The 60,948-nt window shown below is 40.7% G+C and overlaps 1 pseudogene; it reads right to left on the bottom strand.

Moving 5' to 3' along the window:
• Nucleotides 1–5,614: 5,614 nt before the first annotated feature.
• On the bottom strand, nucleotides 5,615–42,187 carry LOC130861447 (E3 ubiquitin-protein ligase RNFT1-like; annotated as a pseudogene).
• Nucleotides 42,188–60,948: the final 18,761 nt, after the last annotated feature.

Raw genomic sequence — 60,948 nt, 5'->3', positions numbered from 1 at the left:
GCTTATTTTAATGCTTTGCACAGTATAGGTATTCAAAAGTAGTTGATTAATTATTATGTTCATAGGCTTCACAGTTAGATAAATAGTTTTGGACTCTGGCCCTGCTATATACTAGCTGTGTCACCTTGGTCAGTTCTGTGCCTCAGTTTCTCTATATTTAATATCAAGATATTAACTTACATATAAGGTTGTTGTGAGGATTAAATGAGACAGAGGCAGAAAAGGAAAGCAGAAGCTTTGATGAAAGCTCTGACCATTTACATCCATTCTGGGCCTTCCTTGTGACCAATATTCCTTTCTGGCCACAGCACATGGGGCTGGGATGTGGGTGGTCTGCAGATCCTTTCAGAAAGACCATGGGCTTGGTGGCATTTTAGAGTCTGCAGTGGATCCGGTTCAGCTTTCCCTTTCTGATGAAGCTAACAGATCCATGTTTTTCTCGACACCAATCATAACTGGCCAGTGCTCTGAGAATAGTGGTTCTGAACTCTTGTAGTATGAAGATTGATTTTTTTTTTAACATAAAACTTTTTTTCTGCATTATTCCGTCAATTGAGGAAACACACAATGACAAAAAACTTCTAAGGATTCAGGAACACTTTTAAGTGAGTTTATATAAGAAGCTCAGATACTGCCTAAGGTCCCCTGAAGAGCAGATTAAATTTGACTTGAGCGCCTTTTCCAGGGCCTGTTACAGGCACAGTGCTACTCACGTTTCCTTGAGTTCCCCACTCTTTAATTCCTCATGCTTCCCTTTACTCCACACCCCACCCCCCCCCGTTTTTTTTTCTGTTTCAGATGAGCCCTGGGCCAAATCCAGAAGCTCAGCCCCTTAACCATTTCCCGCAAAAAATTAACTATACACAGAATTTTATGAATGTGGTAATTTTCTAACGATCTGAGAGGTCCCATTGTTCACCATGCAGCCTAAGCCATTGTGCTGACTCTACCCACCTCTGTTTTCTGCTCAGGGCTTTTCCAAGCCCATGCTCCTGCCACGATGCCACCCATTGATCATGTGCACCCCTGATGAGCAGAGTCCTCTCTCTCCCCCTGACAGCTCTTCCCATGCGAGAAGCTGGATCAGCCTGCCTGGCTTCTCCAACCTGCCTTACATTCTGTTACTCATCAGTACAGTGTGCATGTGTTTGTGTCGAATGTGGTAGGCGTATCCACAGGCAAGGCTTGCTGTGTGTGTGTTTAAGGTCTCCTTATAATCATTACAGTGGTCAAGGGGCTCCAGAACCCAACAGACTGGGGACAACTTCCACAAACATCTCTCTGCTGTTAATAAACTTTATGGAGGTGTGATCCGTGGATTTATTTATGTTTTCATTCTTGTCTGCTCTTGTTAACAAAAACCTAAAGTTTAACCCAGTTAAAAAAAACTTGTACAGGGACTTCCCTGTTAGCACAGTGGTTAAGACTCCACACTCCCAATCCAGGGGGCCTGGGTTCGATCCCTAGTCAGGGAACCAGATCTCACATGCATGCCACAACTAAGGAGACCATGTGCCGCAACTAAGGAGCTGGTGAGTCGCAACTAAGGAGCCCGTGTGCTGCAACTAAGGAGCTCGCCTGCCACAACTAAGACCCAGTGCAACTAACTATTAAAAAACAAAGCAAAAAACTTGTACATATTTCTGTTTACCCTAAATTTGTCCCCATTTAAACTTTAAGCACATATCTGCCTTTCTATATTCCAGATCTTAGTGAACACATTAAGTATACATCAATATTTTATAAATATTGATCTTTTCCACTTTTGGCTTTGACCATTCCATACCAAATAACACTGATTTGGCCCCATGTTTTAGCTTCCAGCTCTCTACGGCACCATTGTGGGAACCTTATAGTCAATATTTTCTCCTCATCCACCTGCCCTCACATCAGTGTCTTTTGCTAATGGTACTGATGTTTGAAAAGGAGGCAGCTGCCCATTTATTCTTTCTGATTGTTTAAGAGCAAATGCTGAACATGATATTTTAAAAGTTAACAGAGATTCTTCTAGAGAAGATTGTTCTGCTGTAAAGAAAACTTGGAGATTTCAATCTTTTCTAATCAGGAAGCTATTGTCTATTGAACTGTCTTAATTTTTGTGAAACAAGTAGGCACCGTTTTTATTTTCTTATTTATTTTCACTGAATCCTATTACAAAATTGCCCTCCTCCCATCAGAAAACATCATATATCACCTAGTATTTAAGCTCTGGACCAGAGAGTACAGTGACTATTGGTGTATGCAGAGTCAGCATCTCTAGGGAGTGAATTTTGGGTTTAAAATTCTAATATTCAGAAAATATTAGAACATCCACTATGTACATACAAAGTGCTATACCTGGTACTGGGAATATAAAAAAGGACTGGAAACATTCCTGATCCTCAGGGGGTTTACAGTTTAGTCTTCATAGATAAGACCAGCCAGCCAGAAAATAGCTATGATGCACAGCAGAGAGTGGTAACTTCCTGGGAGGCAGAGAGAGCTGATGGGAGCTCAGAGAAGGGAGAGTCCACCTCACTGGGACCAGGGAAGATTTCATGGATGGAATCTTGGTAGCACCTTAAACAGTGGCCAGCAATGGGTCAGAGAGGATTTGAGGCAGAGGTCAAGGCATGGAGGTGGAAAAGTGGAGGATGGGTATGAGAGCAACTAATTGTGTGAAGAAAAGTAGTGAAATTTTAGCCTGCCAATGTAGGTTGGGTCCGATCAAGAAGGATCTTCAGTATCAGGCTAAGGAAGTTCATTTGCCCATGATTCTTCTTCAACCCTTGTAGTGCTAGTGGGTCCTATTGTTATAATAGCATGTGTCCTCATGTTTCCTGGTTAACCTGTTTACATGCCTACCAATTGTATTAATCTGTGAGTGATTCCGAGTCCTGGTAAGTCATTTATTTATCTTCCTATCATAGACACCTAGTAGGACACTTGCCACATGGAAGGAGCTTGGGAAATGTGGCATTAATTGAAGCCCCTCTCAAGTTTTGTTTTGTTGCATGAGTATCATTCATTACCTGAAAACATACCACACACCTGTGCTTGTGTGTGCATGTGTGCGCACACACACACAGGGTTTCATAAAGAATTAAAAGTTGACTTTTTCCTCTCAAGGTTATTGATTCTCGATTTTCTTACTGAATTCAGCAGGATCCATTTTGGTATGAGTTGTAGCTTTAACAGACTGCAAAAGCTGTTGTCAGCTTGATGATCACATTTCACGTTCTCAATTTGGGGGGCAACAGTGTGTAAAAGATTTGGATTCTCAGTTGTCTCAGAAAAGGCAGATCACTGGCAGCACGTACTCTAGCTAAGCCTTCTAAGCTCATCTTCTGCAGCTCTCCCCCTGGTGTCTACATTTTAGCCACAGAGAGCTCCTCTCCCTCCTTGGGCTGTGTCAAATATTTCAATCCTCTGTCTTTGCATGTGCTGTTCCCTCTGCTGTGCACACGTTAGTGACTGTAACAGAGAAACTCCTAAACCTCAGGGGCTTAGGCTGATTAAAGCATATTTATTGTTTGCTCAGATAATAGTACAATACAATCACTCCTGGAGGGTGACCTTCCTCCACATGTTTTAGGGAGGCAGGTTTCCTCTACCCCGTGACTGCTCCATCTTCACATCACGACTCTCCAGGCTGTGCTAGTCATCTACAGCCTAGCTGGCTGGAAGGGAAAGGCCACGGAGGGTCAGGAGTCAAGAGCTACATGGACCAGGCCTGGAAGCCACAGATGTCACATTTCACTGGTCAGAGCTGACACGTGGCCACGTCTAGCCATAAGGGAGACAGGGAAGCATAATCTAGCAGTGTGCCCAGGAGGAAAAGGAAATAGTTTTTGGTGACTTACTAACCAGCGTCCTCCACAGTCTTTCCTTCTGGTCACAAATTTCCTATTCCATTCTTTCTTCCTTTTGTAGAACACATTGTTTTTCCACAGGAGGCAACCCCAAGACCCGTGAAGTCAATGTAGCAGTACAAAGTTCAGGCCCTTCAGATGTTGTCCGTGGCATCTGGCTGGAGCTCCTTGTGGAGATCTGTGAATAAAAAGATAAGCTGTTCATCCCTTATCCTTCTCAATATGCAGTGGATCAGAGAAGGGATAACTACAGTAAAAACTCCTGGAAAACAAAAGAATGGAAGACAGTAACTAGCTGCTGGTACACAGGGAATCCTGCTGAGCAGGCTCAGGACGGTGTCCTGCCCTGCGGGCGGGGAAGGTCCTTGGTTAGATTTTGATTCTGCTCTCTTCTTGGAACTCGCTTGGTCCATCCTCTGGGAGGGTCTTCCATGTCCTATACACCATGGTTGCACCTGAAGAGGACATTTGGGAGTTTATTCTTCTTGAGGGCTGTGCAACTTTCACAGCCTGCTTCCTGCTTGTGCAAGCGTGAGGTCCTGAGACGGTTTCAATGTTCAAATAGCCAAAGGCCTTTTCAGCTTGAGAGAGTGTTTATTTGGCAGTACAGTTCACCCAGAAATTTAGAAGGTTTTTGATCTGTTAGTTGCTAGTCAGTTCCATGTGTCAGTAAATATATTCAAAGTTTTGCCTAGATGTTATTCTCAAGTCTTATTTATTTGTTCCCTTGCCCCCATGCTCTTCCTTTTTTTTAATTAATTAATTAATTTATAGGCTGTGTTGGGTCTTCGTTGCTGCACGCGGGCTTTCTCTGGTTGTGGTGAGTGGGGGCTACTCTTCGTTGTGGTGCACTGGCTTCTCATTATGGTGGCTTCTCTTGTTGCGGAGCACGGGCTCTAGGCGTGCGGGCTTCAGTAGTTGTGGCATGTGGGCTCAATAGTTGTGACTCTCGGGTTCTAGAGCACAGGCTTAGTTGCTCTGTGGCATGTGGGATCTTCCTGGACCGGGGCTCGAACCTGTGTCCCCTGCATTGGCAGGTGGATTCTTAACCACTACGCCACCAGGGAAGCCCGCCCTTCTTTCTCAGTTAATCGTGGTCACCTTGAGGACAATAGGTTTGGGTGGAAGCCACACCGTTAATTGAACTTTGTAACAGCACTGAAGTTTTGAAATAATTTAAATGCTTAATTCTTATTGATTGTTAATCATAGTATAAAGAGTAATACAATATTAATATATATCATCCTCTGTAAATTAATATGCACTTAGAAAATCTAATGGTCACAGGTAAAATATAGCATATTTTCATTTAACTTTCATTTAAAAACACAAATTTTATGAAAATTAAAAAAAATTTAAGATTTTTGGATAAAGATATTTCAAAATATTATGAAAGATATTCTTTATTCTGAGACAATATCAGAAAATAATACCCAAATTCCTCTAAAACAACTAGTTCTAGTCGTTATCCAGTTGCTGTTTTTGGTAAAATTAACAAAAAAACACATTTACAATTTTACATTGCAATCATATGCCAAGTAATTAGGATTGAAGAAATATTGTTGACATACACATTAGGTTGACTATTATATTTTCAAAAATAGTGTTCTTTCATTCATTTAAAAGAATTAAAACATGCTTAAATCTTATTCTAGTGTTCTAAAAATGTTTGGAAACATTTTTCTTAATTTTTAGTACTGAAATCCATCTGAGTGGATTTAGCAATAGTCATTGTAACCAAATGTAATTAGTATTTTGTGGTTTTAATAGTTCATAGGACTTAACTGCATTTGAAGGTGTGATGAGGCAGCCCCATCTTTCCATCTGTTTCTATGGTCTGAAATCACAGTTCTGCACAGTGGACATATATTCTCTCTAAAACCATAAGGTCATGCGCTCTTCAGAAAATATATGCTGATAGATGGGAAGGATAATTTTCTGAAATTCATCTTGACATACTGAACAAATACCATCCACACTTGAATAAGTCACTCTGTAACTTGGCTGTGTTAAAAAAATATTCACAAAACCTATCTGAAAGTTCTCAGATTTCCAAAGAACCCCCAAAGCTTTAAAATGAGGTAGAATAAAGCCAGTAATATCTATCTAATTATATTATTAAACTCCCTGAGGCAAATAAGGTAATGAAACCAAAACTGATATGGGAATAAAATTCAGTAAAACTGACATAATTCTTCTAAGAACATACACCAGTAACCCTTGGATTTAAAAAAGCATGATGAAAGAAGGCACCACTATAATAAGATTTTTTGAGTCTGTGAAAAGCAATTTCAAAATGAAGTCTGTAATTCCAATAATCCAAAGTACTTCTGAGAAGCTCGAATGATCCAAAGTAGGATTTAAAAAGATTAAGTTGTAATAAAGTGACTGAGAATGAAAGAGAACCGAAAATCTTTGAACACCTTTTTCGTAGAAAAGCCTGATTTACAATGCTTTTGTTTGCACACTTGAAAGTTGCTAGAAGCCCAGTTCCAAGAGAAATTCCACATATTTCTGGAGATTGGATTTTCAGTACATCCTTTAGGCATGGCGTTTATCCAGAAATGGACATCTCCAGAGTGAAGGCAAGGCCCTGCTCCCGTTGGCCACTGTGGGAGACTGAGGCAGCCTCACTGTCTGCAGTTCCTGGAGGACTGGTATGGCCCTGGAATATGTTTTCTCTGATCCAGATTTCTTTGCCTCAGGACTGTGTTTCTTCTCGTGATGTTAGGTGGATGGAGGCCTCACAGTGGTGTCAGGGACAGTGGGAGATGCTGTCATACCTCTTTAGTCAGGGCCATCACCCTCAAACCCCACCACAAGTGACTTCGGTTAGCCTGATGGCAGCAGCAAAGCTGGATTTTAATAGGCTTTTATGTTCAAATATTTTCTGAAATTACGCTTTAAAATTTGGGGTCTAACAGCTTTCATACAGCTTTTCTAGTCAGGCCCCCAATTTCTGGGCCCTCAAGTTCTGCTTACAAACTGGCCACTTATTTCCTGAGAGCATTTCTTATAGTGCTTTGTTGCAGTACAAAGAAAGCGAGCTCACAGTTATTCTCTTGCCAACTACTTTGCCCAGAGCTGTGGTCTTACTAGGCATGTGGCCTGCTTTCCACGTCATCTCAGACAACAATTTTACCAAATGCTTTGCCCCTGTAAAATTTGGGTGTCCGTCTTTACAGCTCTGTTACAGATTCCTTTTTAATAAGTGTTGAAATCAGATGGTATAAGTCCTCCAATTTTGCTCTTTTTCAAATCTGTTTTGACTATTACATATCTTTTGCAGACCTATATGAATTTTAGGCTCATTTTTTTCAGATTGCTACAAAAGAGCCCGCTGGGATCAGGAACGGAGGCTGGAGAAGGAGGAGTCCAGAAAGTAGAGTTAGTGAACCATGGAAGTCACTGAGAAGTCCTCCGGAAGCGCTGGCACAATGGCCACGTCAGAGCTTGAGGGGAGTCTGCTGAGGGGAACTGCTAAGGGGGCGGGTGTAGAGGCCTGTGCAAGGCCGGGACCTGGTCCTAGCGACTGCCTCTGTGAACTTGCATTCCAGGCTCTGGTCTCGGGTCACTGTTGGTCAGTGGGGCAGGCAGATGGGAAGAACAGCTGGCCCTGGAGGTGGGAGGGGCTGCAGGGTGCGGAAGGAGGACGAGGACCGTCTGGCATGGGCTGCTTCGCTGCGTCTGCCTCATCTTACCTCTAACCATGACGACCTGCAGAGCGTGAGGGCTGCTGCTTCCTTTCGCTTCCCAAATCTTGTGTCAGTTTCTAACCTAGAATGAAATCTAACCCAGAACCAAACAGGAAAGGCGATTTTAAAATGTGGTTCCAACTTAGCCAGACTCACACAAAATAAATCCATTTTCTCTGTGACTGCTCTCTGCATCACCATCTTAATCCAACCAGCCACCAACTCCTGTTGATTCTACGTCATTATTTCTGCATCAGGACCCCTTTCTTTCTCTGCTGTTGCCCTTCTTTAGTGCAACCCTTCCTATGTTTCATGTCTGAAGTCCTTTATTAGCCTCCTTACTTGCAACTACACTAAATCTGGCCGTGTAGGTCAGGCTCTGCACAGCTCCAGGGGTGCCATTCACAGACCACATCTCATGGCCCTCCCTAGGTTGTAGAGGATACAACGTGCAGAACTGTGTGTAGTAGTTCCATCTCACATATAGCCCCGTTTCTTTCCCCCGCTAACTTCGGCCATCCTTTTAAAAGGCACAACTGACCATGTTATTCTTCTGCCTAAAATCCTTGGTCTCCCATGGCCTTCTCAAGGTAAAATTTTAATTCCTTAGCCTAGCATAAAAATCCACTCATGACCAGCAGATGAGTCTAAGCTCTGGAATCAGAATTTATACATTGGAATTTTATCTTAGTCATTTGCAAAATATATGACCTTGGGCAAGTCACTTAATCTCACTGGGCTTGTTTCTTGGTGAAATGGGGGAGAGGGGCGAGAGAAGTCCTTTCCTCATCAAGTTTTGTCAGCATTCATCGAGAGGTGAAGATGGAATATTCCTTCTGTGGGGCAGTCTCTCACCACTGTCTGTCTCTACCCCAACTCTGTGCTTCGGCTAATCCGAACTCCTTATAGGAGTTCTCCACGTTGTGACCCAGCTTGCGTCTGTGCTTTTACACAGGCCCCTTGAATTACCATGTTTTCTTCCCCTGGCTAGATCCTGCTTATCCTCCAGGACTCAGTGACTCATCCGTTCCTCTCGGAAGCCTCTGATTCCCTCAGACTCGCTTAGTGGCTGCTCTCTTGGGCTGTCTCAGCAGTCAGTGCTTGATTATACCACAGTGAATTCTCTTTTTCTATTACTTGCCTGTCTCCCCTATTATGTAAGCGATAGACTGTCTCCCCTGCTAGACCATAAACTATAGACCATGTTTCCCTCGAGGGTAGGAACTGTTTTACTTGCCTTTATCCTTAACTCCAAATATAGCTAAGTTCTTAAGAATGTTTGTTAGCAGGTTCTTAAAAATGTCTGTTGAATTAATGAATGGTGATAAATGATGAGGGCTGTACCAGGCATTTTTATACTTTATGGAGAAATATCAAGATGATGGAGGGAAGATGTGGGGGCAGTGCATAATAGCAGGAATTCTAGGATTCTGAAATTTAGTGATTTGGTAATTCTCTTAATAGAAAGAATGGCTAAAGACATTTTTGTTAAGGCATTGTTTACTAGCCATTGTTCAATACCCATTGCTTTAAGACCTTTTATAAAGATATAATTGAATAATCCATAAAAGTTCTTTAAAGAGTCTTCTGTTTGTCTGTGGTCAATGGTAATACCTAAAAATATAAAGTAGCTACTCTTGGCAAGTAATGGATCAACATCTGGGAACTATCTGTTAATTCTGTAACATCTGTACAAGTTCAATCATTCTGACAGTGCAGCTTGCCTCAGTCAGTAATCTGTACCTGAATTTCTGATGCCAATCTTTTAATAAAGAGAGCAAGTTGGTTACATTTTTCTCCAGAGTTCCAGATTTCCATGTATTGAATATGTAATGAAATAAGGTACATCCATAAGGATTATTTTTCATATTAGATATTTCTGGATCAATAATCAAGTTTCTTAAAATTTGGAATAAAAATGTCAGCGCATGGACTTAATATCAGAAGATATTAAGTCTAAGCACTTCTGTGGGCAATAGACCTTGACCTTTTCTAAAAACCCATCTCTTCTTCAAATAGGTTCTTGTTTTGGCGTAAGTAAAGTTTTAATAAATATGGAAACGATCACTCTCAACATCAGTATCATGCTTTGTTAGGCTTATTTATGATTCTAACTGCTACCCTATGCATCACAATTCTAAGATTAAGAAGAGTGACTTGCTTAAATATTTTTACATCTTACAAATGAATAAGAATATGAAGATCTCACTAGAGAAATGGGCAAAGTGCATATCAAAGCAGCCAGAAAAGAAGAAATAAAAATGGCCAATACATATATAGAAAAATTTGCTTATGGAGAGATGCAAACCAAACAACAATGAGATACCATCTGAACCTGTCACAGTAGCAAAGGATGTGCAGAGGGAGCCCTTTGATCCATTGCTGTTGGGAGTGTAAATCTGTATCGTCTTTCCCTGCTATTGGATAGTATGTGTGAAAAGTGTCAGAAATGCTTTCAGCGTTGACTGCTTTTAGGTGCTCTGGGATGTCTGCCTGCCAAGAGCATGCGCTCTCATCAGCTTCCTGCAGGTGGAGCTTTTATGGGGAAGGCCACCCTCCACCGGGGAGGCCTGAGGTTTCCCAGCTCTGTCTGTGCATGTTTGAGAAATTCTGTTTAATTTCAGCTGCCATGTTAGGACTCTCAATGGGCTGCATACCTGATCCATGTCCTCTCTCCAACTTTTATCAAAAATTAGGCTGATGTTTTGATTTCCACCTGTCTCCTCTCTGTTGCTCAGTTAGCCTTGAACTGGGGCTTCCTGACACCCGAAGAAATAATAACAACAGCAAAAAAGAATTTGGATATTCAGCAACACGGGATTCATTAAAAAGATGTGTCAATAAAATTGAATGTGATGCAGCAATTCAAAACCATTTATTGATACACATATGGATACATGAAGAAAAGCGTTTTGCATATGAACACACATTATATATGTACACAGTCTGTTCTTTTCCTCTCTCTTTTTTCCTCATCCATGTTTTCTAAAGCTTCCATAACTACATAAAACAGGTTAAACCTGTTTGCTTCTGTATAGGCTGTTTTCACTGCTGTGTTTCCTGTATTCATTGTGGCTGGTGTGTGCTTTCCCTTCTTTCGTCTCAGTTTCCTTGGCGGGGTGAGCAGGGTCTTGGCCACAGGCAGGACACCTGGAATTGGGCCAGCTTGTCTTAGCTGGACACCTCCTCACATGAACTCTTGTGCAGGATCTGGCCCCCCCGTGATCTGGGGCTACTGATTCCATCCCTCTCCCTTTTCTGCAGAGCCTCACCTGGTCAGAAAGGAGCTCACCTGTGGGCCCAAAGGAGGCGACAGTCATCCTGTTCCTCCAGTGTCCCTTTCGGTCTCCTTCCCAGGAAGTGGGGCTGACGTCTGAGGAGAGCCAGTGCTCAGCCATCCTGGGGCCGTCAAAGGGGAGGAGAATTCTCCCACTCAGGCGAATAAAACTGCAGATACTAACAAGCCCAGTGTGAGCTGGTGTGCAGAGTTACCTCTAATTCGTGAGATGCCAAAACATCATCATTCACAATGGCTCCTGGGGAATGGGATTTTCCACACAAGTGAGGTTTTGAGATAACTAGCATTTGCCACCTTAAGAACTTATGTTAGTTTTCTTCATTTTAAATGGAAATCTTGCTGCAGGGCTTTCAACGTATTTCCACAGGCATTCAGTATTTTCTTGATGATGCGGTCTCATTCTTATAAAGAACATTTTTATTGTGCCATAGAATGGTAATATTCTCTGAGCATATTGATGTGTGTAGTTCTAAAGAGCAGCTCCTGGTTGTACTTTCAAGGTCATGCCTGTGTTTTTTAGGTGGCTGGCCTACTTTCCCTGCCGACAGCTGTTCCATCTGACAATCTCTGTATTCTGGTGGAGACTGTGCTGCAATGCCTCTGATTTGTAGCAAGATTCAGCATCTTGTGGCAGACATTTCTGCTGCTGTGAGGCCATTTCCATTTGGTTCTGAGTTTGCAGCTGGGTTTCGGCCACTTAGTTATAATGGTCATCGGTCTGACCTCTGGTGGAAGGGGCTGTGCTTATACTTTGCAACAAGATTTCTAGTCACCTTTTTGACAACCAAATTAAAATTCACATTTTCCTTTACAATCAGGCTTCCTTATAGATTAACGATCACTTACGTTATAATTTTTAGGAACCGTGATTCAAACAAATGAAGTCAATTTTCTAATCTTGTTGGCAATGAAATGTTTATGAACTTCAGGATCTGTTCCTGTGGCTATGACTGGAAATCACAAGTTATTTCTAAAAATTTCAAGGGGATAATTGAATGATCAAGTATTCATTTATTTAATAACTCTATTCAATTTAATTAAGAAATTAATTCTCTTATTGGTTTTCCATTGCCTAAAGTATAAAGTACACTTGTTTTAACATCCTATCATTTAGTTTGGCTGCCGAAAACTACCCAAAACATAGTGGTTTAAAAGAAAAAATGTTTCACTATGTTCTATGATTTCGTGGGTCAGTGGACAGCTCTTTCAGTCTGGGTCATCTTGGCTTGAGTTGAGTGCTTTAGGTTGGTCTCATTCACTTGTCTGGGATGGCTGGGATGACTGGGCGCTTTCTCCGCCAGGTCTTTTATCCCCTGTGGGATAGCCTGGGCGTATCATATGGCAGTAGGAGGGTTTGCAGCAGAAGAGAGGGAAAACCCCAAGGTACATGTATTTTTTAAGCCTCTGCCTATGTCACATTTACTAATGTCCCATTGCCCAAAGAGAGTCACATTGGCTTGAGAGCATGGGTACAAGGAGGCGTGATTCAGGGGAGTCATTACTGAAATGAGCTTTCAAAACATGTTCCAAACTATCACTCTAACCCTGCAGTCCACAAACTGAGGCTGAGGTGCCCTGGGACACGACAGTGAATTCACAAGGACTATTGCCGGATGTTTTACAGTTTTGAGGGAAACAGAATTATAGTCTATGACTACTGGACATCATAAAACTACTAGCTTGTTGTAGGTCACAATGTCAACATCTTAATGATACATTCCTTTTGGTCCTGTTTTATCTTTGCAAAGCTGGAGTTTCGGTGATTGCTGTGATGAAAAGCAAGTACTGCATGAACATGATTGTGAAGCAGGAAGTGAGGGTGGTGGTGTCCAATTTGGTTCCAAGGTTGCGGAGGTTGTGTGGTGCCCATTATTAAGTAAATGTGGTTAAGAAATAAAATATTATTTAAAATTTTGTGTGTATTACTTTTCAAATATAATTAAGTTGTGAAGACATGCATACTTACAAATTTGTTTGGACCTAACTACTTAATTAATGGAACTATTAAGGATTTCTTTTGGTCCAGGGGCACTGTGAAAAAATTAACTAGACACTAAGGATGCCATGAACCAGGAAAGGTTGGGAACTGCTCTTCTAAATTCATTTTTTTTTTTTAACTGCTGATAAAAGAAGAAAGTCAAGAAGGAAAGCTAGTTTTGGGGAAAGATGAATGGATTCAATTTTGGATATGCTGAGTCTGAGGATCTAATGGACCATTCAGGGAAAGACACAGAACTGGGATTCAGATAGGAGATTTAGAGTGGAGTTAATTTCATCCCTGAATACTCATGTGTAGGCTCTCTTTCTGATTGCTTGAGATAGCGTATGTACTCAAGAACTAATTGTAAAAGGAAAAGGTAGGGTTGATGAAAGGGAAGGAACCTAAGAACCAAAACTCAAAACCAACTTGCCAAACAAATGCTCTTGGCTTAATATTTTTGCAAATGTTAAATGGGTGCACTTAAATTTCTCTCTTAGGTCATATTTTATTGCAAACGGCAGACCTCTAAGGGGGAGCCATGAGGTTTATTGTCCTAGAGAAGTAGAAGGGTGAGCTCTTGACCTCTTAGCCAGGTACTGTGGAGATAAAGGGTTTGCTAAATTACTTTATTTCCCATTTCACGTATCACTAGCTGAGCCCAGAAAACACTGGTCATAGAAGGGTCTCCATCGCATAGAGAAGGCACCTTGTACACAGTTAAGGCTTAACGGGATTAACATGAAGAAGCAGGAGGATATGATGTAAGAAATATATAGACCCCCTCTCCCCATATACCCATGTTTTTTGGCCAAAGAGATTATGGAAAGGAATAGGAAGAGAAGATAATAATTTGTTTCTTGTAAGTTTTCACCATGGCTTGAAAAACACTGTGTCTCAAAAATGAGAGTAAGAATAAGGGCAAAGGGGAGATATTGGCCATTTCCAAGTTGGGGGCTCTGAAAAGCTCATCTCTTATCCTGTCCACTTGTACTAACTTGGGGGTGTGACCACAACATCATGGTCAGAAGGAGATCCTGTGGTTTTATTTTCCTATGTTGCTCCCACTTCCCATGTTTTATGGATGGTGTGACAAGAGCCAGTAGGCCTCCCAAGGCACCCTCTTCTCTGCCTGCCCTGACACGACAGCATGGACTACAGGCCAGTATTCCTGATGAGGGACGGAATAGCAGCTACATAGTCTGCAGCCAACATAGTAGGAGTGAGGCTGAGTCATGCAGAGGGGTTGCTGGGTCCTGAGCAAGCAAGAAGCCCCAGCAAGTAATGGTCACTGTCTTGAGACCAGTCGTAACTTCTTGATGCATGCCAGTGACCCCCATGAAACCAGGAGACCCTTCCCTCAGTGTCAGGGGGACTCATTAATCCCCTTCTCCTCATATATCCAATTGTCATCTTCTAAGAGAAGCAAGGGAAGGAGGCAGTTATCTGAGGGTCTGCTCACACAGTTTTCTGGGCCTAGTGCGATATAAAAATACAAGCCCCTTGTTCAAAGATTAAGGATTTTAAGGCTGCAATAGCAGAGCATTAAACCAGATGTGAGGCTCCACTTCACAAGTCTCAGACCCACGAAGCTGGCTGAGAACCTAAGCATTTTTCCCCCCGCTAGAGAGTCTCAAATTACCCAAAAGGATTGTTTAAATTATCAGATTGGATGGAATTTAAACTGCATTGGACATGTAGTTAATTCTTTCCCCAGTAACTAGTGAATGGGAGCCTGGGAGGAATGCCAGGTTAGTTTACGGGTAATCAAGACATTGCTGAGTTGGATATGAGCTAAATTTGTGGTACTGCTGTAAAGGCATCTTTTCTTCCTTTCATTGAGAACTGGTGATCAGAGGGGTTAAGGTCACCCAGATAGATAGTGGTAAAATTGAGGTTTAAACTCAGATATGACTCTCAAACTCACACATTTCCATTCTTCTGATACAGATAATAGACACTAATGTCAAAGCTAAGTCTGACAACTTGAACTTTTAAGTGAGATTTCTTTTAAAATGTACTTGTTTTCATCAGCACGTGAATAAAAATATGTCCTTTCATCATAGGAATGATACTGTCCCTAGAGGGCAGGTTGGAAAATTGAGGGGTGTTTTGGTAGTGTGAGGAGAAGCCATAGGCATCTTATGGGCATAGGTCAGGGATACCAGGAGGCTGCAATCTGAAGGGCCGTCCAACAAAAGGAAGAATTGCTTGATGTCCTGCATAACTTTTTTTTTTAAATTTTATTTATTTATTTATTATTTTTTGGGGGGTACACCAAGTTCAGTCATCTGTTTTTATACACATATCCCCGTATTCCCTCCCTTCCTTGACTCCCCCCCCTCGAGTCCCCCCCACCCTCCCCGTCCCAGTCCTCTAAGGCATCTTCCATCCTCAAGTTGGACTCCCTTTGTTATATAACGACTTCCCACTGACTATTTTACAGTTGGTAGTATATATATGTCTGTGCTACTCTCTCGCTTCATCTCAGCTTCCCCCCACCCCCTCCCTAACCTCGAGTTCTCCAGTCCATTCTCTGTATCTGCGTCCTTGTTCTTGTCACTGAGATCATCAGTACCATTTTTAGATTCCGTATATGTGAGTTAGCATACAATATTTGTCTTTCTCTTTCTGACTTACTTCACTCTGTATGACAGACTCTGCATAACTTTTGAATGTCTCACCAGTCACTTGGGTAGGTGAAAAACTTGCTTATAATTATGAGTCTAGAACCTAATAACATTTTACATGTAAACTCATAGTATTTTTTGCATGGATTAAAAATAGGTTGAATTTTCCATGACTACAAGTGCTGTGTAAATGGAAGGAAGAGTATACTTGATTTGTCTCAAACTTTACTAAGAATTGTTCCTCATTTTGGAAAACCTCATCACCCAACAGCCAGGCTGCTTTTGGCATCTCCATACCCAATACCACACACTTAAGTCAGTCTCTGTTAGATGTCAAACTCCCATGGATTTCACTAGATGCACTGACTGCTTCACCAGTCTTCTCGTATAGCTGTGCCTAAGCCTTTGGCATACACTTAATTTTATTATAAATTCTGTTCTTTTTGTTTCTTCTTTGTGTTATGGTCAGGGTATTAGGTTGTTTTGTTAAAAGTTGTATGTGTAGGTAGGTTATAGTTTTGTATAAATTCCACTTTAGGGCTGCCCAGGGAGCATTGAAAAATACTTGCTATTGAAAGAGCCATCTAGTAGGTTGGGAATCATGGAGGTAGATGCAGTATTTGGAATCAGTAAAAAGCAGATTTCTTTTTCCAAGAAAATTCTAGAGTTACCGACTTTCCCTGCAGGGTTTTTTGGCTATGAGGGTAACATTACTGGGCCCGATGTGAAAGAATTATTAAACCTTTCAGGAGACTATATTCTGTGTGTTACGTGTCAAGATACCTGACCTCATTTACCCAAGGAATCGGGCTTTTTGGGTGACTTTTTTTTTTTTTAAGTTAATTTTTGTCCTCTTGGCTGGACAAAGTTGTGCTTTTCATTTGAGGGAACAACTTTGGCAGAAAAAAGAGAAAAACTCTTTTGATTTAGATTTTTTTTTTTCCCCTTGGGGAAAAAAATCTCTTGGAAGGTAAAAGAACTACGCAGGACATTCATGCTGCAACTCAAAAGGCTCCCTGTTACTAATTGTTATGAGGAGGCTGGCGTGGGGAGGGCTTTGGGCAAAATATCCCCATCTGCAGTCAATCATATAAAAATTGTTGAAAAAAGGTAAAAACCGTTGCTGCCTAACATAGGGAGATCAACTCAGTGATGGGTAATGACTTAGAAGGCTGGGGTAGGGAGGGTGGGAGGGAGTCGTGGGAGAGAGGGGATATGGGGATATATGTAAATATACAGCTGATTCACTTTGGTGTACAGAAAAAACTGGCACAACAGTGTAAAGCAATTATATTCCAATAGAGAGCTTTAAAAAGAGAAAAGAAAAGGTAAAAACCAGTATTTCACTTTGGGTTTGAGTCAAAGAGAGTGAATTCTTTGTTCTAGACACTCAGGGTCATGCCGTGTGCAGACGTCTATTATGGTCACTAAGGAAAAGCTTTCCTTTCCCTCCTTTGGACCCTCTTTCATCTGGAGTCCCCCGCTTCCCCTCCTTGTCCTGATAGGACAATGCTGCCCCAGGGCCTTGCCTCTTAGTCTGCTCAGCCTCTGGTCTGGGTGATTGGTTGAGCAGGACGGAGGGAAGGGAGGGATGAAAAAGTGCCTTGGATCTTTCAGGCAGGGAATCTACCCATTAGTGTAAGAGCTCAGGGTTGTATTTGAGAACCCAGTCCCTGGAACCAGTTAGTCAGGAGTTCACCTCCGCTTCTACAATTAATAGTTGTGTGACGTAGATTCTCTGTACTCCAGTTTCCTCATCTGTAAAAGAGGAATTATAATAATACCTAATCCTCAGGGTTGTTATGATGATTAAATATTATATAAATGGGAAGCAGGGAGGGGAAAAAAGCTCTTTCTACCACACTTAGACATTTAAGCAAAAGAATGTTTCATTTGCCTCTGTTTCCTGGTTGATGTTTTATTGCAGATTAGTTGAACTTATTTGATTTCTTTAATCTTTTGGGTGGTGGGTCTAGGGGAACAACAGCAGTAGAAGGAGTCATCACCTTGGGCTTTAGATGGAGAAGTTGGACTTGTTGAAGTCCGCACCCCAGGTGGACCTGTCTTAGTCAAGGGAAGTTGGTGACTAGGAAATGTCTGTGGAGTACTATTCATTTTATTGTTGTGTGCCCGCAACCTTTTAAGCACTGTGCTAAGCCCTGTGGATACACTGGTGAACAAGACAGATAAGCAGGGGGACAGACATAAACACATACATAAAAAGTAAACAAGATATCTTCACATGGTATAAATACTTTGAAGACTATAACACCAAATTCCTACTTTAGTTAGAGGGATCAGGGAAGGCCTGATCACCCTTGAGCTGGGTGGTGAATGGAAAGGTCTAAGGGAAAACATTGCAGGTGCAGTGAGCCGCAAATATAGTCCTATAAATGTAGGACTAGTCAAGCTATGTTTTCTCTTGAGTGAGTTTTGGCAGTGTGACTTTTAAGGAATTTGTCTATGTTATTTATAGGCATAGAGTTTTTCATAAGATCCTTTTATTATTCTTTTCCTATGTGTAGATCTATAATATTCTCTCTTTCATTCCTAATATTTTGTAATTTGTGTCTTCTCTCTTCTTTTCTTGATCAGTTTGGCTAGGAGTTTACAGACGTTATTGAACGTTCCTAAGAATCAGCTTTTTGTTTTGTTGAGTTTTTTTTCTGCTGCTTTTCTTTTCTCAACTTTATCAATTTCTGCTGTTATTCTTTCCTTCTTTCTGCTTGCTTTGGGTTTACTTTGCTCATTTTTTTTCTAATTTCTAAAGGCAGAGACTTAGATAATTGATTTAAGAATTTTCTTACTATCTAACATAAACATTTAATGCTCCAAATTTCCCAAGTATTGTTTAAGCTGTATCTCCCAGATTTTGATATGCTGCATTTTCATTTTCACTCAATTCAAAAATTTTGATGGAAAGCCAGACATCTGGAAATGAGCAGACTCTTTTGCTAGGCCTTTATTGCGGGGGCACAAGTTGCTTGTAAGCTCCTGCATTCTCCCCTAATCTCTCTGTCAGGGAGATGGGGAGAAGGATCTAGGCAGGGCTTTGTGCCTTTTCCACTTCACTAGTGTTTCTTCTCAGTGTCCCTCGGTGTTCCTTCTCTTCTCCTGACCTCTGTATGTTGGCCCACTTTCTTAGTCTTTGATTCTTTTCTCTTCTTTATCCACAATCACCCTTGGAGATGTCTTCCAGTCATGTGATTTAAATACCATCAGTAAGGCAATGACTCCCACATTTATACCTCAAGCCCAGATCTCTCACACAGTTTATGTCTAGAAGTGAACTCCTGGTATTCCTTTATAAATCTGCGGTACCCTCAGCTCTCTTCTCAGTTGATGGCTACTTTATTCTTCTAGTTGGCCAGGCTAAAAACCTTGGAGGCAACTTTAACTTCTCTTTTATACTTTGCTTCCAACCCACCAGCAAATCCTGTTGGCTCTACCTCCAAAATATATCCAGAATCCGACCCCTACTAAGCACCTCCATTGCTACCATTCTGGTACAAGACACTATCCTCTTTTCTTTGGGTCACTGTGGTAGCCTCCAAACTAATCTTTCTGTGTCTATACTAGCCGCTCTACAGTCTATTCTCAACACAGTAGTCAGAGCAGTGCTTTCAAAATTGAAGTTTTATGTCACTCCTCTGTTCAAAACCCACTGAAGGGTCCCCATTTCACTCAGAATAAAAACCAAAGATTTCACAGTGCCTACAGGGTCTTGCATCATCTGGACTCTTGTGACTTCTCTGACCTCATCATCTACCGCTTTCCTCTTTGTGTGCTTCACTCCAGCCCTACTGGCCTCCTTGCTCTACCTCTGACATGTCAGGTGTGCATGTCTTAGTGTCTTTTCTCCAGCTGTACCCTATGTCTGGAATACTTTTCTCTATTTTTTTTTTTTTAAATTGAAATGTAATTGCTTTACAATGTTGTGTTAATTTCTGCTGTACAGCAAAGTAATTCAGTTATACATATACATACATTCTTTTTCACATAAGCCATTATGGTTTATTGCAGGATATTGAATATAGTTCCCTGTGCTCTAGAGTAGGACCTTGTTGTTCATCCATTCTATATGTAATAGTTTGCATTGCTAACCCCAAACTCCCAGTCCTTCCCTCCCCTATCCCCCCTTGGCAACCACAAGTCTGTTCTCTATATTTGTGAGTGTGTTTTGTAGATAAGTTCATTTGTGTCATACTTTAGATTCTACATGTAAATGATATCATATGGTATTTGTCTTTCTCTGTCTGACTTACTTCACTGAGTATGATAATCTCTAGGTCCCTCCATGTTGCTGCAAATAGCATTATTTTATTCTTGTATGGCTGAGTAGTATTCCATTGTATATATGTACCACATCTACTTTATCCATTCATCTGTTGATAGACATTTAGGTTGTTTCCATGTCTTGGCTATTGTGAATAGTATTGCTATGAACATTGGGGTGCATGTATCTTTTCAAATTATAGTCTCAGTGTATGCCCAGGAGTGGGATTGCCGGGTTATATGGTAACTCTATTTTTAATTTTTTAGGAATTTCCATAGTGGCTGCACCAACTTACATTCCCACCAAGAGTATAGGAGGTTTCCCACACCCTCTCCAGCATTTGCTATTCATAGACTTTTTAATGATGGCTGTTCTGACAGGTGTGAGGTGATACATCATTGTAGTTTTGATTTGTGTGGAATGCTTTTCTCTTTGACCCAGCATGGTTTGCTTCTACACCACCTCTTTCAAGTCTTTGCTCAAATCTCACCTTCTCAGTGAGGCCTATCCTGATCATCCTATTTAATATTGCGACCTGCTCCCTGATTCTACCACTGGCATTTCCATTCCCTTTCCTCTGCTCTACTTTTTCCTCATAATGCCATTGATCATGTAATAAATGATTTAATTTACTTAGGCATTATATTTATTTTTTCTGATCTGTCTTTCTCTACTAGAATTAAAACTTCAAACAAACAGAAGTTTGTCTGCTTTTTCACTTGCATCCTTAGAGTCTTGAGTGCTTGGCACATGAGAGGTACTGAATAAATATTTATGGAATGAGTGCATGATTCACTCATTGAGGCTGAGTACATTGCTGATCGAATCAAATCAGGACCTCTTAGTAAGAAACAAAGGAGAGGAGCTGTGGGATGGGCAGTTAACAATATCTGACATGGATTCTAAGATGCCGAGCTACGCACTGGGGAAACTGGGTTATGGACTGCTTGAGGAGTTATTTGAACTTTCCCCCAACTTCGATATTCAAATTACATAGAAACTACATTTTATTTCCTGAACTTATTTTATTTTAACAAGAATAAGCTTAGTATATCTTTATGGATTTTATGAACCAGCGGTAACATTGAAATGGTTTTAGTCTTACAGAGATGCCATAGTACCAGGGCTGGGGGGATGGAGGTACGAATATGTATAAAGACACATGGTTCCCGGCACGTAGGAAACACTCAGTAAACATCTGCCGAATTTTTCCCAGGGCTGTTCTTATCTGTAAAAGTAATCAGAGCAATATATGATGGAATATATTGAATATATCATAGTATCTTACTATTGGAAAGGAGTGGAATGACGGACCTCCTCTTTAGTGTTCTTTACAGGTTAGTCAAAAGGAGCAGAGATGAGCTAAAATCTGCCTTCCTTTAAATTTTACTCTTTGGTACTCAAAACAAATCTATACACTTTTATACATGAGATCCTCTCAAGTATTTGAAGGCAGCTGCTGTATCTTCTCTTCTGCAGAGTAAACACCCTCAGTTTCTTATCTAGCTGTTTCAAGAAACTTCATCATCCTGGTCACCCTGTTTTGGATGAAATGCAACTTCACAATATAGTTTTAAAAAGTTAGTGGCCAAAGTGGTTCATAGCACTGCTAATCAAGTCCAATACAATAAATTATGGAAAGATCCCTAGGCATTATGCTGAATAAACATTTGTACGAATACAAATAATACAAATGTATTAGTGAGAACTCTTGGTTGCAAATTACGAAAGGTCCAGCTCAAATCGGTTCATGAAAATGATGAAATATGAGAATAAATAAAGTAAGCAAGCAGTCAAGCAAGTACGTAAGTGGTGGAGGAATATTGACTAACATCTAAAAAGTCAGATGTAGGTCTGCTTCTAAGTAGAGCTGGAGATCCAGGGGCTCAAATATCATCTGAACTCTGTCTTCATTGCTTAACTCTGTTTTCCTTTGTGTTTTCTTCACACCCAGGCAGGCTCTCTCCAGATATTTCTTCTTAGAAGCTCCAAGTTTGTATCTTACCAAATTCGCAACCCTACTCTGTGCTAAGGAGAGAATTCTGGAGGAAAACCAATATTTAACGGAAGAGAAAGACACTTTGCTAAACTTCCAGACTGTAAACTCTGTCATAAAGGAAATGATTTCAGAGTAGTATGACTTGCTATAACTGAAGCCATATTGGCTTTTAGTGACAGCTGCTTCCTTTTTTTTTTTTAGGACTTTTATTGAGATATAATTGAAATACAACAAACTGCATATATTTAAAGTGTACAATTTGATATTTTTCTTTTTTTCTATTACTATTTAAAACATGGCTTAGTTTAACTTTTTTTAGTATACAATTTGATATTTTTTTCTTATTAGTAATGTATATATGGCAAACCCAACCTCCCAATTCATCCCACCCCAACACCCCCCACCCCCGGCCCCCATTTTCCCCCCTTGGTGTCCATATGTTTGTTCTCTACATCTGTGTGTCTCTTTCTGCCTTGTAAACTGGTTGATTTGTACCATTTTTCTAGATTCCTTATATATGTGTTAATATACGATATTTGTTTTTCTCTTTCTGACTTACTTCACTCTGTATGACAGTCTCTAGGTCCGTCCATGTCTCTCCAAATGTCCCAATTTCGTTCCTTTTTATGACTGAGTAATATTTCTTTGTATATAAGTACTACATCTTCTTTATCCATTCATTTGTCAATGGACACTTAGGTTGCTTCCATGACCTGGCCATTGTAAATAGTGCTGCAATGAACATTGGGGTGCATGTGTCTTTTTAAAATTTATTTATTTATTTGTTTATTTTTATTTATTGGCTGTGTTGAGTCTTCATTGCTATGAGTGGGCTTTCTGTATTTGCGGAGAGCGGGAGCTACTCTTTGTTGCCATGTGCGGGCTTCTCATTGCGATGGCTTCTCTTGTTGCAGAGCACGGACTCTAGGCACATGGGCTTCAGCAGTTGCGGAGTGTGGGCTCATTAGTTGTGGCTCATGGGGCTCCAGAGTGCAGGCTCAGCAGTTGTGGCACATGGGCTTAGTTGCTCTGTGACATGTGGGATCTTCCTGGACCAGAGCTTGAACTCATGTCCCTTGCATTGGCAGGCAGACTCTTAACCACTGCGCCACCAGGGAAGCCCTGTGTGTCTTTTTGAATTATGGTGTTCTCTGGGTATATGCCCAGTAGTGGGATTGCTGGGTCATATGGTAACTGTATTTTTAGTTTTTTAAGGAACCTCCATACTGTTCTCCATAGTGGCTGTATCAATTTACATTCCCACCGACAGTGCAAGAGGGTTCCCTTTCCTCCACACCCTCTCCAGCATTTATTGTTTGTAGATTTTCTGATGATGCCCATTCTAACTGGTGTGAGGTGATACCTCACTGTAGTTTTGACTTGCGTTTCTCTAATAATTAGTGATGTCGAGTAGCTTTTCATGTGCCTTTTTGTCACCTGTATGTCTTCTTTGGAGAAAATGCCTATTCAGGTCTTCTGCCCATTTTTTGATTGGATTGTTTTTTGTTTTTATTTTATTTTTATTTATTTATTTATTTTTGGCTGCATTGGGTCTTTGCTGCATGCAGGCTTTCTCTAGTTGTGGCGAGTGGGCTTCTCATTGCAGTGACTTCTCTTGTTGTGGAGTACGGGCTCTAGAACGCAGGCTCAGTAGTTGTTGCTCTCGGGCTTTGTTGCTCTGTGCCATGTGGATCTTCCTGGACCAGGGATCAAAGCTGTGTTGCCTGCATTGGCAGGCGATTCTTAACTACTGCACCATCAGGAAAGTCCCGGGTTGTTTATTTTTTTGATATTGAGGTGTATGAACCGTTTATATATTTTGGAGATTAATCCTTTGTCTGTTGATTCATTTGCAAATGTTTTCTCCCATTCTGAGGGTTGTCTTTTTATCTTGTTTATAGTTTCCTTTGATAGCTGTTGCCTTTTGGATGAACTCATATGCTTCTTAATTTTGTGTCTTCCAGAATTCTCCCTGGAATTGATGTCAAACTCATCACTTGAAGGTTGTAGAATCTATCCTTTACAAATCTGGGAAGTTAAGATATCATTTCCCATACTGTACACCAGAAACTAACACATTTTAAATCAACTATATTTCACTAAAAAAGATATGATTTCCCTGTCTTTTATCTTTTGATACCTGTCTAGTTCACACTGATTCTTCAGAGATCTACAGTAGTTCCACAAATATTTATTGAATACCACTTAACAGGACTTTCCTTATTCATATTTGCAAGTTTTTGGATTCTGAGACAGGAATTCATTTAGGCTTAGACACCTTTAAATCAAAGATTAAAATCCTACCTGTTGGAATCTGCCCACCCGCCTTGACCTTCTAGGTCCACATCAAAGAAATTTTTAGTTTGGATTTTTGGTTTTAAGAAACAGAGAGCAATCAGGTTAACTCTAGATTACGGAGAAAGCTTTATTCTAAGGTTACATGTAGCCGTGAGGAACAAAGGGAGCTCATAAGAACAGAGAAGTGGATTTCAGGGAAACTGGTGTCTGTGAGGAGGGAGGCCCTAAGCAGCAGGAATTTATGAGTCTTTTGACTTGTATCAGATCAGTTTTTGACTCAGTCAGTTGTGACTGTGATCTGTGACTCACTGTTTTTCTTGGTCTGTCTTTTTTTTTTTCCTACGTAAAAACAGCTTTATTGACATAACTGGTATACAATAAACTATACTATACTATTTTAAAAGTATATAATTTAATAACTTTTGACATGTTGTACCTGTGAAATCATTACCACAATCAAGACAGTGAACATATTTATCACCCCCCAAAGTTTCCTCATGTTCTTTTGTAATCTGTCCTTCCTTATCCTTTCTGTCTACCCCCTCACTTTTTTTTTATTACTTTTTATTTTTTTAAGCTCTTTATTGGAATATAATTGCTTTACACTCTTGTACCAGCTTTTGTCCCCTCTCACTCTTGTCCTCACCTGTTCTCTGTCACTATAGACCGGTTTGCATTTTCTAGACTTTTATATAATGAGAATCATGGTGTGTGTACGTATGTATGTGTGTGTATATATATACATATATACACATATATATATATTCAAATATACAATACACTTTTGTTAACTATAGTCACCATGCTACACATCACATCCCTAGGACTTATAACTGAAAGTTTGTACCATTTGACCAACTTCACCCATTTCCTCCATGTCTTGGCTATTGTAAATAATGCCACAGTGAACATGGGGGTGCAGATATCTCTTCAAGACAGCGATTTTGTTTCATTCATATGTATAACCAGAAGTGGAATTGCTGGATCATATGGTAATTCTATTTTTAATTTTTGAGGAACCTCCATACTGTTTTCCATAGTGGCTGTACCAATTTACATTCCCATTTGTACATTCCCAATAGTGCACAGGGGTTCCCTTTTCTCCACACCCTCATCAGCATTTGTCATCTCTTGTCTTTTTGTTGATAGCCATCCTAACAGGTGTGAGGTGATATCTCATTTTGATTTTGATTTTCATTTCCCTAATGATTAGTGATGTCGGGCACCTTTTCATGTACCCATTGACAATTTGAATATCTCCTTTGGAAAAACGCCCATTCGATCCTTTGCTCATTTTTAATTGGATTACTTATTATTTTTTGGTATAGAGTTATATGAATTTTTAATATATTTTAGATATTAAGCCCTTGTCAGATGTGTAGTTCACAAATATTGATATTTTCTCCATTCAGTAGATTGCTTCTTCATTTCGCTGATCTATTAAAGTCTTTTGCCCTTATTTTCTAAGAATGTATTTTCTTTTGAGAATTCTTTATATATTCTAGATAAAAGACCTTTATCAGATATGTGATTTGCAAATATTTTCTCTCAGTCTTCCTTGATCTATAGATTATTTGGAAGTGTGTTATTTAGTTTTAAAATATTTGGGGATTTTCCAGCTATCTTCCTGCCATTGATTTATAGTTTACTTTCTTTGTGACCAGAGAATATACTTTATTGTTCTTGAATACTGTTAAATTTATTGGGGCTTTCACTTGAAAAGAACATGTTTTCTGCTGTTGTTGGGTGGAATGGCCTATTAATGTCAATTAGGACAAATTAGTTCACAGTTGTGTTAGTTTCCTAGGGCTACTGTAACACAGTGCCACAAAATGGGTGGCTTAAACCAGTAGAAATTTATTCCCTGACATTTTTGAGGCTAGAAACAAAAAATCGAGATGTCAACAGGGTCTTGCTCTTTCGGAAGGCACTAGGGGAGGATTTCCTTGGCTTTTCCTAGCTTCCGGTGGTTGCTGGCAATCTTTGGTATTCTTAGGCTCAAAGATGTGTCACGCCAGTCTCTGTGGCCATTGTCACATGATGATCTCCCTGTCTGTGTCCCAATTTCTCTCTACTTATAAGGACATACAATATACTAGTCATTGGATTAGGACTAGTACAACCCCTTGTCTAGTACACTTCATTTTAACTTGATTACATCTGCAAAGACCCTGTTTCCAAAATAAGGTCACATTCATGGGTATCAGGGGTTAGGGCTTGAACATATCTTTTTGGGGGACACAACTCAACCCACAACAATAATGTTCTTCCATGTTGTTACTGATTTTTATGGGTACTTGTTTTATCAGTTATTGAGAGATGGATATTGAAATCTCTGATTATAATTTGTGGATTTATTTTTTCTTGCAGTTCTATTGGCTTTGTTTCATGAATTGTGCTCTGTTATTCAGTGCATAAACTTTTATGGTTATTATGTTCTTTGAATGAACTGACGCATTTATTATTACGAAATGACTCTTTGTCCCTGGTAATATTTTTTGCTTTGAATTCTACTTTGTTTGATGTTAATACAGCCACTGAATCTTTCTTTCAATTAGTGTTAACATTGTGTATTTTTGCTCATCTTTTTACTGTTAACCTATTTATATCTTTATATTTAAAGTGAGTTTCTTTATATTTAAAGTAGGTAGTATTTAATTGTGTCTAACTTCTTTTTTATCCAGTCTTCAAGTTTACTTAAATTTTATTCTGGAATGTCTAATTTGCTATTAATCTTACCAATGTATTTTTCAGACATTACAGCTTTCATCTTTAGAGTTACACATGCACACTCACACATATAAACATATATATGTATATATAATTATTATATATTATAATTCAATGTATTTGGGCCTTTTTAAAGTCTCTTGGACATTTTAATAGAAATAAATTCTGGCTTAAAATATACATATATGTCTTTTGTCTCTACTTAATATCTTCAGTCTTTTCTCTAAATTTTCCAACATATGGAATACAGTTATAAGAACTTTTAAAATGTATTTGTCTACTAAGTTTATCATGTGTGTCCATTCTATATCAGTTGACAAATTTTTCTCCATCTTATCAGTTATATTTTCCTACTTTATTTTGCACACCAGGTAATTTTTGATTGGATGCCATATGTAGTGAATTTTACCTGCTTAGGTGCTGAATATACATACATTTTTTGGCGCTGGATACTTTTTGTATTCCTATAAATATTTTTGAATTTTGTCCTGAGATGTTCAGATTGCTTGGAAACACTTTGATTCTTGTTAGCTGGGCCACAGCAGAATTTATTCTAGGGCTAAATCTTTCCCACTTCTGAGGGAAGACCCTCCTGAGTACTCTATGTGATGTCCTACGAATTGTGAGTCTTTTTTTTCACATTGGATGGTGGAAACAGGCACCATTTTTAGACAGGTGGAGGCATCAGGTATTGTTATTGTGATGGTTAATTTTATGTGTCAACTTGGCTGGGCCACGATGCCCAGATATTTGGTCAAAGATTATTCTGGATATTTCTGATAAAGTATTTTTGGGGGGATGAGATTAGCATTTAAATTGGTGGAATTTGACAAAAGCAGATTACCTTGCAAAATGTGGTAACTCTTCCCTGGGTCTTCAGCCTGCGAGCCTACCCTGCAGATTTTGGATTTACCAAGTCTCCACTATGGCATGAGCCAATTCCCTAAAATAACCCCCTCATTCTATATATATATTTATGTCCTGTTGATTCTGCTTCTCTGGAGAACCCTAACAGTTACCTCTAATAATTTCTAGTTTCCTCACACACATGCTCTGATCAGTACTCAGCTGATTATTTAAGGAGAACACTCTTTAGATGTCCTGGGTTATCAATCTGTGTAGCTCTCTTTTCTCTGGTACTGTCTTTTGTGAGCCCTTGCTGACTTGGTCTTATTCTCCCAGTACTGTCTCATCAACTTAGGGAGCCTGCCAGGCTCCACCTGGGTTCCCATCCCTGAGTGCCTGGAAACTCGAGAGACAGGAAGCTGGGGCAATTGCTGGGCTCCCTTTGTTTGTTTGCCATCATTCAGGGATCCGTGTTCCTCATTGCCTCCAGTATCTAGAAAATCAGTGTTTAGTATATGTGTTTGGGTTTTTAGCTATTTCAAATGGGATGGTAAATCTGGTCCCTATTACTCCATCTTGACCAGAAGTTAAAGTTCTTTGGTATATCTTCTTGCATCTTCTCACCAATCTCGCTAGATTTATATTTACTCATTGTTTTTGTTCACTAATTTTTGTTTCCTTGAGATTGGAATTTTCCTGTTGCTCCTTTTGTCTTTATGCATGCATCTTTTTTAGCTTTAGTTTTTACAGACAATCTGTGTATGAGCTGCCCTTGTGTTAAATGCTCTCTTCTCACTGAGCTACCTGGACATTGTGGAACTGATTCTGTGGACAGATGCAGATTCAAGCCTGAATGTGCAGGACTTCCTAGGTGGTGCAGTGGTTAAGAATCCACCTGCCAGTGCAGGGGACACGGGTTCGATCCCTGCTCCAAGAAGATTCCACCTGCAGCAGAGCAACTAAGCCCCTGCACCACAACTACTGAGCCTGAGCTCTAGAGCCCATGAGCCACAACTACTGAGCCCACGTGCTACAACTGCTGAAGCCCATGTGCCTAGAGATCATGCTCTGCAACAAGAGAAGCCACAGCAATGAGGAGCCTGTGCACCACAACACAGAGTAGCCCCCACTCGCTGCAACTAGAGAAAGCCCCTGTGCAGCAACGAAGACCCAACACAGCCAATAAATTAAAAAAAAAAAAAAAAAGAAAAGACTGAATGTGCTTCTCATCTGCAACCAGATTTTGGACAGTTTTTCTTAGAAGAGCTGTTGAACAAGACAATCCCTATACAGAAGAAAGCCTATTTTTATTTTATAGAAACAAGATAGTAGGTGAATAATTCAATTTACTTTTGTCACGTCTTATGTCCCTCTGTCATACTGGAGTGTAAGCTCCTTGACAGCAGGACAGTGTCTGGTTTATCACTGCATTCTAACCATCTAATAGAATGCCTGGGACTTGATATCTATTCTCATATCTATGGAACAAATGAGTATATACCCTCTGCCCCAAGTGGTCCTATCACTGTTTTTCCTGCTGTGGACAAATCTCATTAAAACCTTCTGATTAAAAATAAGCAAACCCAGCAAATGCCCCCAAAACCTTCTGATTGTCCTCAGCCTTTCTTAGCTTTCTTATAATTATATGCCATTCTTCTTTTCCATGACTGTTTACACTGTAAATGTCACCTTAGGAGATGGTTATTTTGGAACCACTCCTCCACTTGGAGGGAGATTTTTGAGATGATTTTAGCCCTGATGCACTTATCCAAAGTATGTTGGATTAGGTATCTGAAGAATTTGTCAAATTTTTGTGCCACTAATGTCCTATTAGAGTGCTATTCTATGCTGATTGGTAGTTTCTAAGCAATATTATTAGGCTTATTATTTTCCATCTTCACTTAAATGGGGAAACAGCCGTGGGATAAACCCTAGACTAATTTGTTCTTTGTAGACATGAGTAGCCTCTGATTCTAAACATATGAGGCAAAGCCTAAAAGAAAGTTAAAGTAACATTTGACAAATAAGAACTGTGGGCATTGAGAAACATTATTCATTTAAAGATTTTCTTAATTTTAACAGTCTTAACACAAATTAACACAGATTATTTATAAAGCAATTTAACAAACAATCTGGCACAGGAAGAGTCTTCAATAAATAGTAGCTATTATTATTATTGTTGTTGTTGTTAAAGTATTCTCCTTTGCATCTTCCTTCTCTTAGGTCTGTCTACATAGTGATTCTTTGATATCTATCATATGCAAATACATGTTACTAAAAAGATCTGTGAAAGAACAATTGAGTTGTGCCTTTATTTCATGCACTAAGTTCCCATTTGGTTTGTTTCCTGGTGTGAAGGCTGGCGTCCCTATGGCTATTGTGTTGCAGCCCTTTCCTTTTCCACGCTTTGTGCCATCCATTCCAAACCAGCTCTATCACTTTGTTTGCCTTTACATAGTCAATCAGTTGCTGTAGCTTCCTCAGATGCTTACAGCCAAAGCCTCCCGGCTTGGCTAGGGAATTACAAACAACAATCACAATAATAACAGCTATTATTTGTTGACTGCTTTCTCTGGATTAGGCTGTGTAGTACTTAACAGTATGTCATGTAATTAATACACACATTTTTGTAGAAGTCAGTTTGTGGGTGATGGTATCCTGTTAAGGTAATGCTACTGTCATCCCCCAGTTCTGGCCAAGTCTCATTTAAGTGTGCTATCCATGTCATAGCTTTATTACTGGGACATATTAATACCATGCCTGTTGTTAAAAGTGGGCAGGGGTGGCGTGGAGAGCATCAGCTCCCAGAGGGCAAAGTGGAGGTGATGTGACAACAAACAAAAAACACAAGGGGAAGTGTATTAGTTTTCTGTTGCTGTTGTAACAAATTACCACCAATTTAGTGGCTTACAACAATATACACTTATTACCTTAATATTGGGTTGGCCAAAAAGTTTGTTTGGGTTTTTCGTAAGATGTTACAGAAAACCCTGGATGAACTTTTGGGCCAATCCAATAGTTCTGATGTGGGTTTCACTGGGCTAAAATCAAGGTGTCAGCAGGACTACCTTCCCTTCGGGAGGTTCTAGGAGAGAACCTGTTTCCTTGCCTTTGCCAGCTTCTAGGAGCTGCTTGTATTTCTTGGCTTGTGGCCCCTTTCCATCTTCAAAGCAAGTAATATCAGGCTGTCATTCTCATTCTGCCATCTCTCTGGTTCCTTCTCTTCTGCCTCCCTCTTCCACCTATAAGGACCCTTGGATTACACTGGGCCTATCCATATAATCTAGAATAATCTCCTCAGCTAGTTAGTAATCTTTTTTTTAAATTTATAAATTTATTTATTTGTTGGCTGCATTGGGTCTTCATTGATGCACATGGGCTTTCTCTAGTTGCGGTGGGGGGGGGGGGCTACTCTTCATTGTAGTATGTGGGCTTCTCATTGCCTGGGCTTCTCTTGTTGCAGAGCATGGGCTCTAGGTACATGGGCTTCAGTACTTGTGGCATGTGGGCTCAATAGTTGTGGTTCACGAGCTCTAAAGCACGGGCTCAATAGTTGTGGCACACAGGCTTAGTTGCTTTGAGACATGTGGGATCTTCCTGGAGCAGGGATTGAACCCATGTCCCCTGCATTGGCAGACGGATTCTTAACCCCTATGCCACCTAGGAAGTCCCTAGTTAGTAATCTTAATTTCATCTACAACTTTTACTCCCCTTTGCCATGTATCCTAACACATTCACAGGTTCCAAGAATTGGATGTGGGCATTTTTGGAATGCCCATGCTCTTCCTTCCATAAGAAGTTAAATCCTTCTTATTGGGGCTTATGGAATAGCCAGGTCTTTCCTATCCCAGGAGATTCTCCTTATAGGGCCAAAACTGGTGACTTCACTATTCTTACATTAAACAATGCTGACTTTATTGAGTGTCTATGTGTAACACACCACAGCAGCAACAGCAAACATTTTACTTACATTATCTCTTTTAACCTCTATCAGAATCTTGCAATGTAGTTATTATGCCCCTTTTACATGTGAGGATACACAAGCTCAGAGAGGCTAAGGAGTGGGTCTGAGTCCATTTAGCTATTGCATGTTAGTTCCCTGTGCAACATAGTAAATTACCACAAATTTAGCAGCTTAGAATAATGTCCATTTATGAGCTCACAGTTCTGTGGGTCAGAAGCCTGGTCACAGTGAGGCTGGGTTCTCTGCTCGTGCTCTTAAAGGCTGAAATCTGGGTGTTGGCCAGGATGTATTTTTTTTCTGGAGCCTCTGGGAAAGAATCTGCTTACAAGCTCATTCTTGTTGGTGAAATTCAGTTCCTTGTGGTTGTAAGACTGAAGTCCCTGTGTTCTTACTGGCTGTCAGCTGGGGCCAGTCTCAGCCCCTAGAAGCCACATGCATTCCTTTCCACGTGGCTCCCTCCATCTTCAAAGCCAGTAATCAAGAGTCTTCCTTGTGTTGAATTCTTCTCATGCTTCAAATCTCTTTTGCTGAGGAAAAGCTCATTCCTTTTAAAGGTTCACCTGATTAGGTCAGGCCCACTGAGGCTCTCTTTAAGGTCAGCTGTGGTATATAATATAAACTAATTAAGAGAGCGATATCCCATCATATTCACAAGTCAAGGGGAAGGGATTATCAAAGGGCATGAGTCACTGAGAGTGGGTTAGAATTCTGCTCACCTCAAAGGAGTAAAACTAGGCTTCAGTCCATGTATATCAGATTCCAAGGCCTGTGTTCTTTTCACTGGGCCAGGCTGCATGTAAAGAAAAGATCCTTGTTTTTCCAACACAAAAGGTGGAAGTGAAGCATCAGGCTTCATGCTCAGAAGGGCACTGCTGGGCCCTAAGTGCTGCTGAAGGTCATGTGTATTCTTTGATGTGCTGGCTTCCTGGGCCAGGAATGAATGTGTCCCTTGATGAAGGATATCAGTTTCTTACACACGTACCTGCACTGTTCATTAGAGACAGATGCTGATTCCACTTTGTATACTCCAGTTTGTCCTTGCAGGTTCCTGTTTGTCTTCAGGTTCCGGATTGTTCTTGCTCTCCCATGATTTATGTCCAGTTTATTCCCCTCATCTGCCAGCTCTTCTGACTCACAGTGACTTCAGACTGACCACCAGACACAGAGGCAACAGCTTTCATTTCTTTCTTCACCAGCTCCCATTGTCACGGTCTCTGGTTAATGACTTTTCTTTGATCCTCCTTCTTTCACCCTCCAGGCTTTTACTTCCTTAACTTCCCCTACATTGTATAAGGTTTCATTTCTACAAAAAATCATCAGTCACTGTGATTCTGTTTCCCTGATTGACCCCTATGTGATAGAGTGTCTCTAAGCTTTCGGATATGCTGGTTCCTTTATCTTGAATGCCTTTTCCCCTTTCTCCATTGTGCTTCAACCCATCCTTCAGGGATGAGCTTAAATATCACCTTTTTTTATTAGCATGTCCCTGGTCCTTTTTCCCTAAATGTCATTGCCCTTCCTTTGAGATTCCACAGGACTCTACACATACCTCTGTTAGGAACTTCTGCTGTTTTGCGGTTGTTGTTGTTGTTTTTTAATATGATTGTATGGTTTTTTCTTTCTGTTTTTTTTTTTTTTAAATTAAATAATTAATTTGGTTATGCTGGGTCTTAGTTGCACCAGGTGGGCTCCTTGGTTGTGGCTCCAGGGCTTCTTAGTTGTGGTATGCGAACTCTTAGTTGTGGCATGCACGTGGGATCTAGTTCCCTGATCAGGGATCGAACCCAGGCCCCCTGCACTGGGAGTGTGGAGTCTTATCCACTGCGCCACCAGGGAAGTCCCAACTTCTGCTGTTTTATGATAGCTTTATTAGTGTCATTGTCTCTCTGAGGTCCAGCACATTAGGTGCATAAAAAGTCCTTAAAATTTGTAGAATGAAGAGTAATAGTAATATTCCCAGAATTTTAGAGCAAACAAAGATTCATATACAGATATATAGAATTTTTAATGACTTGTTCAGGGGTATGTGCGTAATCAGGACCTATGCCTCCTAACTCCCTGTATTTCCAAGGACTTGGGTGGAGATTCTGAAAGTGATTCTGGGAAGCTCAAATAATTCTATATAATTAGATATATATGTGAAAAGATTGAGAGTAAGATTAAAAGACAGCTTAGTAATAATGTAGAGAAAACCCCTACCTTAATAGAAACTGCACGAAGGAAATTAAAAAAAATTAGAAATAGAAATAATATCCACTTCTCTTAAGCAGATGTGGTGAATCTATTCTTGGTGGTCTGATTGTGTATTCTGTTATTAATTCGTGTTTTTCATTCTTTCATCTCTCCATCCATCCACTCATTTGTCCGTCATATATTTGCTGAGTATCTGTTACAGGCTCTGTTCTAGGTATTAAAGAAATGGATCGGAAAAGTATTTTCTCTCTAGGGGTTTACTGTATATTTGGAGAGTTGGGGGGGTGGTGCAGGCAGAAGGATGGCAAGTGTGTGTGTGTGTGTGTGTGTGTGCGCACATATACACATGCAGTAGGTACAATAAAGGTTAGAGGTATGTATTTTTTCTGGAATTTTAACACTCACACAAAGTCAGGAGATGAGGCCTCAGGACTGTACAAGGTAGGGCTCTGAAACTGAGTGCACTGCACAGAACCAGATGCCTTGTGAGACTGCCCAGTCCATAGAATGGGAATTAGAGCGAGGTGGCTCACCAGCCCAGGAGAGCTGGGGGTAGCATCCTGATTTATCATTCTTGTGGGGTGCCAAATTAAAAATTAACTTATACACTGATATAGAAACAGAAGTCCAGGAGGGACAAATGGAAATTGTTCTCCAGAGATAACCAGAGATCATACATGGGACTCCCAGAGAAACAACTCTGCTGAATATAAAAACAATGCAACTCACACAAGGAAAGGAACCACCATCAGAGGGACTCAGCAGATACAACTAGGAAGAGAAGTAACACCACAAGAACTGAAGATCGTAGAACTATCTAAAATAGACTATATACTTACTATATTCAATATTTTTAAGGAGAAGAATAAAAGGGAAAAAGCCCACAGAACAACAGGAGAGTATAAAAAATGAACTGGGAGATTAGAAAAAGAACTAAGAACTTTTGGGAAATAAACATTGGAATGAAAACTCAATAGTTAGGTTAAATAGTGGATTAGACATAGAATATAACGTTAGTAAATGGGAAGATAGCCTTGAGATAATCACTATACAGAGAAAAGATACTGAATCTGGGGGAGAGATTAGACTGAAAAGTTTCTACATGTATCTAATAGGATCAAAAATAACAGAATAAAATAGGGAAGAGGCAATATCTGAAGAGAAAGAGCTGACAACTTTTAGAAATAAAAAAAGGCATAAATCTTCAGATGAAAGGAGACTATCAGTCTGAGCAAGATAGATAAAGTCAAATTTATATCTAGAAACCTTGTGGAAAACCTGTATACCAAAGACAGAGAGAAATCTTAAAGTCTTCCCGAGAGAAGAGACAGAATACTTATTAAGGGCAATTAGATTGATAGACAGTGACTTCTTATCAGCATTAATAGGTGCCAGAAGGAAATGGAATGTTATTTAAAATTCTGAGGGGAAGATAAACTAATAAATGCTAACCTAGAATTCTATATATTCAGCTAAAGTATAATTTAACAGATTTTAGGAAAATGTCTGTCACAAAAATTTGACCCACAAATTACATTAAAAAATTTTAGCTTCATGATTTCTGCTGGAGAGTTGTTTAACCAAGGAGTACCTACAAGGGCTTTTGTTTCTTAAATGTTTCCTATTCATTGGGAAGCCCCAGGGCATAGGACAAAAGTGAGAGGATGAACAATGGGAATTTCTACTACTTTGCACAATAATGCAAGTTGCTATCTCTGTTGTGGACAGAGGTGCAAATTGTATACACCGGGAAAAGCATTAGTCTTCTTTTGTCTAGATTTGGGCTATATTGACTCTGAGGCTTAATATTTGTCATTGGAAGGTGAATGTATAAGTGTTTGAGCCAATAGTTAGTCATTGGATGATCAAGTAGGCACGGTTGCCTCTCACAGTGGTCACAAGACTCCAGAAATCCAGGCCAAAGCCCACCTTGAACTGCCTTAAAGTGGTCCCCAGTGATGATATTCTAGTTTGAATAACTCAGATTTAGGGAAATAACCTGCTGAGTGGTTACTGTATCCTACAGATTACTCAGAGCTGGGGTAGGTGGAGAATTGGAGGATGAACTCTAGAGTAAGACAATTCCTAATGGGTAGAGGGTGAGGTTATCCTAAAGGGGGGTGGAGAGTCCCATTCTGGAGGTTTGATGAAGACAAGGATGCAAGATTAGAAACTGGGACATGACCAACAGGACAGCACTGTGAAGGGTTTTAACATTTTTTCTAATTTTCCCTTGGATTTTAATGGCAGTTTTATTTACTATATAGTTAAGAACATTCACCCTCCACATTGTAATTTCCCTTGGCTATGCCTAACCTGTGACTAAAGTCTGATCTATCAGTACAGTGGAGAATCAAGGGATAGTGCAGTGAAAGGATGTGCGGCCTGCTCCACAGTCATCTCTGTTCTGAGGTGCATTGGAAGCATCAGCATCCTATCTATGGGCCTGTGATCCATCAGTGGTCCCAGTGGGCTTACAGCAGAGGGGAGAGGCACAATTTACAAAGCATAAGTATTTTTTCACACGTTTCAGGAACATTTCTGTAATGTAAGCCTCGTGGCTTTAGATACCATCAATATGCTGATAACTCCTAAAGTCAAATCTCAACCCAAATGCCTCCCCTGAATTTGACACTTGTATATCCACCACTTAGCAAATATTTTTCAGTTCCTATTAACTACTGGACACTAGGCTAGATCTTGGATAAATAGTGATAAACAAAATTCCTCGGTTCCCATCCTCATGGGGTTAGTGAAGGAGAGAGTTAAGCAAGTAAATTCACACAGGAACATATCTTTCTAAAGAGTGCCCAGTGCTTTGGTGGAAGAGAGATGGTGCCACAAGAGAAAATAGTGTGAGAGATGGCTTCACATCCAGTGGTCAGGAAAGGCCTCTCCAAGGAAGTTACACCCTTAGGTTGGGACCGAAGGATGTGGAGGTATCTGAGCCAGAGATGTATTAGGGAGACTAAAGCGGATGGAATGTTGGCTTTGATATGGGAAAGAGCTAGCATGTTTGAGGGACTGAAAGACGGTCAGTGTGCCTGCAATGTCTGAGTAAGTGGACTTTTTTTTTTTTTAATGGTGGCAATAAATCAAGGCGCTCAGTTAGTTAGGGAGGGGTGTTGAGAGAGGAGGCAAATCAGAGCTAGTTTAAGGAGCCCAGATCTAAAACATCAATTTTTCCTCTCATGTAAATTTTGTCTGTATTATATTATCTGTCATTTGATCAAGGAAATAGTTAAATACTTTCTCTAGGTAAGTATTCGAAGGTTATCTGGAAGTGAAAATGCTTTCTCGGATTAATCTTGCTCAGTCATCTGATTGTAGGAGAACATTTTGTGTTGCATAGTTATTTACGTGCTAGCCGACTTCTGGCTTGGGTTATTTGGTATTCACAACAACTAATGAGACATTTTGTGTGCTTGAAAAAGCAGAGGGGGAAAAACTGTTACAATTTTATCATTAACTCTTGGTTCTTGTGTAGTGTTCTCTTTGCTTAGACAGTGTTGTTTAAAAAAAACAGAGATTCTTATTTGTGAAGTCGTTTGATTTTCCTATTTAAAACCTTACGGATTCATTAATGTATTGCACCATCATTAATTCAATTCATCCATAGTTACATTTTGCATTGCTACGTCTATCTTAACTGTCATCAAATTCCTTTCACCAAAGGATTTTGTCTTTATTTACCGAGCTTTACCCTTTTCTTAGTCTTGATGTCTTCTATTTAAAGCTATGTTTTTCATTGTTTCAAGAGTGTTCGTTGGTAGAGCCCAATTTTTAAGACTAACGTAGTATGGCTTAGTGATATAGTGGAAATAGTATTGGCCTTAGTGTTGAAGTTGGACAGACCTGGGTGTGAATCCCAACCCAACTATTTACTTAGCTATGTCATCTTTGGTTAGTTACATAAACTTTGAATCTTACTTTTTCGTGTGTAGAATGGAGATAATGATCTCTTCCTTACAGAGTGGACAGGATGAAATGAGAGGAAGTGTGTAAAGCAGAGCATGTGCCTATCCCTTGGTAGGCACACAACTGCATATGTGGTCTTTAGCAGGTCAGACAGACTACTTAAAATTGCATTTCAAATAACGGACATAGATTTGCATTGGTTCTTCTGTGTTCTTCTACCTAGTCCCTTTGTGTCCAAGGATACATTTTGTTTCTCACTTGGGATAGAGAAAAAGTTGCTGGGTGGCACAAGGCTGGCTGTGGCCAGGAGGGAGCAGCAGACGGTCACACTGTCTCCTAAGGGAAGTACAGGCCAGGGTTTACGTAGAAGGTCCCAACCGTGGAGAAGTAAGTGTGGTTGGAAGCTAAATTCGAAAGCGCAATCCCGAGCTATAATCAAAAAGCCAGGTCATTCATTCAAAAAATACTCATTGAGAAACTATCAAGTGTCAGGACATATGCTAAGCACTGAGTTCACCAAAGGGACCAAAGCACAGTGCCAGGGGTCCTGCGATGGAGAGGGGAGGCCCACGATGACACTGCAGTGAGGTAAGTGCTATTGTAGTGGTACTGAGCAGGGAAAGGGTTCAGGGGTCTGTGAGTTTGAAGGAGATAGGACCAGTTATACTTCCAGGAGAGGAATGGGAGACAGAGTTTAAGAAACCCACACCTGAGCCAAGAATGAAATCAGTAGTTTAATAATAACAGGGGTGGGAAGGTATGCTGTGGGTCAAAGAGTGAAGAACACGTTCTGAGTTGATGTTTCTGGTCCTTAAAGGGATCACGCAAGGAACCAAGGAAGCAAGATACTGAGGCTGGTTCTGATAGGACCTGTGGGATGCTCCCTGGAGGTTGAACACTGCTCAAAGAACAGAGAGATGCTGCCTGATCCAACAAAGGGCTGAAAACTTGACCTTGCTTTCATTAACTTGAAGTAGAAATGATTTAAATTACTCTAGTGACCTGAAATAGTTTATATGTAATTTCTGTTGGATGTAGCCCAGAGCAGGATAAGATTTACCTACAGAGTAATCAAAATTTCTGATTTTATGGGATAGGAGAAATAGCAGTGAACCACTTACTTTTTATCCTGGAAATTCTAGTGGATTGCTGTGTTTGGGAATATTTTTGAAACTTTGTTAAGTATTCTAAATCTTAACTGGAAATCTCACCAAAGATTTTTTTTTTGGTGGTTGTGGGAGCTCAGAGATTAAATAAATTGGGTTATTCTGTTCACCTTGTCTGGCAATGTCTGGCTGTACAGATGTAGCATGAATGTGCCTCCAGGTACTGATATGTCAGAGCGCACATAGCTCATCTGGGAGCCGGGAGATACTCATTTGTTCAGTTCTGGTTATTGGCATTCTATTCATCTTCTTTTCTTTAAAAGTCACGCTCCGAAGATGGGGACTTCCCTGGCGGTCCGTGGTTAAGACTCTGCGTTTCTAACACAGGGGGCGCGGGTTCAGTCCCTGGTCGGGGAATTTAGATCCCACATGCTACATGGCCAGAAAATAAAGAAGATCCGTTCCTGTGACTGTCTGGGGGAAGATGCAGCTGAGAGAGTTATGCTGGAGAGACTAGAGGTATTTATCATCTTTCTCTGCAGCAAAGGTTTGTCAGGTTGATTTCTTAGTAAGGATTCATTTGAGAACAAGCAGCAGCACTAACTTGTGTTGACATTTTGATTTCAGAATACTGTGTTCCAAAATTTTCTCAAGTATTGTAACTCTGAGAAAGTGAGGATTTATGTAGGACATATTTTACCTGCTTCTTACTATAATTTATTCCTATAGTTCCTACAATTTCTCATTCTTATAGTTCATAGACCTAACTGTTGATATTTAAGCCAGTAAAAATCTGGAAATTATTTGCAGAGTGAGGCAAAAGGTACTCACTGGTTGAGTTACTAAAATCTGTGGATGTCTTAGAAATCATCAGGGGATTTAAAAATCACCACTTGAGCATATTTCTCCTTTCTGATTGTTGCATAGTAAACTCTGTTATCTGGATTGTTGTTTTAAGCTAGTATGGTTTGCAGTGATTTGTTACGCAGCAATAAGTAACAGGAACAGGGGATCAAACAGTTCATGGTAGGCAGCTGGGGTCTTGTTGAGCATTTAGTCACAACTGGCCCAGTAGTAAGCTAAGAGCTATTTAAAAGGTGAGTAGTTAGCAGCAGAGGAGGACCATAAGGGTCTTTGCTGTGATTCTTTTATTAGGGCTTGCTGGTGACTCCATAAATGTCCTTATTAACCACAGACACTTGGAGTTCCCTGGATTTATTGGTGATGAGCAGTGAGTGGAAAGGGGCAGTGCATCAAAACTTGGACCTCCTGCAGAGAGACTTTTTTTCGTTTTTATTTAGCTGTAATCACCATGCTGTACATTACATCCCTAAGACTTATTTATCTTATAACTGAAAGTTTGTACCTTTCGTCCACAATTTCCCTGTCTCTGGCAACCATCTGTTTTGTACCTATGAGTTTGTTTTTGCTTTTGTTTTTTTAGATTCCACACATAAGTGAGATCATGCCGTATGTATCTTTTCCTGTCTGATTTATTTCACTTAGCGTAACGCACTCAAAGTCCATTCATGTTGTCACAAATGACAAGATTTCATTCTTTTTTTAATGGCTGAGTAATATTCATTCATACATATGTATGTATATGTGTGTGTGTGTGTATAAAACCTCACATCTTCTTTATCCATTCATCTATTCACAGGCACTTAGGTTGCTTCCACATCTTGGCTGTTGGGAATATTGCTACAGTGAACACGGGGGTGCATAAATCTCTTTGATTAGTGTTTTTGTTTTCTTTGATAAATATCCAGAAGTGGAATTACTGGATCACATGGTAGTTCTGTTTTTGATTTTCTGATGAAACTCCATGCAGTTTCCTGTAGTGGCTGCTGCAGAGACTTTAATTCTGGGCCCTCCACAAAACTAGTAGCCTAAGGGTTATTTGGTAAAAGGGTCAGAGCAGCACACCCAAATGTGGTGTATTGGTTCCTTCAATCCAAAATGAAGCTGAATTGCTTTCCAGGGCTTATAATTTCTACCCCCGCTGGCAGTTTATGAGAATCCCCATTCCTTCCCACGCTTACCCATGCTTGTTATTGCCACGCATGTTAGTGTTTGCCAATCTGTCTGGTGTAAAATAAACTCTCACTATGATGTTACTGCATTTACTGAGTACTAATGAGGTTGGACGTCTTTTTTACATATTTATAATTTTTTGGTTCCTCTCTTCCGAGACATTTGTTTGTGGCTATTATCCATCTTTCTATTGGATTATTTATCTTTTGTAAAGCTTTTTTGATGTTATTTATATATTTTGGGTGGAATCCTCACTTGCTTGCTTTCTTTTGGCTAGACGGAAGAAAATGGTGAGCTTATGGTGAAGAAGGTTCTCATATCAAGGGGTCCCCTGGTATTTCTCTGGCTGCTCTTTTCCCTCTCCCTGAACCTCTTGCCTCATTGAAGACAGCAGTGAACTTTCCCCATGGGTTGCTTGAGAAGTGGGGGTGGGTGAGGGTGAGAGAGCGTGCAGGGGGAGGAAACACACCCCGATTCCTGGAATCTTCTGTTTCTCTATTGTCCAGTCACTGTTTCAAATGTTGCCTTGAAGCTGTGTTCCCGCCTTTGAGTGCCGCTGGTTCTTAGCGTTCGCCTGCTGTTCGTTTTGTCAGGTGTGGCGTGGGCAAGGGCTGGGCTCTGGCCGCATCCGGCCATGTCACCCTGGGATTCCCTGGTGCAGCTTTTTACGGCTGCCCTGGATGCTCGTCTTAAATTGACTTCCTCAGGATAACGGTGGGTAACAATGTGGGAGAGAAGAGATTATTTTTACCCTTGACTCGGTGTTTCTCTAGGAGGGCTCTGCCCGTTGAAGCAAAACCTCACTGAAAGATGGTAGAAATGGATTTCACATGCCAGAAATGGGACTATGTAAAAATGAAACCTTCTCTTCCTCCATAACGGAAAATTTCTAGACTGAACCCCTCTCCTGTCTAAGGCAGAAATCTTACTCCCAACATTTAGAAATAGACTCAGGTACTTCTGCCATGTTTCTTACACATTTCAGGTTTAAACTCAGTCAAATTTAGGATTTTCAACAGCACCTTCCACAACTTTCTTGTCCCCGGAGTTGCCGCTAAGTTTGGCTTGGGGAGAGGTGCAAATGCCATCCCGAATAGGTGGGGGAGTTCTGTGTGTCTAGGTCTTTGTTGCTGTCCCCCGAGAAAGTGGTTAATTTTTTTTTTTGGCTGCACTGTGCAGCATGTGGGATCTTAACCCCAACCAGGGATCAAACCTCCCCGCCCCCCACCACCCGCAGTGGGAGTGCAGTCTCAGCCAATGGACCACCAGGGAAGTCCGAGAAAGTACTTACCTTGTCGAGCCTTTGGCGTCCCCATCCCTGCCAGCATCCACAGAGTTGTTACCCATTTCCCATCCAGTCTTTAGCCTCATGGTCCAAGCCCAGGTCCTCTCATTCCTGGCTGTGTGAATTAGTTTTTTATTGCTGTGTAACAAATGGCCACAAACCTAGTGGCATAAAACAATACCTGTTGGGAGGCACCCTGAGGCCTGCAAAGCCCTGTAATTGCCCAGCTGTGAGACTGAAGAAAGAGCCTGGAGTTAGCGACAGACACATCAATGGTTTCCTGGACAGGGAATCTTACTGTCGGAAGCAAGGCCCTGGAGCGACACCCCGGCATGAGCAGCAGACGGCAGGCAGGACACGGCAGCAGACTCAGTCTCTGCTAGCGGGGGGAGAAGGAGGTTACAAGTTTTAGGGGAAATTAGCATCAAGTTGGCCCATCGATGACCAGGGAAACCAGCAGAGGGGCATGTCCCTCACCTCCCCTTTGATAAACTATCCCAGTGGAGACGTTCTGATCTAAAGATTAGAGCAGTCGCTAGCTGGGGCTGGGGTGGGGGCGGGGCGGGGGGGGTGCGGTTGGGGAAGCAAGCAAGTAGACAGTTTCTGATGAGGTTCTATGATTAAGAGGGACGGTCAGTCAGGCGAGTAGGGTGTAGGTGAAACAGACCCGGGTTGAGCAGGTCACATACAGAGAACAAGAGAACAGCCATCTTGAGTGGCCTGTTTGTACAAGATCATATATTATCTGACAATTTCTATGGGTCAGAAGTCCAGACACAGTTTAGCAGGGCCTACTGCTCAGTGTCTTATAAGGCTGAACTCAAGAGGGCAGCCAGGTTGTATTCTCACTTGGAGATTCTGGGGAAACATCTGCTTCTAAACTCATTCAAGCTGTTGGCAGAATTTGTTTTCCTGTGGTTTTATGACTGAGGTCCTCATTTTCTTGGTAGCTGTCAGCCAGGAACCGCTCTCAGCATCTAGCGCTGCCCCCAGGTCCTTGCCATGTGGCCCTCTCATAAGCCCTCCTCAAATATGGCTGTTTGCTTCTTCAAGGTGAATAGAAGAAGCTCTCACTTCCAGTCTCTCCCTACAGGGAAGGCCTTTTATAGGGCTCACCTGATTAGGCCAGGCCCACCCAGGATAATCTCCCTCTTAATTAACTCAAAGCCAACAGATTAGGCACCTTAATTACATCTTCATGTGGTACATGTATACAATGGAATGTTATTCAACCATTAAAAAGAATGAAATAATGCTATTTGCAGCAACATGGATGAATCTAGAGATTGTCATATTGAGTGAAGTAAGTCAAACAGAGAAAGAGAAATGTTGTATATCACTTCTATGTGGACTCTAAAAAGAAATGATACAAATGAACTTATTTACAAAACAGAAACAGACTCACAGGCTTAGAGAATGAACTTATGGTTCCTGGTTACCATGGAGGAAAGGTAGGGGGAAGGGATAGGGAGTTTGGGATAGACATGTACCCACTGCTATGCTTAAAATGGATGACCAACAAGGACCTACTGTACAGCACAGGGAACTCTGCTCAATATTTTGTAACAACCCGTATGGGAACCAATTTGACAAAGAATATACATGTATGTGTATGGCTGAATCACTTTGCTGTACGCCTGAAACTAACACAACATTGTTAATCAACTATACTCCAATATAAAATAAAAAGTTAAAAAAAAAAACTGAAAAAAATTATATCTTCAAGTTATCTTCACTTCTGTTACAGAAGATAACAATCTCAGTGGTAAAATATCATTATATTCACAGATGTTACCCACACTCAAGGGGAGGGGAGAACACATGGCAGACACAAGGGGATGGGAATCTTGGGACTATCTCAGCATTCTACTGGCAACACTGTGGGACCCTCAGGGCCGTAGTTCTCTCTGTCTGCTAACTTCTGTGTCTCTCTTGGCATCTGAGGCATAGGAATTTCGGATGCTTTGCTGTGCCTCTCAGGGACTAAGAAGAAACTCAAGGCTCTTTCCAGCTCTGCCAGGTAGCCCACTGTTTTCATCAGGCCTGAGGGGCTTCTTCCTGAGATCTGTCTCGGATCCTTAGGCTTAAAGGAAAAACCACCTCCCTTTCATCCCACGAGTCCCTGGATGGGCAGGGCAAAGAACAGGACTCTCACATAATTTCTAATTTTTTTTTCTTTTTTTCCAGACTCTTTGCCATCCCCTCCAATCCACGAAGGTTTATTTGCTCTCCCCATTGGTGGATGGGGGAGGGATGGAAGAGATGGGTGGTTAAACAGTCTTCCAAATCTGTTGTTATTGGCAGGACCCCAGCTCTGTAAGCTTCAAAGCTAAAAATTAACGTCTTTTGTTCCTATTTGAATTTCAACTCTAGTCTAAGCTCTCCTGGGTCAGCAGAGGCCAGGATTAGTTTAAGGAAGTGGTGGGAGCTACAGGGTAAACAAAGGGATTGCAAGGCCATCTCAAGGCTCCCCTTCCCCTGTTATATGTGAATTAGTACTTCATATGCGCAGTAGTTCCCCCAAACAGTCTAGGTTTTCAGGATCATCTTGAGAATTGGATTAATTCCATGTTAATTTTTATGCCTCATCTACTGTATTTGTTATCTATGTACGTTTTCTCCCTTCTCTGAGCAGGTGGAAACCCCTGAGAAGGGAAAATCGACACAGATCTAGAAATTAACAAAATGTTAATTAAGGTTCCCCTTGCTGAGGGGAAAGCTGAGCTTGGCAGTGTTTCAGAGAAAATAAAAGACTCATGCTTATACTAATTAATGTTATTACTCAAATGAAATAATTGGAAGTCGATATAAACCCCAAAGCTTAGTAAACATAGAGAATGGCACCGGGTTGGAATAAAAGTAAATGGGTAAAAGAATGTGTCCAAAAACCAGTTGATACTTCTCACCAGAATAGCAGTGTTAGGATAATTTTACATGCAGCTACTAACCACTGTTTCCCTCCAACCCTCAACACCCAGGCTTGATGGTCATGTAAATAATCCGCTAATCTTGTGGCATTAATGCAACTCGTGGAAAAATCTCAAAGGGGAACACAGTGACCTTGGTTGGCCTGCTTCCTCAAAGCCAGATGGGGACTTTGTCAGGCTACTAGTTCACCGGGCAGAGCTTCCAGGGAATTGCTCTTCTTTCTTTCCCATTTTCTGTCTTCCTGACTGCTTTTTTTCATGTTCTTTCATCCCATTTCCATAGGCATAGGACTCTCTCAGACAAAGCCCATCTCATTTCCACATAGCTCATATCAGAATGCTCATTTCCTATTGATTTTTTATTTTTTAATTTTTTTTAAAGATTATTTTTGGAATTCTGTTTCTACTTAAACTCTATTTTTACTTAAAATAGTAAAGCTCTGGTATTTTTAAAATTTTATTTATTTATTTAGGCTGCATTGGGTCTTCATTGCTGCGCGCGGGCTTTCTCTAGTTGCTGCGAGCTGGGGCTAATCTTCGTTGCGGTATGTGGGCTTCTCAGTGCGGTGGCTTCTCTTGTTGTGGAGCACGGACTTTAGTCACGTGGGCTTCAGTAGTTGTGGCACTTGGGCTGAGTGGTTGTGGCTCGAGGGATCTAGAATGCAGGCTCAGTAGTTGTGGCACTTGGGCTTAGTTGCTCTGTGGCATATGGGATCTTCATCGACCAGGGATCGAAACTGTGTCCCCTGTATTGGCAGGCAGATTCTTAACCACTGAGCCACCAGGGAAGTTCCCCTATTGATTTTTAAATTCGTTCTTTTTCTTTTGAATTTATCTTTGCTTAACCTGAGTAGTAATACTTTTTTTTTTTTTTGTAAAGAACAGATCCCCAGCATCTAACATGAACACTTGGAGCACAGTAGCTGCTCATATTGTTGATAATATGAACACATCAAGGAAATATTTATCTACTTACCTATCTCCCCACTAGACAGTGACCACTTTGAAGGTAAGGGTCTGTTTTGTCCATTTTTGGATCCCTGGTACCAGCACATTGCCTGCACATAGTAAGTTCTTCAGCAAAGTGGACTGAATTAATGAATAATAACCAGGGCTTTACTGGTGTATCTCAGCGCACTGCAAAGGAATAATGAGCTCTGATGCTATAATTTAAGAGTAGAGTACTGTAGAAGTAGGTAAGGAAAAGTTGTTGCCAAGTTGATCTTCCAATAATTACTGGGATATTGAACAGAATAAAGACGCAACGAGGAATAATTTTTAAGAAACTACAGGTGAGGCCTCTCCTTTTCCAAGATGGCCCACACTCTGTTTATGGAGTAGGTGTCTTTCTCAATAAATTTATTTCTTACCTAGAAAAAAGAAAGAAAGAAAGAAACTACAGGTGAGTGTTCTCACTATGCAATCTTTACAAAGTCAAGCATATTTCTGATTCAAAGCAGAGAACAAATGCATCCCCGCTTTCCTTGAGATAAAATACAAACTTGAAATGGTCTCTTGAAAATCATTATGAAGTCCTTTCAACCAAATGGCTGCAGGGAATTGAAATCTGAGCTAATGTCTGAATCAGACAATTGGAATAATTTTCATTAGCAGGACTCCTTGTGCCACTGCTGATTTGGTAACTACCTTAGAGCAAATCTCATTTATTCCCAGAGTGGATAACCTTAATTTGCTTCAGCCAAAAATGAACAAAGAAATGATGAAAAGCAGAGACTGTTTCTGTCGCAGTGGTGTGCTCAGGTTTGAAAATAAGATGAGATGATGTCTTTTTTTTAAATCTTATTTTCCTCAAAATTTTCCAAGCTCTGTACTCTTTCCTCCACCTTAACCCATAGTTTCCTGTACATTTTAATTAACTAGATATAGTCTGTTTTTCTGCCTTGTTAATCTGATAGAGTCTAATTTTCTCTGATAATTGGAGATTAACTAAGGTGGTAATTAGTTTGATTCCATAAATGCCATATTTTTCTTTCTGTCACTCAATACTTCCAAACTGAAACAACATATCCAAATTTGAACAGTATCTCAGTTTCTTTAAGGTAGTGTTATACATTGTTAAGACTGTAAGTTTTAGAATAAGACACAGCTATTTAACTACTAACTTTGTTACTCCAACGTGAGGGGCTTGGGGTGTATTTCTTAATATCTCCTGATTAGCAAAATGTGGAAAAAACCCCTACATCATAGGAATTGTTTGAGATTTAAATAAGTTAAAAGGCCTCCTTAATAAATATTTTTCCCCAAGCAAACACTTTAGTTAATATTGAAGTTTAATATTGATTCTCTAATCTTACTTTTTAAAGAGCCTAGTTAATGACTAGTCTTAGCATCAGAAAATGCAGGAATAATTACCAATAAGAAATTATGATTTTATGACATTTAAAATTAATATTTTGGTGATACAATTCTATCATCTGCAGACTGAGAGAGTTGAAAGTGACAATCCACATTTAATATAACACTCAATTTTGCCGATGAGGAAAGTATAGTTGAACAGGAGTTGATTGACTTGGGGAAGATCGTACAGACAGTTAAGTCAGGATAGATTCATGAATTTCTAATGGGGGTGCAGAAATTAGAAATCTAATTTCTAATACACTGCATCCAGTGATTTCTCACTTCCATCCTCCTCTTTCCATTTGTACAGTTTTCATCCTACTTTAGAACCTCACTATTTTTCACCAGGACTAAATCAAGAGCATCCTACTTGATACTAACATCTCCAGGTTACCCTTTCTTCCAACCCATCTTCCTTGGTGTGGTCAGATTAATCGGATTGTTACATACTCCCATTCAGATGCCTCTACTGACTCCCCTTTGTCTACTAAGTCAATTGCAGACCCAATAGCCTGCCACTCAATGTCTTTCACAATATAGCCTCAGGTTCATGCATTCATTTAATGAGTATTATTGAGTGCCTACTATATGCCAGGTCTGGGTGCTGGGAATATAACAGGGAACTAAACATAGTCTCTGCTCTCACTGAGTTTATGTTCTAGTTCAGTCGTTCTCAGTGTTAGTCAGGGGACCCTGAGGGACTCCTTGCCTCTCTCAGGGTGTCTGCAAAGTAAAAATTGTTTCCATAATAATACTCAGATGTTATATGTCATTTTCACTCTCCTTTTCTTTTCTTATGTGTATATAGTGAAGTTTTCCAGAGGCTACCTGATATGTGATATCACCACAGACTGAATGTGGAAGCAGATGTGGGAGTCTAGCTGTCTTCTATTTGGCCAGAAGTTAAGGAAAGTTGCAAAAATATAGAGCAATGCTAATCTGTTAATGATTTTATGTGAAATTTACTTTTCCATAAAAATGTTCTTTTCATTAACATGGAATGGGTTTATTTTTGTTATTTTAAAATGAATATATACATAAGTATTTAAAAATTTTATCTATTAAAAACAGCTTTAGTGAGGTACAGTTGATATACAAGATACCACATGTATTTTTTGTACATAATTTGATGTTTGGATATATGCATACACCCCTCAAACCATCACCACAATGAAGGTAATAAACATATCTGAATCCTCCAAAAGTTCCCTCTGCCCCCTTTTTTTGTGGTAAGAACACTTAACATGAAATCTACCCTCTTTACAAAAATTTTCAGTGCACAATATAGTGTTTTTAACAATAGGTACTATGTTGTCCAGCAGATCTCTACAACATTCATCTTACATATCTAAAACTTTATATCCATTCTAATATAGTGAGTATTTATAGATATATCCTCCATAAACTAAAGCTCTTTGGAGCCCTTAAGTATTAGAAAACTGAAATTTTGGTTATTCTAGAAAATAAACAGATAATGGAGTTAACATAATATGGCATCAGATAGTGACAAAGGTCTTGAAAAAAAATGCAGCAAGAAAAGGAAATAGACCAATTGGGTGATCAGTAAGGATCACTGTCTACAAACTATGCTCTGGTTAAACTGAATGACCTAAACTTCCTTGAACACAATCCATGCTTTTTTACTTCCAGCCTTTGTAATGCTGTTCTTTCTGCCTGTTTTATCTTTCTCCCCATTTTTATCTATCAAAATTCTTTTCTTCCTTTAGGGTCCATCTCAAATGCCACTTGAGCCACTATTCCTTCCTTCATTCTCTTCTAACAAGTGATTTATCTTCCTTTTATTGTTTCCACCCTCAGTGATAATATTTTGATCTTGTAACACCCATAATTTTATGCTTTGTACAAATTTACAGTGCTGTGTATACCATTCATATCCTTCTCAAGTTTATGAAACTTCTTAAAATTGGGGATTGTTTCTTATTTACCTTGAATAGAAGCCTTCTCTGTAACAATGAGGTTTAGGTTCAGCGATAACAGAAAACCTCCAAATAGTAGTGGTTTCATCAGGATAAAAGTGTGTTGTTTCTCATTTAAGTCAGAAGGTAGGCAGTCCAGGGCTGGGGTAGTGACTCTTGCTCTAAAAGGCTTCAGGCTGTAGGCTTCTTGCTGCTCACTGCTCATCCAACACAAGAATGTGGTCCTCAGCCCCCAAATGGCAGCATCTGTTTCAGGAGGAAGAAAGGAGGGAGAGGCAAAGATGAGGGGCTACCAATAAGCACCAGCTCTCTCCTAAGGAAGGTTTCTGGAAACCCCATCTGTAGAACTTGGTCATGTGCATGCCTAGCTGCAGGCGAGCCTGGGAAATGCAGTCTTGGTTTTTGGTGCTCTCGTGCTCATCTGTGGATAAAAGGGAGAATAGATACCGGGGGACAGCTCTCAGTGTCTGTTACACTCCCCAAAGTGTCTACCATAGGCACAATTCCAGGTAGAAGCTTAAAATTAACTTTTAGCAAGTTAATAATACTGAGATTCAGTCTCAGAATTATTTGTTGCATAATGAATTTGGGGGGACTTTTACTCACCATAATTTGCTTGTTTTCTTTAAGGGAGGTATTAGAAATGATTAAAGAGCTCTACAATTTATCTTTTCAAACTTAATTGTTTCAGGATTCACCAGCTGATCAATTGCTACTTTTAGACTAGGAAGCCATTTTTATTAGAACCCCCAACTTGTTACTTTAACCACTTCACCTTCTCATGCTCACTCTTCCCAGTGGTGATAAAGGCTTCATTAAACCCTTCCTTGCTGGAAGTGTCCCCATGCTTCATGGTATCATGTGATGCCCTTGTACTCAGGTCTCCCCTGTAGACATATCACAGAGAAAAATACCCCTCAGAAGAAACCCTTGGTGTCCTGCTCAAGTTGTTAGGTGAGTCTGCATATTTATTCCACATAAAAGCAGGTAAAAATTTTTCTAATTTCAAAATACTAAAAATATTGGGGCATTGAACCTATGCTATATGTTTGTTTTCCAGTTTCTTCTCACTGCATGTAGATCTTAGCAAACGATAGAGCTTGCCTTTATGTTTTGAGTCTGGCTGTTTATTTCCACAAAAATCTGCACTGGGATCTTCAGAAGCATCTTCTGACCCACTTCAGCTCCCCCTCCCCCACACCTTCTCACATATAACGTCTACTTCTGTTTCTTAAGGCTTTCAGAAAATAGTCACTCCTCCACAAGAAAGTCTGGGATTTCTACACAATTGAATTTATATTTGAAATAGTCCATCTGGTCATACTAAGCAGTCCCTGGTCTACAAATAAAGAAACTTGTAGTTTTAAGAAGTTGGGGGACTTCCCTGTTGGCGCAGTGGTTAAGAATCTGCCTGCCAATACAGGGGATACAGTTTCGAGCCCTGGTCCGGGAAGATCCCACATGCCACGAAGCAACTAAGCTCATGTGCCACAACTACTGAGCCTGCACTCTAGAGCCCGTGAGCCACAATTATTGAGCCCATGTGCTGCAACTACTGAAGCCTGTTCGCCTAGAGCCTGTGCTCCGCAACAAGAGAAGCCGCTGCAATGAGAAGCCTGCACACTGCACCAAAGAGTAGCCCCTGCTTGTTGTAACTAGAGAAAGCCTGCATGCAGCAATAAAAACCCAGCACAGCCAATAAATAAATAAATAAATAAATAAATAAATAAATAAATAAATAAATAAATAAAAAATTATATATATAAAAAAAAGTTGGGAATTACCCCAGAGGTTAATTCTTTAAAAAATTTGAAATTAAGAGAAGAAATGGCATTTACTGTGTTTATTTGATTTTTCATTTATACAGTCTTACTCTCTTTGGACTATACACTTTTTGAGGACCACCTCTGTGTATGAAACAATAGTTATATGGTGAAAAAAAAGTTGCCAGTAGCTGACAGTGATGGTGACATGGGATTTGTTTTACCATGTCACGTGAAATTTCTGCAAAATAAAGAAAACTGCATAGGACTGCAATTATCACCTATGCATTCATCTCACAAATATTTACTGAGCACCAACCAAGTGCTCAGCACGGTGGTAGATACTAGGAGACAGTGGTGAGCGATATTGACACGGTCCGTGTCCTGATGGTATGTACTGTATAGAAGAGAAAGACAGACAAAGAAGTAATAACTGTAAAATATGATGAATGCTTGTTGGGGAAGCACAGACTGTTATGGGAGTACTCGAGGGCTCATTTACCTTGTTATAGTCTTTATGGAGCTTTCGCATGCAAATACCTCATTTGAGCCTCACAAGGGCCTCCGCAATGAGTAGTGCAGGGATTATTCTTCTCATTTACAGATGAGTAATTAGTCTCAGAAAGATAAGCAAGACCCAAGCAAGACCCAGACCTGCACTTGGGACCCCAAACACAATGATCTCATTACTGGTCCACACAGCAGCTGGGGAGTGTGAGCTTTGTGGTGTGCTGCATATGCTTCCAGGCTGTGCGGTGCCCTTATCCCAAGCTTACAACTCCCATTGGCATCAATTAATTAATTCTTGGCATCAATTGCAGCTGCCTGGAAGTCATGCAAGTGTTCTGGCCAGCATGGGGGTAAGTGCTCTTTTAACTAGAGCTAGTAATCCAGTGTTCATGCTGGGGGCAGCCCCTGCAATTAGGAAAGGGACTAGGGGATTTTTCAAGCAGACACAAACTACGAAAGCTCAGCCATAAAGCCTTAGTAGGATGAACCACCATGCAGCAGTCTGCTCGGTGGGCTGTTTTCCTGTCCTGTTAAGTAAGTAGAAGTCAGATTCTCCGAGTGAAAATGATATTAAAATGCCCAGAGTTCATTTTGCTTTGTGTTTAATACCATTGAATTGAACAGAGGAATGAACGCAGCTGTTGGGCAGGACATTTCCCCTTAATGTTCTGTATACCTAACTGTACACTATTCCCTGATTATTCCAGAAAAATTTCTTTCTTACAATTTTTTGAACCAGTTGGAAATTTCCAAATGATATTAGAACATTTCAGGAAATAGTGTGCTCTGTTAATAGTTCTGGTAAAATTGAGGGGTTTGTGATAATTATTTCCTTGATCTGTAGTGTAATAGACCATGGGCTTTGGAGTCAACCTAAATTGTTATCTCAGCTCTTTCACTTTCTGGCTGTGTCAGTGTGGGAAAGTTTGTGGACTTCCTTGAGCATCAGTTTCTTCAAAGGATGGTTGTGAGAACTAGAAGAATAATATGTAATATAGCTAGTACAGTGCCTGACACATATGTGGTCCTCAATAAATGGGAAATGTTATTATGATGGTTAAAAACCTCTTTTTTCCTGGGAATTCAATGCGAACTCTAGCATTTCTTCTAAGCCTGACTTTTCTGGCAATGTAAGTTCCTCTGGACCTTTACCTTTATTATAAATTTCTTGTTTTGTGTCCTTCATAGTTAGGGCCTATATGATTACTTAACCCACAAATACTCAGTAATGTTAATTTACTATCTTCCTGGGGAGATAGAATATTGGTAACAGGACTAGGCATAGTAGGTGACAATGAGTGAGGCAGACAGTTGGTGCTATGGGATTTCAGATAAAGAAAATATGACCATGGACTGGGATTTCTGAGGACTCGGGCAGACACAGCTGATAATTTACACTTGGATAGACTAAGTGGGGCGGTCTGGAACCTGGGGCCAAACCTGGCTAGGTAGGGACAGCAGATAGGGGGGTGAGAGAATGACTCACTTTCAGGTAATGATGGACAAAACATGGTGTCTCAGTGGTAATGGAAATAGATCAGAGTCCAGGCAAGTAACTGGCCAAAAGGTGAAGGTAAAGCACTTAAGATGTCCCAACAGGTAGGCAGTGCCCAGTGATGGGGACTTTGGGGAAGATAATATTCAAAAGTCGAAGCACACTGTCAGGCACAATACGTCCTCTGCTGGCTACATTCTACTTCCTTTGGCAGGAGACTTGGGGAATTAGCCTAGTCATTGAAGGTTTGCAGGGTCCAAACTGGTGGTGGAGTGAGGCAGAGGCAGCGTAGATGATTCTAAAACTTAAGTGAACGTGCTGATCTTAGGACAGTGCTTCTCAAAGTCCCTGGACTATCTGTTTCAAAATCACCTGGGAGGCTTGTAATGAATAGAGACCACTAGAATCTGGGGGAATGGATCCTGGGAATATCCATTCTGAATAGGACCCACAGAGGATGTTATGTACTTCAAAGTTAAAGAGCACTGCATGATTCATATTCGATGCCAGACTTGAGAGCCAGGTCAGAGAGTCCTGAAACAAAATCAGTGACCCTGTGAAGAAGTCAGACTTTTCTCACTCTGTGAAGAGTGGTATGCCGAAGGGCTGGTTATATGGAAAAGAAAACTGCAGACAAGTCTTTTTTCCTGGCAGTAGGATTGCAAGTAGGATTTCCATTTCTAATCTGGAGAGCTGGGGATCTCTGGGATAAGAATCAAGGCAGAGAGCATCCCAAGGACAAGAAATAGAGCAGAGAGACTGGGGATTGGGCAAAATATGATAGTGCATCTGCAACAGGGTGGCCTGTTTAGCCACTCACCTCACCCCTAACCAACTAGCTGTGGGCTCCCTAAGGGCCTGACTCATAATGTCTTCATCCTTATTTCTTTTGCACTTAATATAGGTCCTGGCACAAAGCAGGCTTTTAAATGTTTATTAAACAAACCAACAGATAAATGCACGATAGGACTAGTAGCGAGGGTGATTTGATGCTGAGTTCTGGAATGTGGACTAGGGTTACCCATAGGTCTCCTGGCTCATTTCACACATGGTCCTGGAAGTTGAGTTTGAGGCTGCGCTTGGAGTTTTGGGGTTGGATAGAGGGAGCACATAGACTCAAGACATAGACTCAACCTACAGGTAGGATAGGTTAGGACGTATTCTGGAAGAAAGTGTGATTTGAATCTGCTTTGAAGGCAAGACAGGCATCATATGACTGAATTCAGTCCAACTCAATAAACGTTAATTGGGCATCTACTCTGTGTAATGGATGAAAACCCAGTGGTGAGTAAAATAGAGTCCTTGTCCTGGAGGAGACCAAGATGTAAAGAAAGGAGCAAAGTACAGTCTTATAGGGGATGTTAAAGGGGAAGCTATCTAGGGAAATTGAGAGAAAATATTTCCCTGGGACTTAAGAACTGATCAGGATTTGCTCTATAGTTAAGGCGGTGAGGGGCTTACCAGGTGGAGAAAATAGGCAGAACAAGGGTAGGAAGGCATGAGAGTGATGGTGGTTTAGGAGAGGACCACAGTGGTCCAGTCGGTGAGAGCACAGGACGTATCATGGGTAGTGGGTTCTGGATCCTGTGGATCATGTCAACAAGGCACAGTTTATTCTATACACTTTTGGATTCGTCCAAGTATTTTGAGCAGTGTCGTTACACAATTCAATTCATGTTTAGGAAGTGAATTGGGACCACAGGATAGAGGAAGACCGGGAGGAGGGAGAGAAGCTGAGAGAGGAATCTCTGCGGGAGAGCAGAGTGAGCTAAAGTTAAACTAATTGCTGCTGAGATCCTCGTGGTAAATAAGGGTTAAAGATAAACACCATCTGAATGAGCTGTTTGCCTTTGAATAGGCTCTCCATACCTGGAGAGAGATTCTCCAGGCTCAGGGAGGGCACTTTTGGTTGTGTCTTGTCTATTCTTCCCTCCCCACAGCTGACCCTTGCTAGCTGGTCTGCCCTGAAAATGCAGTGTGGTTCTGTGACCTGGAGGAAAGTTCACAGGTTGCTCTGTGATGTTGAACTATTGGCCCGCATGAACTTTTTTTTTCTACGCTGAAGAGTCCCTCCTCAAATCAAAAGCATTACAAATGAGCATTATCTGGCAGGTCTCAAACACACCCACTGTTGAGAGCAGAGCCAATGACTTGTCTTTTCCCCATGTGGTGCTCAGCCCTGGGATCAGGATTTAGAAACCTAACTGTTGTTACTATGTGGATTCTTATAATCAAAGTCCTCGTGTCACATTTTCTCAGCTCTGAGAAAAGTTCTTGTTTTTAGGGTCAATAAATGTGTGAGAAAGTTGTGTGAATTAAAACAAAATTAAAAAGATATTAAAATTGTTCTCTTTTTCCATTCTTTCACTCTTTCCTATCTACCCTCTTCCTCACAAACTCAACAAAAATACTCTCTGCAAATAAACTCTGTTTATAGAATAACAGAAATAACTTACCACATGTTATGATTTTGCCCTGATTGTGCAGTAATGACACACAAGAAGGAATATTAGATCAAAAATAAAAACACCTGGGTTATGTTCTTTTCACTAGCATTCACTAAATTGTGTATTCTGGGGCAGATTACTTCAATTTTCCTAGGCTTAATTACTATAACATGAAGGGTTAGACTGGGCTCTGTCTCTATAATTCCTTCTAAGAATCGGGGATTCTATAAGCTACCCAGCAGTGATGACGTATTCCTTTATGAGAGGGGGAGAAACTTGAGTGCTGCTTTGGAAAACTCTACTCACCTGTTGCTGGGCTGCACCCTGTAAACATTGTAACTGCCCAGCTCTGAGACTGAGAAAAGAGCCTGGAAACAGCAACAGAGACATCAGTGGTTTATTGGAGAGGGGATCTTACAAGTCTGAAGCAAAAGGTCCTGAACAACACCCCACCGTGTACAGCAGATGGCAGGCAGGACACGTGGCAGCGATCTTCGCTACTCAGGGGAGAAGGGGGATGCCAGTTGCAGGGGGAATTGATGTCAGGTGGGCTCATCCGTTACCAGGGAAATCAGCAGCTGGGCCAGGGCAAGCACTCGCGCAGTCACCCGTTAGGCTCTATGATTAAGAGGGAGGTTCAGTCATGTGAGGATGGTGTAGGTGAAGCAGGCACTGGTCGAGCAGGGGGTGTGCAGAGAGCAAGAGAACAGCCATCCTGAGTGGCCTGGACATACACCTGTAATGGACATTTGTTGACTGCTTCTTTTTGTGAGTTTCTTTGTTTTTGTTTTTTTTTTTAAATTAAGTTTTGTTGGAGTATAGTTGCTTTACATTGCTGTGTCAGTTTCTGCTGTATAGCAAAGTGAAACAGCTATATGTATACATACATTCCCTCTTTTTTGGATTTCCTTCCCATTTAGGTCACCACAGAGCAATGAGTAGAGTTTCCTGTGCTATACAATAGGTTCTCATTAGTTATCTGTGTTTTATACATAGTAGTGTATATATGTCAGCCCCAATCTCCCATTTCATCCCCCTGTCCCGGTATCCATACATCTGTTCTCTATGTGTTGATTGCTTCTTTGGTATCTATTTCTTCATTTCTCCAACAGCCTTTTTTTTCCCTTTAGGGATAGGTTCTACTTTGCTCAGCTATACAGCTGCTGTGGAACTGATGGGCTGAAGTGGTGGATCCCGATGGGCTGAAACCAACCAGTGTATCTCATTCCCTGGGTGAGGCAGCTGGTTCCAGGATGGAACTATGGCCCAATTCAGGCCAGTGATAGGGAAGGAAATTCTCCCCTTTGCTGGAGGCTCCTGGAAGGGGGCTTCCTTTTTCTTTTGGGGGAGGGGCGAAGAGCTCCTCTTTCTGGTGTGGTGGAAGAGGTGAGATCTGGACTAACTGCTACTATGAGGAAAGCTGAGGAGGGCAAGCTGTCGTTGAGAGGGTAGAGCTCAGAGAGAGTCAGAAAGGGGCCAGAGCCTGGGGACTCTGAAGCTCTGGAAAAAACTGAGCCTGAAACAATGTCTGGCCTTTAAAAGACTTGTGAGCCAATGAAGTCAAGGGTTTCAGCCAATTCAAACTGGTTTTTCTGTTGCCAACAACTCAGATTCCTGTTTTCTTGAGTTTACACTAAATATATTTCTGACTTAACCTTTTTTACCCCTTGAAATTAAAATCTTGCTTATTTTTGAATTTTTATTACACCGAGCTCCTAACTCACCACCTGTGGAAGGTTGAAAACAGAAGTTTAAAAAAGAGTCAATACTCGGCACACAGAAGTTGATTTATAAATGTTTGTTGAATGAATAAAAGTGGAAAGGCAGGAAAGAGAATATTTCCTGGACTGGGGAGGGGGGAAAGTAGTTTTATAGAATACTTTTTCTTTTTTGGTGGGGCACATGCTAACAAAGGAAGGTATGGGTGATCATAAAGCCTAAGCTGCTGGGCCACCACAGGCAAGAACTGTCCTTTCTCTTCTCCTTTGAGAGGTTGCTTACTGTTCTTTTTATTGCACTTTAGAATTCAGGGAGAAAGAAGGACCTAGGGTTCCAAAGTAAATTTTGCTTCAGTTGAATCAATTGACTAATTTAATGGATGTTTTATGAGCATGTAGACCTCCACACTCATGAAGTTTACTATTTAGGAGGGAAGACTGATAAATAAATCAATAATGATTACAAAGTTGATGAATATTATGAGAGAGGAAATATAGGGAATTATGAGAACAGAACAAGGGGACCTAACCTAGACCAGGGTAAGGAAAGCTTCTTTGCGAAAATGATATTTAAGCCGAGATCTGAAGAATGAGTAGGCGGCAGTCAGTTGAAGATGGGGAGGGGAAGTGTGTTCCACGTGATGACCCAGTGGCAGCAGGGATCAAGGCACCTATGAGGACCTGAGAGAAGTTCAGAATAGATGAAGGAAAGAGGGGAATGGCGAGATAAAGCCAGGGAGAAGACCAGATTTTGCCAGTGTCTGTGGGTCAGGTGAAGGAGTTTGGGCTTTGTTTAAAGGAAAGTGGGAGCCTTCTGCAGGCTTTAAGCAGAGAAGCAACACCATCAGATTGGCATCCAGCTTGGACCACGTCTGGTGCAGAGTCCTGAAGCCCCCTCCCTCCAGCTCTGTTCCTCAGTGCGTCTGCACTGTTGCCTCCACCTCCTCTCTAATTGCTGTCTCTTTCCTTTTAAACACTGGAAAAATCATAAAATAAAATGGGCACTGTTTGTTCCCAGAACTGGTTACAGCACTACCTTTGTAAGCAATTTGTTTTTCTTGGTAAATTGGATTCTCTGTCTTAACTATAGTTTGGGTTTTTGGTAGCTCTGACCTATAATTCAGCACTGATTTTCAGCTTTAAATCTTCAAAATGGGATCCAGTAGGGCAGGCATAGGCTTTACTGGCCTTGTGTGTGATTGACTTTCCCTTGGAAAGCTGCTGCTGGTGTGGTTCACGCTGTGGCCCTGTTTTGGGTCTCTGATGCAGCCAGAGAACAGGTTCACCTAGCTCTTTTCCCTGAGGTGCTTAGCTGCCCTTACTGACTCACAGATATCTCTGTCCTCACTCCTTCCAATGGTTCTCCATACTGGAAATCAAAATTAGCCTCCAAAGGTATAAATCAAAGTCTTCAGTTCTCTCTTGTACCTGTTGCACCCACCTCAAGGCAAGCGCATTGCTTTACTTTCACTCTAAAGGGTTGAGCCTCCTTTCAGGGTCTAATTGTACATTCTTGGAGGGCAGGGACCTCTGACTGCATCTCATGCTTTGGACACAGCGAGTGCTGGATAACACCAGTAGAATGACTGAAAGAGAAAAGACATTAAAAAGTTCTGAGTCTGGACTGGACCGTTATCAGAAACAGTGCTTTGCTGAGAACAGACTGGCAGCTGGGTTGGAAAATGTGAGCATCTGTGTTTGATAATTTGAAGAGCACCTGATTGGTAATCAGAATCAACTCTCTGAAGTCTACTTGGGACCCGACTTATTGATTGAGAAGGATGCACTTCTCAACAGGAAGGGCACTACTCAACAGAGCAGGCTTCCACAGGTTCTCTACTGGGCAATTCCTCCCCTGAATCTCCAATATTGTTGAAAAGTTCAAATGAGATATTCCAAGTAAAGTGCTCAGGAGAATACCAAGTATAAGTGAGCAATCAGCCTCATGTTGTTGTTATTCTTACTATGGAGGTTGCAGTCATTACAGAGAGCAGTCTCTGTGGATGGAGCTGTAATCATTCTTCTTGAAAGGTGGCAATCCTTTCACTTATTTGCTGAGCCACTGATTTCTGCAACAACGCTTTATAGAGTGTTTAAATGTATCAGTGACTAATTCTACCCAGTTGAAACAGGTGTGCTTTATTTTCAGAGATTTTGGTTTCCTCTTGAGGCATATCTTTCATTCAGAAAATAGTTACTGAGAATTAACGGAGTGGTCACCTTTCGCTTGTGGATTCAGGGCAAGGGGAGATGATACTGATGGAGTAATGCATAGGTTTTTCTGCTTCACCATGACAAACTATTATCCACCCTGGCCCTGTTTATTCCCATTTTAGCTTGATTTTTCTCATAGCACATTTCGCCATCAGACGTACTGTCTATTTAATTGAGTTGTTCATCGTCTGCTTCCTTGCACTAGAGTACGTGCCCGACAAAGGAAAAGATTTTGTCCGTTTTGTTCCATGCTGTACTCCCAGCTGGGAACTGTGCCTGGCACACGTGTCCTGTAACGATTTTGTTGAGTGAATCTGCCCCTGCTTTGAATGGTCCATCTCATACTCTGGTATGAATATTGCCATTCTTTCCTTAGACTCGTCCCGAGGACTGGAGGTGTCTGGTAGAATACCTGGCTCTTTTGACGTAAGGTTGTCTTGATCTGTGATGCTTTGCAAATCACACTGTTGAGGTATCCAGATATCTGGAAAGAAGGCAAAGTGGCATCTGGCCAGTAACTCACGAACCACCTTGAAGATTTTATTCACATGAGAGCTGTTTGCTTTATTTCAGAATCCATCAGGAATAATTCTCATTTGGAAATAATGACTTTTAAAACACATTTACTGTGTACTATTCCAAACGCCTCACCTACATGTTTTCACTTCATCCTTACAACAAATCTATGAGGTCCGTATTAGCATCTAAATTTTATAGGTGAGAACATCAAGGCACAGACTGATTAAGAGAACTGAAGATCACACAGCTAGTTAGTGTCCATACTGGAATTTGAATCCTAGTCTCACTGACTGCAAAGTTCATCCTCCAACAACTAGGTTACCCCTATAGGCTGTTTGGACTTCCTATTATGGGCTTTGTTGTATATTTGTACCAATCCTTTCATCTTAAAGGAGGAAGACTTCATTTCATTGATCCCTGAGACCAGCGGCTGTCCTGCCTCGCAAATGTTCTTCACCTTAGTGATAGCAAGAGCATATTTTAAGTAACAAAGATGGAACACAGGATTTTATGTTAAAGATCACTAAAATAGCTTCTAACAATTTAATTGGTCAGATAAACACATACTGCTTGGTAATGCAGTTAATGCTTGTTTCAAAATGATGTGGATTTCAAAATGATGTGGATTTCAAAATGATGTAGAACAGAAGTTCTTAAACTTTAGAGTGCACAGAAAGAACAGCTTGTAGAACTTCAAATATCTGAGCCTTACTCCCAGAGATCCTGACTCAGCTGATGTGGGGAATCTGGATTTTTAATAAGTCAGATGATTTTGATGTCAATGGTCCTTGATCACAATTTAAGAAACACTAACATGGAAACGTCAGGAAAAATAGAGTTGAGGATGTCTAATATGTAGTGCTAGAAAGGGGCTAATATATAATACCAACCAATCTATAATACCAAGAGCCTTAGCATGTTTCAAACATGCTTCAGACCTCTTTTGCATGTGAACTTGA

The sequence above is a fragment of the Hippopotamus amphibius genome, chromosome 1 (assembly GCF_030028045.1).
Source record: "Hippopotamus amphibius kiboko isolate mHipAmp2 chromosome 1, mHipAmp2.hap2, whole genome shotgun sequence".
NCBI lineage: Eukaryota > Metazoa > Chordata > Mammalia > Artiodactyla > Hippopotamidae > Hippopotamus > Hippopotamus amphibius.
Note: the sequence above shows the minus strand (reverse complement) of the source record. Positions and strands in the feature narration are given on the sequence as shown.